General features: G+C 45.7%; 2 protein-coding genes across 2 annotated transcripts; one reads left to right on the top strand and one right to left on the bottom strand.

Annotated features, from left to right (window-relative positions):
• Positions 1–13,604: 13,604 nt before the first annotated feature.
• Positions 13,605–22,454, bottom strand: LOC144273354 (perilipin-3-like). The gene is made up of 7 exons (XM_077831857.1): positions 22,401–22,454; positions 20,896–21,091; positions 18,164–18,243; positions 16,688–16,940; positions 14,463–14,650; positions 14,086–14,211; positions 13,605–13,979 (listed from the first exon to the last, which is right to left on the bottom strand). Exons 1-7 carry the CDS (start codon positions 22,452–22,454, stop codon positions 13,605–13,607), a joined length of 1,272 nt encoding a protein of 423 aa, XP_077687983.1.
• A 6,341-nt stretch (positions 22,455–28,795) lies between these two features.
• Positions 28,796–37,283, top strand: LOC144273809 (perilipin-3-like). The gene is given in 9 exon segments (XM_077832514.1): positions 28,796–28,851; positions 30,179–30,254; positions 30,691–30,886; positions 34,860–34,942; positions 35,487–35,718; positions 36,260–36,450; positions 36,699–36,764; positions 36,767–36,826; positions 36,915–37,283. Coding segments are annotated over 9 exon segments (1,329 nt in total).
• The last annotated feature ends 34,480 nt before the right edge of the window (positions 37,284–71,763 follow it).

Raw genomic sequence — 71,763 nt, 5'->3', positions numbered from 1 at the left:
CTTTAGATAAGCTATTATCAGCAGGAGAGTGGGGTGGGAGGAGGTATTGTTTCATGGTCTCTGTGTATATAATGTCTTCTGCAGTTTCCACAGTATGCATCCGATGAAGTGAGCTGTAGCTCACGAAAGCTTATGCTCAAATAAATTGGTTAGTCTCTAAGGTGCCACAAGTACTCCTTTTCTTTTTGCGAATACAGACTAACACGGCTGTTACTCTGAATCTTGAACACTGGACATTTTAGGTAAATCAGATGTAAGGAGAAAACATGCAGTTGTTCCAAACCATACTTGTTGAGAGCTCTGTAGACCACTGTAGCGTATAATTTTTCTTTGATACTGAACCCTTTGGACACCTAAAACGTAAAGCAGAAACATTTGCTGCAAATACATTTTGTAGAACTCCTTGCAGGTCTGTATGAGGCAAAGTTACATGGTAATGCTAAGCACTTTGGAAAACTCAGACATTAAGCTTGAACATATAGGATTGCACCAATTTTGCTGAAAATTACATTACATATAGTATATGAAAAAATAGTGAATATGTTGGACAAATGAAACCTAAAAAGGGACATATGTAACCACATATTGCAATATACCTACTTTCTTCTGAAAAATGTATTCTCAGTGTCATGTTGTTTGGAGTGGCTCACGAATGAGGGTGCCAACCTCAGGCAGACTATCAAAAATCAGGCCAGACACCCCAAACTGGTTATATGTTCTATAATTAGATTTCACCAACCCAGTAACAAATGTGAACTCCCAAAGTACTACAATAGTCTTATAATGGAGTCACAGATAGTCCCCTTAGACTCTCCAGTCTATCTTGCCACCCAGGTAAACTGGACTATGTGATAAAAGGTCACTAACAATGAAAATCACAAAATAGGCAGGTTGCTTCTAGTCCCAAGAGACCAGTCACTTACCCCAGATCAATTTGTACCTTAGATCTCACACCAAAGACAATCCTGGTAGCCATTCCTGTAATAAACGAAGTAAAGGTTTATTAACTAGGAAAAAGAAATGAGAGTTATTTCCAGGTTGAAGCAAGCAAGCATATACACAAATGAACTTCAGTCTGTGATTCAAAAAGTGACAAGATGTGTAGTAATCTGTCAGTTCAAAGTGTCTTTCAGGGCTAACCCAGGCTAAGCAGCATGGGGATCTTCGCTTATGTTCAGGAATCTTTGCCCCTCAGAATCCAGGCAGCATAAAAGAGATTCAGTTTCTCCTGGACAGGTATTTTTATCCCCTCCATTCCAGAGTCCAAAATTGATGGGATCAGTTCATATGTAATCTCTTCTTCCCAGCGGGAGTTAGGAATGCAGTCAACTGGGCCTCTCTCCTTTGATGCTACACAATGCCTCATTTGCCTTCCGTGGGCCCTCTTGTATGCAGGGCGAGCACTTTACCTTAATTAATGCTTCTTTTCCTGTTTGGTGAATTACACAAGTGTAGAGGTTTACAGTGAAAACACTCAATATAACTTTATACCATGGGCTAGAGAGGTGATAAGTGAAATCAATGCCTGCAGTACCCTACAAGCATTTTATAAAGTCTAAACACTAAACCCGTTCTTATCAATTTAACATCTACTATGTGTTTTGATAATGTTAATAGACAGGTGAGCCTAACTGGTTTCCAGCTATGCCTTTGTGTTTATGAGGCCTGGGGCCTTGGCAAGAGCTGACACCTGGCCTGCCGATGTCACACTCTGCATTTTTTTTAAGACATAACTCTAAACTTTTGATCAATGCAGAACATACATCGGGTGCATTAATGTCCGGTTTCTATTTCTCCTAGTTCAGGGGTTGTCTGATTTTTTTCACGGTGTGGATCACATCTTAACAGAGCGTTTATCTTGCGAGCAGCTTTCATCCTATGGACAACAATGTGGCTCACCTCCTTCCAGTCAAAAAACATATAACATTCCTGCAGCAACTGCAGCAGTAGCGTTGACTGCCACCAGACAAGTCTCGAGCGTGGTTTTAGCTGTATTTATTTAATGAGATGTACCCACTGAAAACAAGATGGAGGAGTGAGACTCATATAAGTCTCCTGCGAGTGCTGTGCAGATGACCTGTAGCCTACACACTGGTATTTGGGAACTGCTGGCCTCGATTCTACTTCTGTAAGAATTAGGAATGTGAGTTTCTGCCAATCAGAGAAAAGAGCAGCTGAATTCAATCGATAGCCAACGATTTATCTAATAAAGGAAGTGATTTATTTTTAATAAGTTATTCTGCTTTATAGCAGCATTGAGCACTGATGACTCTTATCTCCATATTTCAAGAAAATATTTTCTTACCATCACTCCTGGGATTTTTTTTCCCAGCAGCCGCATTGAAGTCAGGGAAGAATTTTCAGAAATAATTTGTACACATGTTTTTACTGACTCTTTCCGTAGTTTTCACTCTTTGGGGGAATAATAACCAATCATCTTGTGAGAAAAACTTTCAAAAAACAACTGCAAAATGTATATGTCACTTCCCTCACGTAATACTCCACGGTAAAAATCAAACAAGTAAACCAATCATTCTAGCTCCACAGTGAGCTCCATTGCTATGCAAGTGGCACACTGCTACATACTTCCTTCCCCACTAATGCAGTCTCTGCCATCTCCAAGAGCTGCACTGTTACAGTTATACAAAGCCTGTGCTCTTTTCTACTCAGAGAATTGCACTGGTTTAACTAAGGGTGTGAATTTAAATTGATTTAGTTTAACTGGTGCAAACCCTTCTGGCATACACTGCAATCTGGCTTCATTTAAATCACTTAGGGCTAGTCTATACTGTCAATGCTAAAGCGCTAAACTCTCCCAGTGCTCTAAAAAACCCCACCTCCACGAGGGGCCCGGCTCCCAGTGCTGGTGCACTGTCTACACTGGCGGTTTATAGCGCTGAAACTTGCTGTGCTCAGGGGGCTGTTTTTTCACCCCCGAGTGAAAAAGTTGCAGCGCTGTAAATTGCCAGTGTAGACAAGCCCTTAGGAGCACTGCCAGGTAGATGGCTGAAGAGCGCTTGGTGTAAACTCAATCCAGGAGAGACAGAAGTGGTGTGGGAAATGCTTTGAAGACCATATCAAAGTCTGGACATAGCTTTTTTAAAGATGCACTTAAATGGTTTGCTGGATTAGGACCCAGTGCTCTACCTGAGTCAGGATCACTCCACAGGATCCAGCTACAGATGGTCAGAGGAAGCTCTTAGGTCATGCTGGACTCTCCACTTCTCCCAGACACAAGCACTGTGCCAGTGGAAAGGCCAACCCTCTTGTCTGAGCAGGAGTCTGTAGATTTTCTATCAGACAAAGGCATATCCATTGTGATCTGATGCAATGCACTGTACCTAGGAATAAAATGTCTCCCCTGATGTCAAGGTTCCTTCCCCACTCTGAACTCTAGGGTACTGATGTGGCGACCTGCATGAAAACCTCCTAAGCTTACTTTTACCAGCTTAGGTTAAAACTTCCCCAAGGTACAAACTATTTTACCTTTTGCCCTTGGACTTTCGCTGCCACCACCAAACGTCTAACACCGGTCACTGGGAACGAGTCTGTTTGGAAACGTCTTTCCCCCCAAAATCCTCCCAAATCTTACACCCCCTTTCCTGGGGAAGGTTTGATAAAAATCCTCACCAATTTGCATAGGTGAACACAGACCCAAACCCTTGGATCTTAAGAACAATGAAAAAGCAATCAGGGTCTTAAAAGAAGAATTTTAATAGAAGAAAAAGTAAAAGAATCACCTCTGTAAAATCAGGATGGTAAATACCTTACAGGGTAATTAGATTCAAAACATAGAGAATCCCTCTAGGCAAAACCTTAAGTTACAAAAAGACACAAAAACAGGAATACACATTCCATTCAGCACAGCTTATTTTCTCAGCCATTTAAAGAAAACAGAATCTAACGCATCTCTAGCTAGATTACTTACTAAGTTCTAAGACTCCATTCCTGTTCTGTCCCTGGCAAAAGCATCACACAGACAGAGAGAGAGGCTTTGTTTTTCCCTCCTCCCAGCTTTTGAAAATATCTTGTCTCCTCATTGGTCATTTTGGTCAGGTGCCAGTGAGCTTATCCTAGCTTCTTAACCCTTTACAGGTGAAAGGGTTTCTCCTCTGGCCAGGAGGGATTTTAAAGGTGTTTACCCTTCCCTTTATATTTATGACACCTGCCTTCCACACTTCTACGTGTGCAAAGCAGGTGTGAACCACTGTGGCTCAGAATGAGAGCATTTTACAGACCTGGTACTCACTTTGCACTGGTGTACACTTTGAGGCGGATTGGGCCTGCTGATTGTGAAATGAGTAAGCAACTTGCCTACTGACAGCACAGGTGACCCAGTGACCATCATTCAGGGCCCCTGGATGCATTGACTCCTCATGGAATAAAACATCCAATTCAAGAGTCCATTCTTAACCTTTAAAGCTTTCCCTGTATTGGCCCCAGGCTGCCCAAGGGACGACTTCCCTCTCCATGACTATGCCATGCCATGCATGCTGTGACGAGTTCCCCCCGGGTGCCTCCTGGAACTCAGGTACCACTGAGCCCTCTGACCCACCAACCTGGGCTCCCTCTCTCACTGTGCTGCTGTGACAAGTTGCGGACCTGCGCCCGGTCCTACGCTTCCACCAGCATACACACAGGTAGGGACACACCCAGCTGCAGTTACATGCAGACTCTCTGACCATGAACCAACAGTAGAAAGGCTAAAGCCAACATAACTCTCAGCTCCCCAGACACACACCCGCACTGGAGCATAAACCCAAAAATCTTGCACTGCACAGGGATTTGGACAGTGTAAGCTCATACAGTTCCCCTTCCCCCCGCCACCCATGTGGAGCGGAATATGCAACAGCCTTTGCCGCTTGAGCTATGATTTCACTCAAACTCACTGGTTTAGATAAAGCAAAACCAAGTTTATTAACTACAAAAGTTAGATTTTAAGTGATTATATATGATAGAAAACAGAACAAAGCAGATTACCTAGCAAATAAACAAAAACGCTGTCAGTCTCATTTGGGGGAATAGTGAGGGCCAGTGACAAGTTCCTCAGCAGCTGGCTGTGGGGCTCATTTCCCCAAGAGGTTGGAGTGACCAGCTGCATATCAGAATGATGAAGTCACTGCCCTCCCACAAGAGCAAACATGGCCAAGAGCAGGAGGGAGACAACCTGTGGAGTTAAAGAGAGTGTGTGCCCCCTAGTGGCTCTGTCTTTTCACAGCTACTACCACACCCCCCTTTCTGAAGAGGAAGGGTACTAATCTTTATCCAAACTTTTCATGGAACAACAACATGTAACTAAATACAGTGTCCACACAAACAAAAATAAACACCCCTAGGAAGGGCAGGGTAGGCTGCCCGAACCTTCAGCCTTGTCTCAGGGATGTATTCTGCCCTTTCACTACATTTGGCTATTAGTCCTCCGTCTTTCTTGGATTCTCAAGATCTCAGGTAACCCTCCAGGGATGCAGGAAGCCATCTTTCTCTAGCTGGGGCCTCCTGGCAGGGAGAGGACATGGAGAACTCGCTGGCAGTTCCACGTGGGCTGCCGGGGGATTGTTCACAGGTTCCATCTCAGGGTAGGGATCAAGGTGTATGGAAGGTTCCTGGAGCGACTCAGCAAATTGACATGGGTTCCAATGGGCTGGTTCTTATATGTGAGCACAAAAAGCACATTTCTCGACTCTCTGTTGTAGTTGTTTGCTTAGCCCAGGCCTCCAAACAGATTGTTAAGCTCTGTGCAGCTTCCCTGCTGTCCTCGCTGGTCTGGAGGATTGTGTCTCTGTTTTCCTTTCTCCCTCTTTCTCTCTTGCCGGGGTCTGCTGTGATCTTTTGGGTCTTTATTCAGTCCTATTCGGATACCTTGTACAGTTCACAGAGAGCCAGGGCACCAGGGTGGAAGTGAATACCAACCTACAGTAACTCCTCGCTTATCGTTGTAGTTATGTTCCTGAAAAATGTGACTTTCAGCGAAACGATGTTAAGTGAATCCAATTTGCCCTTAAGAATTAATGTAAATAGGGGGGTTAGGTTCCAGGGAAATTTTTTTTGCCAAACAAAAGACATTATATACATATACAGTATAAGTTTTAAATAATTTTAAACAAACTATGTACTACTGTACTCACCAATGATGATTGTGAAGCTTAGTTGAGGCAGGGCACAGTGGGGTCAGGGCGTGAGGACTTGCCCCACTCCACCTGTCTGGAGCTCCTACCGGGGAGTGGGGTCAGGGGCTTGTTTGCTCCCCAGCTGGAATGCCGGGTGGGTGGAGTGGGATAAGCCCCCGTGCCCCAACCCTGCTCCCCAGCTGGAATGCCAGGTGGGCAGAACAGGGCAAGCTCCCTCTCCCCGACCCTCTCCCTGGCAGGAGCGCCGGGCGGGTGGAATGGGGCAAGCCCCCATGCCCCAACCTTGCTCCCTGGTAGGAACGCTGGGCGGGCAGGTGGAGCGGGGTGAGCCAAACAATCTTATAATGGAACGTTGCACTACTTTAAACTAGTATGTTCTCTAATAGATCAGTAACCTAATAACGAAACAATGTAAACTGGGACGACTTTAAGTGAGGAGTTACTGTACTGCGTTTCCTGCCTGCACAGGCTTATGGCTTCCTGCTATGCATCCCCTAATGGCTCTATCTTGTCATAGCTAACACCACTGAAACAGAAACCCTTATCACTGTAAACTTTCAGAATGGGTAAGGTGTTACTAGGGTGATTGGGGCAGTCTAGGGGTCTGGAATAAAATAGTGCCACCCCCATACAGGCTGCATTAGCCTCAGCCTGGCATGTGCTGACATTTTCATGTAACTTAAAATGAAAATATTTGGGTGCAATCATCATTTCTCAAAGAAAAGAAAACATTTCCTTTGCTTTCTCCAGCCCTACTTTCCCACTATCAGACCTACTGAAATCTAAACCTATTTTGGGTGGGGGAGGAGGTGTCCCAAAGAAATGGGCTCTCCTTTTTGCCTTGCTGTGTTGAGGGAAAAATAGAAAATGCAGCTTTGCTTCCTTTATGATTCTCCATGCTTGATTCCAGTACATGCCTCCTGTGTATTCTATAAAGCAATTAGCCCTGCTGTTGAAAAGGCATCACAGCTTAGCAAATGCATGACTTGCTAAGGCAAACAAGGTATTGGGTGGAACTAATTCAGAAAAAAAGAGACTCTCTGGTCTCTTTCTGCTGAACTATCTGTGCTGAGGGTTTGGTCTCCCTTGGTTGCACAGAAGAGCATGTGATTTATAGAAACTGGAAAGCCTTGCAGAGAAAAAAGCTGTGAGATTATTTTGTATCTGACACTATCATTATTATTATTATTTATTCTGTATCCAGGCAGAACACTTATAAACCACCCAACAAAGTGCTAAGGAGTCTGACTGAAGATCTGATTTCAGAACCTCTTATTGCAGCCGATTCCTTGATGCTCTGCACATATTTCATGCTCCAGAATCTTCAGGTGTAAGTGACGCAAAAGGAAATTTTTGATTGGTTTAGGGTCTCTGTCACCTCTGGTTGACAGATGACCCTGTCATTGGTGTTTCCCTTTTTTTTTTGTGTTTAGATTTTTTTCTCCACATAGTGGCCTAAATTCCCTGCGAGGCGAATTGCAAGCAGCGACAACTGCAATGACTGATGCGGTCTGAGCTGATAAGTGAGAGAGCAGAGAGACGTTCTTCCCTGTTAGTTTACGTTGCTGCGGTGCTGTAACCCGAGACTCGTGCAAAGTCAAGTGGGATCACGTAGACCCTCGAGAGGCATTTCCCAGTGCTACAGTACATGCAAGCTCTTAAACAGGGACTTTGCACCCAAGCCAACCTGAAGAAGCAGATTGTTTATACAACGAGAGATAATAGAATTGTTTAGGTGTTTAGCTTATTCCCTCTGCAATCATTCTCCTTCACAGCTTTCTCTCTCCTTCAGCTTCTTCCAGCAATTAAATCAGAACCCTGTGTCAGTAAGAGTTCCAATCCAGTTAGATGGACTGAGAGTGGTTACCAAGTGACAGCAAAAGTAGCCTGTGGGAAACAAATTGTTGGCATTGTACCCAGCTATGTTGCTGTGGATATATGGGCATATGCTAAATACGGTATAGGTATGGATTAAGGCAGTAATGCAAAAGCCTTCAGGTTTCAAATCTGTAAGGACAATAGCTTAGCCAGAGTAACTAAGGCCCAAGGCCTAAACACTTGATATAAGCAACTAACCAGTGCGTGACCCTGTATCACAAGATGTTGCAAGATAGAGTGCTGGTATAAACAAGTGGTGTTATATGGCTGATAGGGAGCCACAAGATGCCAGTTTATGATATTTTAAGTTAGGAACATCAGCAGAAGTCTGAGTGTATGGATGCCATAGTAACTAATTGATGTACATACTGATAAGCTTGAGGTAAAAGGCCTGGTGACCTATGGCAGAAGGGCACCCCGATATTAGTAGGATGAGGAATTACACATAAGAAAAGAGACACGAGACCCCTACTGAATATGCATTAGGCATAGTGGGCGTTACTGTAATCTGTGATAAAAAGTGGCACTCGGCCTATGCACTCACAGGGCTGGAACTAGCAACCAGACAGATACCTCTGCCTTTGCAGCCATGACCATCTGCAACAGCTTCTATTCCACTAGAACCACAAAACAGACAACCAAAAGATGAGGCTTGTGAATGGATGAGCCAGAATCTTCACAGAAGATTGTAGACTGAGCCCAAACTTATCCCTCCCTCCCCAGAGATAAAAACAACCACACTGAGTTCAGAACCAATTTCATTTCTTTGAATCAGTTTCCCCACAATGAGTTTATGATGCACGCACAAATAGTCACACAACCCCGCCTTTCCCCCCTACAACCTGGAAGCCAAGACAGATAGAGATCATTATTGTTCTGTTTTAAAATAGTTGGGATGTTTTGGATATTATGACAAGGAGGACTCCATAAGTATGACAAAGAGGGATTGCTGAATGGAGGAGGTCAGTGGATTTGTGTTCCACCTGACAAAGTCTATGCTGGTATAAACACCCTTTTCAGAATCTTTCTTTGAACTAGATGTGCAAGGGGATGGAAGGAAGTCCATCCCTTTTCTTACTTTGAGCTTCAGCCACTTATTCTTCTTTGGTCTCTGGTAGCAAATTATTCTACTTAAAGATTCACCGCTTCTGGGGCGGGTAGAATGCAATAGCACATGGCTTCTGTTTAGGCACAGACGGCACAAGATTTAGCATGTGTGACAGGGCAAGGCCAGATGGCTATAGAAACATAGTGGGAGATAGATATATTAGCTCCAGGCTAAACAAATCCCTGGTACCAGGATAAGTGAAATGGCAGCTGCTCCAGGTCAATTAAGACACCTGGGGCCAATTAAGAACTTTCCAGAAGGCAGGGAGAATGCTAGATTGATTAGGACACCTGAAGCCAATCAGGGGCTGCCTGAAACTAGTTAAAAGCCTCCCAGTCAGTCAGGCGGGTGTGCATGTCAGGAGCTGTGGGAGGAAGTTGTGCTGTTGGAGAGACTGAGTAGTACAGACCATATCGGGCACAAGGAAGGAGGCCCTGAGGCAAGGGTGAAGTGGAACTTGATGAAGTGAGGGCTGCTGTGGGAGAAGTAGCCCAGGGAATTGTACATGTCACATTTCTAAAAGGTCAGCTACCCAGCTGATACTATTAGGGTCCCTGCACTGGAGCCCAGAGTAGAGGACTAGAAGACTAGGAAGTACCTCAGTCCTGATGTGGGACAGTACTTGCTCTTTTAGTCAAGATCCTTCAGGTGTCACTGCCAGTGAAGCACATTTCCAAATTGCTGCACCCCCACCCTTGCTATTGCAGACCCAAAGTAGCCAGTTGTACCAACTTGTGGTTTTATCAGCATTTCCTGTGACTGGTCCCTCACTACCTGAGGTAGGTAGATTCTCAGGTCTCAACTCGGCAAGGCCCTTCAGCATCTGTGCAGTCCCATTAAAGTCAATAGGTCTGCTCACACTTCAAATGTGGCATGTGCTCAAGTAGATTGAAATCAGAACAAAAATGAGCTCTCTTATCCTGGTCAGGAGCAAGGTTGGGGACAAAAGTTCTGATGGCCTCTGCATCTAGGCACAGAATGTTCTTGAGTTGCTGGATTACAGATTAGCTTTAGTATGGCTCATAACAGTATCTTTCCAGTAGGAGCTGGGTAGTTTTCTATTAATACCTATCTTGCATATACCGCTTTTCACCCATAGATCTCAAAGTGCTTTACAAATGTCAGTATCACTATCCCCATTGTATGGATAGGGGAAACTGAGGCATGAGGTGGCAACTGGACTTTCCCAAGGTCACCCAGCAGGAGTGATCAAGCTGGGAAAAGAACCTAGGATGTGAGTGTTACAGTCCAGTGCTCTATCTGCTGAGGCATATTTACAAATAATAAAAATATTAAGGAATAAAAATTTAACCCTTTTTGATTAGTATTTAAAATTTGATCACTATAGCAGGAGCCAAAGTCACTGCTGGTGTAAGGAAGCCAACCCCAGATGGTGCTGGAGTTGTGCTCCTTTAAAATTGCAGTGAACCCAACTCTTTGGGCTCCTAACACCTTCTGAGGTCAATACAGTGAGGAAGCAGCATCTCATTACCTAAACACCCCTTGTGGTTTGTAATATAACATGGGAATCCCCAAGGACAATATGTCTAAGTAAATGTTTGGTTGCAGCCTTTCCTAGATTATCTGGGCCTGATATAGTCCATTGGCTTCAATGGGAGCTAGAGCAGGCTTTTAGGATGCTTTGTTGCTGGAAAGGCAGCCTTCCCTAAAAGTGAAGGAAGGACTCAGACATAACCTTTGTCCTTGACCTCAATGATTTGAGCATCTGCTTCCACAAGTGACACTCAGCAGATTGTCACAGAGCTGACTAAAGTAAAAACATGTACAGAAAAGCAACTGGAGAATTTTAGCTGAGAAAATAAAAGTGCAGTTGTTTGTCTAGAACTTTGAGATTGTAGCTGCCAAGTTGCTAATAAACCTACACTGACATCCTATTCCTACCTCTTCTCTGAACTAGAGGCAGGGACATGCTGAATGCTGCTACAGCACTTGAATCATGCTATCTCCCTATCAGCAAGGAAGCTGGAGGCCTCCCCTTGTGGAGCTTGCTGTGTCTCTCCCTGGCTCACAGACAAATCAATTCTGACACTTTCCTTCCCGCCAGGAGAACTTACCATGGCTCCAGAGCCAACACAAAAACCTGTTCTGACAGCACACCTGGGGGTTGGTACATTCAGTGTTTACCTCATTCAAGAGCAACATAGTTGGAACAGTTACTCCGGACCTCTTATGAAGAGCCTCAGAGGCCTTTAATTAAGGGAATTGGTCAATTAAAAACTGAGCTGGTAACTTTGCCTGGAGGTAGATTGGCTAAAACTGCTGTAGCTAGCCCCAGATCCTGATTGAACTGTGCTGGAAAGAGATGGCATTCTAGTTGAACAGAGGTTAAACCCTGCTGGGCCCCAGATCAGAAGGAAGGGAAAAAGAAAAGCATCCCTGCTCCCTTAAACAAATCTAGGTCATGGTGGGTTTGGAAAAAAACCCCACAACTTGGCTGTGCAGCCTGTCTGAGCAATGCTCAAACTCTCTGCTACTCCACTAGTCTATTCAAGATCACGGAGTGTTGGCATGCCAGCACCCAGTGACATGGTCAGTGACCAGCATCCCAGAGGGATTAGGAAATTGACCTGGTTTCAAGTTTTTTGCCCAGGCAATTGTGACTGACCCTCTACACCTGAGGGTCAGTCACAATTGCCTGGGCAAAAAATTTGAAACCAGGTCAGACTCAGCTGTGTTGAGAGTTCAGCTCAGGTACAAGCCTGGTGAAATAGAACATGACAAGGATTTGAACTGAGGATTGCAGGGGAAGAAGCCTGTGATACTTAAGCCACTAAGACATGCCTTTCAGCACAGACTGTTGTGTGTCTAACACTCCCCAAGCTGTCCTACTCCTGCAGGGACTTTCCTCATATGATTGAAATATTCAAGCAAAAAAAAGTGAGGGGGAAAAAAAAAAAGAAGAGGGCTTTGCAAGGGGTGCTGCATTGCCTATAAGTTGAGGACACCAAGGATTCTTTGGGCTTTTGAAAGCTAGCTGCAGCAGCTGAAGCTTAGAGGCTGGACACTGAATCTTACCTTGCCTGGGAGTACTATTATACTGTATTGGAATTCCCAAGAAATTAAGGAGCCCCAGCTGTAAGAGTTGAGTCAGACTCCTAGATTTCCTTTTGTCTGCCCATCTGCTATGGAACAGTGGTTGTGTGACCTGCAGAAGAGAAGCTCTGTAAAGAAAGGTTAGACTAAATTAAGGTTGCAAAATGGCCCTCTTGTTCTGTCTGTGTTATGATCTCACTTAAGTCTGAAGGCCAGGAGCCATAAAGGCAAAGACTTTTCTGTCTCTTTGTTTTGAGGAATCAGCTAGCATTATAGCCATGAATTGTGCAGGTCAGCTAGCAAGATTGCCACTAAAACTTGCACTACACAGGATGCAGGAGACCACTCTATCCATCCTTGGGAAAGCTTCAGCTTTATGGTTCTTTGCATAGAAAAAGAGTGGGTTACAAGTCAAAACTATTTGTTTAGGATTCAGACAGAACGAGCACACAGGTCTCTGCAGATTACCTCAAATGGCTTTTCTGTAAGCAAGAAACTAGTATCTCAGGACCTAACAGGTAGAATGACCCTAACAGAAGCACCCTTTAAAGAAGCCACCAGCACTCTTTTAGAGCTGTAGAGTACAGACTTTTAAAACTGCCATTGGGACAGAACTAGCTATTGCCTGAATCATAGTTTGGTTATTTCAGGTTTCAGAGTAAGCCATGTTAGTCTGTATTTGCAAAAAGAAGAGGAGTACTTGTGGCACCTTAGAGACTAACCAATTTGAGCATGAGCTTTTGTGAGCTACTGCTCACTTCATGAGCTGTAGCTCACAAAAGCTCATGCTCAAATAAATTGGTTAGTCTCTAAGGTGCCACAAGTACTCCTTTTCAGTTTGGTTATTGTGTAGTATGTAACCCCCACCCCAAACTAAAAATGCTGGTGGTTCCCCCCCTTTCCCGGAGGTTCCCCCTTCCCCTATCTGAAGCTGGGGCCATGAATGTAGGAGTAGTCAGTCAAGATTGTTTAGTGGGGAGAGCCCAGGTCAGAGGGCACAAGGTGTAATTTCAATTAAGTGCTCTCACCACCATATGGCAGTATTTAGAGAGAGAATTAGAGACAATAGCCAAAGACAGACAGCATTTAAACAGTGCTTTATTTTTAATTAGCGATGCCACACCATACATGGTCTCTAGGAGAATTAGAGGAAGCTATTCAGTGTAAATGCTACCTACTTTTAAACAGACTTGAAAGTTTATTGCTATAAGACTGTTCTTGGGTCTAAGGTATTCCTGGGAGAAGAGCCATTGGCTAATAAGTTTAGTTACCTTATTAGCTTTTCCAAGGCATTCACCTGCAAACAGTCAACTGTGTTCAAGGTGTGATACTAGTGCTGGCCAGAGAAGTTAGTCCCCACTCCTCCACAAAAGCTCTACCCTTTATACATTAGGCACTTTCCAAAGACCTTGCTAGGTACAGCTATAACATGGTCCCTAGTCTTCCTCCTTCTGAGCCACCTCCTCCTTCTCAGACTCCTCCTGTGATGTTACATAGGCTCTGCCAGATGGGGTGAAGGGTCCTACCAGCCAGGAGAAAGGAGTGTTGTGCTCTACATACTCAAGTAGCTCATCTATATACTCTTGGGCTTTGGTTATCTTCTCCTGGCTCTGGGTGGCACTTGGTAGGTCCTGGAAGGACTTGGCAGCAAAGAAGGAATTGTGGAGCTCTTCTATGTTCTTGAGAACCTGCTGCACTTTCTCCTGTAGGCTGGAAGGGAGACCCTGGATGCTGGCCTTCAGGGTCTGACAGGTGTCCTGCAGCTGCTGAGTGATGCTCCGAGACATGGCCAGAGTATGAGACTCCACCTGCTGTAAGGAAGCAAGTTAACAGTTATAGAAGACATGAAGTGAGCTAGGTCTATGTTTTCTCTGCAGTGATGTCCAAGTCCAAAACTGCTCTCCAGTAGCCCAATACCTTTGGCTCTGTAGAGGCTGCATTACTTCCTTCTGGCTGCTCACTGCTCCAGTTGAGCCACATCTGGTGCAGCTTCTGCTGGCCATCGTGAAGCTTCTGATCAACATTCTGCCTGATAGAGTTAATCTAGAAGGGGACAATCAGCAAGGAGCAAAGGATCAATCTCTAGTACGAGAGCAGCTGGCACATATGACTGAGACACTTAAAGATGGCAACACCAGCATGAAGAGGCTGCTAGATACAGGAGCACTGCTGGGACAATACAGCTATTCTCCTGGATTGAGCTTCTTGAGGCCAGAGAAGCCAAGACAACAATTTCCCACAAAAGTAGCATTAGGACAGGATACTTAATGAGATTAGGGAAACAGTGTTCCTACCAGGTCAAGGACTTCATGAAACTGTAGGAAGGTCTCCTGCATGCCCTGCTTAGCCTGTCTCACTTTGCCCAAGGAATGTTGGTAGGCACGTTGGCGGAGCTGAGCTGACAAGGAGCCCAACTGCACAAAGTAGCCCTGATGCTGGACAGCAGACCCTTCAGCTCCCTCCACAGATTCAGCTAAGCTTGCTGTAAGGAATGAGAACAAGGTCAGACCCTATTGGATGAAGGGCATGGGGGTCAACATGAGCTACCTACTCTATTCAAGTCCTCACTGAGCTGAAGATCCACAAAATATCTCACCCCCAAGAGAAGATTTTATTCCCTTCAGCAGCTGGCTGGAGGCATCTGCCCCATGGGATTGTTTGGGACTGGCATGAGATCTTTCATACAAAGTTACTGCCTCCTAAGTCATCTTTCAGGAGTGTTTAAGTTGCAAGTATACTTATGGTACCATGTATTGGAGACCTTGTCCATCACATCCCACCCAGAAGTAGGAAGTCATAGCTAAAGACTGTGCTATAGTACAGGTGGAGTGTCACTTTCAGCCAGGTGTTCTCAATGGACATGATCTCCCTTCATGCAGGGGTCCCATTGAAGTCAACAGGCCAGATACCTGGCATGAGGTAGGGTCTATGCAGAGCTTTTCAGCACAGATAGGCATTTCCCTGGTAATGGGGAGTTCAGTTTTGGTTTAACAATTTAGTCAATGGCCATCAGCTTCAGGTTTAGTCCCCATGGAGACCCAGGTGGGAGTTACTAAACAGGGAAGAGGACTGCATTCTAACTCTTCCCTGTTTAGTCATACCAATGGCACAGAATCAGCCAGCCTTCCATTCTCAATAGAGGAATACAAAAGATTAAAAGCAAACCCAGGAAGAACAGACATGTCAATCCAAGTGTGACTCCTTCTCCAGCCCTTTACTCAAGGGGTGTTCAAAACCTCCCCACTGCAGGCTCTATCTGGTCTGCTCAGTCTGTGTCATACCCTTTGGGGCCTACCTACACAGCAATTAAACACCTGTTGCTGGCCTACATCAGCTGACTCTGGCTCATGGGGCTGTTTGATTGTGGTGTAGACATTCAGGCTTGGGCTGGATTCTGGGACCCTCCTTACTTGCAGGCTCTGGCCTGTGCCCAAACAGCTACACAGCAATTTGTAGCCCCACAGTCTGAGTTAGCTTACCCAGGCCAACCACAGCCATGCTGTGGGTCTTATCTCAAGGACTTTTTCAAGGGTACATTTGCATTTGTCAGTGTTATTTGTGAAGCAAGAATCCAGATTTAGGCATCCAGAACAGAGGTCTGAATTACCCTCCTGTCACCTCATTTGTCTGTTTTTAACTCAAGATGCTAAAAAAGTCTTCCCCTCACAGGGAAACTTGCACACCAGATTCCTAGGTAGTTCTAGTTGTGTCCAGTCACTTAGCTATTTGTACATGTGGCTAGAGGAAATAGCAGTGACATCTTGAATATTCTGTAGCTTTCAGCTTCTCAGTGGGAACAAAAAAGTGGTTACATGACAGTAACTGGTAAAGAAGCAATCCCTTTCTTTTAAGCACTAAAAGACTTTTTAGGGTCAAGAAAGCTATATTTTCCCTGAAGTTACTTTAGTTCACTCCAGGGCCTCTACCTAGAAGACTCTCCATCCCTCCAGCATTGCTTCCTGCTACAGTGCACACCCTCAAAGCTATTTAACCTTCTTTCTGGAGTGACTTGAGGGTGCTCAGAGCCCCTGAGAATATGGCCCTTTGGCCTTTTTCCCCCCTCAGTTACAGATCCAGAATGGAGTTCTTTGTACCTATCCTTGGCTTTGAAGTGCTATTAAAAGTTGTGCCCACTTCAGAGAGTTTGGCCTCCTCTCCAAGAGGATCTTGAAAAGAGGTGCACCATACAGGGCCTCTTTCCCTACTGCTGAAGATTAGGGCAGGTACCCATCCCTATAAGGCAGGGGATATCAGTGTGGGAGTGACTATGTCAGAGCCTAGGTTAAACCCCTCAGTAGCCTCATATGACCTAGCTGTTTCTTGAAGTCTAACCTGCTTTAGTCTGACTGCTGGTGCAGGTAACAGAGTGGCTGGGCCATCAGCAAGTCTGCTGCATTAATGCTTAAAATATCACACCTTCCCAGCCTTGTGTTCCCACTCCTTGTGGAAAGGCTATTTAGTGGAGGGAGAGACAGAAGTGTACTATTTTTAGTTAGGGCTCATGCATGTGTTCTCTGACCTAGTTCCTCATCTGTGATGGGGAGGTAGTGATCCACCAGATTCTCCGATTGCTCCAGCACAGCTTCCACTCCACTCATAGCCATTTGACCCACTGTGGCACCCATGACTGTACTCATGCCACTGGTCACCACTGATTTTGCAGCCTCTATGCTGCCCTGAAGAGTAACCAAGGAGACATCTACCACTTCGGACATTCTGCAGCTCACAGCATCCACCTCTTTGGAAGACAGAGTTTTGGTGTCCAAGAGACCCTAGGGGAAGAAATAAAGTTTGTATAAAACGCCTGTTTCCACCTAGGCTAGTGCTGTACTACAGGGGCCTGACCTCGTGGGGACTGTATCAACAACTCCAGAGTTTGTCTTATAGCTGGATGGGAGAGGAGTCTGGGCACCAGAATGAGTGGGAGCAAGTATTACTAGAGATTGTGGGTGGGTTTGACAAGCACTTCAGTGACTGACTCAAGGGGACTTGAAATCAAACTGGGAGGAACTTTCATGAGCAGTCAGAAGTACATTAGTAAATTTAACTCTCTGCTCCCCAGCTATATTCCCAAAGTATTTTAGTGGCAGGGATATTTATGGAAACAGCAGCTATGGAATATTTGCTCAGAACAAATGTCACATTAAGCTTTACAGCTTCAGGCTCTCGAAGATAAGTCACACACATTTATCATGTGTCAATTATGCAATCTGACCTATATGCATAACCATGACAGCTTGCATATTGAATACTTCACATGAACTAAAGCTAAGAAGTGTCTAGCAGAGACTAAGATGGGCTTGTGCCCTTTTTGGCTGCTTTAGGATGCCTAAGAGGACTGAGGAGTTTCAGAAAAAAGTTCTGAAAAAAAAAAATAAAAAAGTTAGTCTCATCTGGCCTGAAAAGTTTAGTGAATCTCTGCAAGGGTCATGGGACCTGAAGTTGTAGAGTTGAGAGGGGAAGTTGTTTCTTTTTAAAGAGTCTATTTAATGCTGAATAATGTTTTCCATTAACAGCCACCTTCAAGTATTGATCCTGCCTTCCCCATCAAATGGGAGATCTCATGAGCATCCAACACATCTTCCAGCTAAACTAACACCAGACTGTTTGATATAAAAGGTTAAAAAAAAAGAAAAGCCTCAGTTCATCATAAAACAGGAGAGGGCACAAGTCTTTGCTGGCCAACTAACTCTGTAGGAAAGATAATCTCCATGTAATTTCAAGTAAAATTGTCAAGGAACACTATTGTGGCAAATTCAGACAAGAACTAAAGTTTGCTAATTATGAATTATTTGTCCAGCTCCAACTAGCAGCTGAAAAGGGCAGTGGTGAGAAGAGGAAGCCTTCTTGGGAGAAGAGCCTATTATTCAAATTCTTTCTACCTAGAATAAAGTATTTGCAGAGAATTACAACTAGCCTGAAGACTCAGGGGCAGCTCTGAACTAGCTCTCTAGAACATGGAGACCAGACCTTCCCACCCATGAGAAGTGATTACCTTATCTGCTGGCTCTTGGACTGGCAGCTTCTCCTCCAGTTTCTCCAGGCCCTTACAACCACCCATATTTGCAATTGCAACTAGAGAGAAGATACAAAGCATGTAGTCTCCAGATTTATAGAGGGTACATGCTGATTTGGACTAAAAAAGTCATTTCATACATTGGAAAAGCATGCTTTGACCCAGTTGGCATTAGACTAGGCTGTTTGACTAGAGCTGGTTAAAGTTTTCACTGGAAATTTTCCCCTCAGGAAATGCCAGTTCAGACTGAAATCTGAGTGTTTTGCTGAACAGATTGTGGAGTTAAAAACCCAACCATGTTTTGATAAGGATGATGCACTTACAGATTAGAAAATTTGCTGTAATAGTCAAAACATCAACATGCTTCATTTAATCTCTAATAAGGTCATTTCAATATTTCTCAGAATTTCCTGCAAAACAATTGACTTTTCATGCAATGATGCTTCCATATTGGAATGAAAGGAAACAGTGTCCCACATAACAGAACTGGAGTTCCACCAGCACACATGGCAAGTAAAAGACACTGGACATAAATGGGCCATAAGGTAGGGAGCCTCCCAGGGTAGTGTTATTTCAGGTAATTTCCCCCTCCATACAGGGTGTTCTTACCCAGCCTAATGCTGCTGCTCTATTGTCTTTAGACTGAGTGGGTTAACGGGTCAATGCTTCAGATAGTCTGCAAAGAACTGCCTTTGAAGTCAATGGAAGCTGTGTGGTGAGCAGCTATGAATATGGGACCCCAAGAGTGGGAATGTTCTTTATGCCTTGAGCAGCTGGCTAACCAGGGGTGTTTTAGGAGTGGTCATAAAAATAAAGGGAAGGGTAACCACCTTTCTGTATAGAGTACTATAAAATCCCTCCTGGCCAGAGGCAGAACCCTTTCATGTGCAAAGGGTTAAGAAGCTAAGAACCTCGCCAGCACCTGACCAAAATGACCAGTGAGGAGACAAGATACTTTCAAAGCTGGAGGGAGGGCGGGAGGAACAGAGGGTCTGTCTGTGATGCTTTTGCTAGGAACAGATCAGGAATGCAGACTCAGAACTTCTGTTAGTAAGTAACCTAGCTAGAAATGCTAGAGATTTCCTTTTGTTTAATGGCTGGTCAAATAAGCTGTGCTGAATGGAATGTATATTCTTGTTTGTGTCTTTGTAACTTAAGGTTTTGCCTAGAGGGATTCTCTATGTTTTGAATCTGATTACCCTGTAAGGTATTTACCATCCTTATTTTACAGAGGTTACTTATCTTTTCTTTAATTAAAATTCTTCTAAGAACCAGATTGATTTTTCATTGTTCTTAAGATCCAAGGGTTTGGGTCTGTGTTCACCTGTACAAATTAGTGAGGATTTTTATCCAGCCTTCTTCAGGAAAGGGGGTGTAGGGCTTGGGGGAAGATGTCTCCCAGTGGGCTCTTTCCCGGTTCTTTGTTTAACATGCTTGGTGGTGGCAGTATATGGTTCAAGGACAAGGCAAAGTTTGTACCTTGGAAGTTTTTAACCTAAGCTTGGGGGTGGTCTTTCATGCAGGTCCCCACATCTGTACCCTAGAGTTCAGAGTGGGAGGGAACCTTGACAGGAGCCCTCTCCAGAGAAAGGGGAGTGGTCTCCTCCTTAGGCAGCTCAGGTGTCAAGTGATCTTCATATGCCACTAGGAGCATTTGCTATCCTGAGAACCCTGTCTGCAAGGTTAGATGAGCAGCTGAGGAATTAGTCCATGTAGCATGGGATGCCTGAAGCTAGAACTGCCTACACCAGTGCAGTGAAGACCCAGAGAAAGGTTTGCCTAAGATATGTATCTAGGGCCAGATTTTGGAAGAGCTCTGCACCCAGCTCTGATTATTCAGAGTGGGAGCTGCCCAGGGTTCAGCACTTTTAAAGGACAGGCCCAGATGTGATGTTCAGCAGTTTGGATGTTCACCCCTCCACACCTCCTGCCTCACCTCCAAAAACCATAAGTTCCTCACCCCATATATGTGGGACCTCCCTTACTGCACCCTCCTCCCCCCACCCTACCATTCAGCAACCACCTTCTCTACATGACCTATTCTGACTTCCTTCAATCTTCCTATATACTGCTGCAAAAGCTATCTATGTTGCTTACTGCTCTGAACAGTGGCTTCCCCTTCCTGTCCATGTCAGATTTAGTCAGCTAGTTATGATGTTCAGTGCTCCATACAACCTCTTTGCCTCCAGTGCCGAGAAGAGCAATATTCTTTGTTGCCACCTGGAGTTGCATGAATTCTCATGGAAGGGGGGGGAGGGGAGTCTTACTCTACAGGCTTGCTACACCTAGAAGCCCTCCTTCAGTCTGCTGTGGTTTTAGCCTTCTGCTCTTTTGACTCTGACAGTCAGCTTCTAAGAAGTTCCGTACAGACACCCTCCCGGTACAAACACCAAGCAGGCAAGTTTTGAACTAAGATGGTGGGCAAGGGATGTTCACCATCACGGTAGTTCACAGCATCCCTCTTTAGTGTGGGTATAGTCTATTTCACATATAGTCTGTCCAGATCAGGGACCTGTGCAAGCCTTTCAGAAGCTGCTAGCACAACAGTTGTTACTGCTCACTTGTAAGTTAACTTCCCCAAAACAACACTGAAGTCCAGAACTCTTCAGAACTGGAGCTATGAGGTGCTTCCCTCCCCCACACAAACAAGCTACCCATCACCAGACACACTTACAAAAGGAAAGGCCATTGCCAGCCCATGGTTTACTCACTCTGAGGCTGCAGGTCAATTAGAGCCAGCTGTGCACTAATGACAGCTTCACCAGCCATGGCAGTCGCTCCTTTCTCTGCTGCCTCACACACAGATTTGATTGATGGCTGGGTTTCTTTGGCAGAAGTCAGGGTAGACACCACCATGTCATAAGTAGACTTGAACAAGGGCAGATCAGCCACTTGACTTGCTGTGGTCTAACAAGACAGAAGAACAGTCATGTAAGTGAAGTGACAGTCCCTACCAGAATCAGTCCTCTTTTATAACCCTCACTAGGTAACAGTTTTGTTGCCAAGGTCTCCTGCCTTGAAAGCCTTCTTCCAGTAGAAGTTAAGCAACTCTCCAGGTATTCTCTGTGATGGGGGGAGAAAGTCTTATACACATACCACAAGCTCCTTCCCCAGTCAAGCTCTCCTTCCCCATTTCTCCCTCTAGTTTTGAGGCAGAGGTGTGTTGTAAGCCACACTGCTAGAAACTCATATCAATGTACACATCATGAGCCCTTCAGCACGTTGACAGGTCAGCCCTGGACCTCCCTCTTTAGCAGGGAGTTCTAGGGTAGCTCAGAAAACTAGTAACTGTGCTTTATGTACACCCTGACATAAGCTTGCATGACATGCTTCCTTCAGAGCAGGGACAGCTCATAGGATGTTCACCTAGATGTTCACCTGAGTGGCCTGAATTCATCAGGCATGTCATTGCAAGATTATACCCAGCATACTCCAAGAGCATGTCTCAGAGCAGAGGATGGCCAGAAGACAGTTCCCAAGCAGGGGGTGGGGAAGGAGAGAAGAGGCAAGTAGCATGGGAAAGTCAAGCATAGAGTGGCAGATTTAGAGACTAGTAAGAACTAGCTCACCAATAGCTAGCAAGCCAGGAAGTGTATTTTTTCCCCACTGTAAGCATCTGATGAAGTGAGCTGTAGCTCACGAAAGCTTATGCGCCAATAAATTTGTTAGTCTAAGGTGCCACAAGTACTCCTTTTCTTTTTGCTGATACAGACCAACATGGCTGCTACTCTGAAACCTGAGGCTTGTCATTTCACCTAGGGCAGGCAATAGCGGAGATTGATCCAAGAAGTTTTATTAGGCTCTCCACAAGCCATTTGCATGTAGCATAAAACAAAAAAGTTATAGTACTGGTCATTTCTGGTCTATGTGGCAAACATATCAGGAGGAATTTAGATTACTAGGAGCACTGGCCAAGTTTTGGCTCAAATAGCAGGCCTATTCCCCACTCAGCCAGCATAATGCTGCTGCAGTTCAGTGAAGAATCAAACCCATGGAGTTCCACTGACCACAGTGAGCACACACTAGGTTATGCCTCCTAAGTGGAGAGGACCACTAGTAACAGACCATTCGACACTGATTCAGGACTAAGAACAAACCCTGCGTCACTACAACAGGGGCAAGGACTGCATGCCCAGATGCTGGTGAAGGACTAAGCTGCCTCTGTTGGTTGGCAGTAGCACAGATCAGGACCTTACACATGCTGTGGAGTAGTTACCTGCTGCTCCTTGCTGTCTGGGGCAGGAGCAGCTGTTTGGCTCTTGTCAGACATCTTCTAGTTAGATAGATCTGAAAGGCAAGAACAAACCAGCAGTTAAGTTATAACCGCCAACAGAGCAAGTACAACCCAAGAACTGCAACATGTTCACTTTCCCTTTCTGCAGGGTGGCATTGAGGCCAATAGGGTACTACTGAGAAGTCAGTTTGCAGGGCAGCCCCACTGGGAGAGCAGAAGAATGATCCGGGCACTCAAACGGAAGGCAGCCAAGTAGTGCTGGAGTCTGCAACCTGCACTGGATCACTGGGCCAGGTAGCTTTTGTTCAGATGGTTTCCTGGTCTCTACTCAATGTCTCCCACCAGACCACAGCTGCCATTTCAGATCAAGCCTCATGCTGTCTGAGGATAAGAAGTACAACTGCATCTTCAATTCCCTCCCCCCCCCCCCCAAAAGGCTCCAAAAAGTTCTAGAGGTACCAAGATCCAGCTTTGTTCAGCAAAGTTCTCCTTCTTCCCAAATTCACAGATTTCCCTTGAGACCTGGGAAGCCAGCCCAGCTCTGGGGAAAGCAAAGCCCAGCCAGGCCTACTCACACATTGCAGGCAGGATCAAGAGAGTTAGTCTGCACATCTCACTACTGCAGCTCAAAGTGGCCTTATGGGGAGCACCAGGCTTTACAGGGCCCAGCTCATGTGCAAGGGCCCATGCACCACTGTCCCCCTGCCCCAGGGTCATAGAATATCAGGGTTGGAAGGGACCCCAGAAGGTCATCTAGTCCAACCCCCTGCTCGAAGCAGGACCAATTCCCAGTTAAATCATCCCAGCCAGGGCTTTGTCAAGCCTGACCTTAAAAACCTCTAAGGAAGATTCTACCACCTCCCTAGGTAACGCATTCCAGTGTTTCACCACCCTCTTAGTGAAAAAGTTTTTCCGAATATCCAAACTAAGCCTCCCCCACTGCAACTTGAGACCATTACTCCTCGTTCTGTCATCTGCTACCATTGAGAACAGTCTAGAGCCATCCTCTTTGGAACCCCCTTTCAGGTAGTTGAAAGCAGCTATCAAATCCCCCCTCATTCTTCTCTTCTGCAGACTAAACAATCCCAAAGGGTCTGCTGCCCTTGGTGACTGTCTCCCCTCCACTGCCATTTTAAGCCTTCCCCCTCTGGCTCCTGATCTCTTCTGCCCTTACGGGATCTAGCTGGCACACGCTGACTGTGTGCCAAGGCTCCTGGCATCTGGTGCTGGGTTTGAGGCCTGGTGCGATGCAGTCAGCACAGCACACCTCCACCAACAGTCACCCCCTGCTGGCACCCACAGCCTCAGGCTGTACAGTCCCACAAGTCACAGCTTGTTCCCCAGGACACAGCTCCTACTGCCCCAAAGCCCCACCCCCAAAGCAGTACCTTGTGAGGAGGAGCACATTTACCCCTCAGGGCAAAGCCATGTGAGCTGGGGGAAAAGAGGAAAAAAGTTACATAGCTGCCCCCCTCCCATTTGTTCCATGACAGCCATGTCTAAAGCTCACCCCCACTGCTCATTTCTGCAGGGGTCCCAGAGTCTGGGCAGCGTAAGAAACATCTTAAAGTCTTATTTTAAGATTTACTATAAGAGTCAGTCCCCTTGTGTCATCACAGGGGCTCAAGTTTCATTTATACATGGTATATTTCCTCCTCTCTCCCCAAGTTTCACTTTCAAAACAGTGCTTCATTAACCAAAAATGAAACTAGAAAGGGGGCACTATTGACAAAGCTGGATGTTTTGGCAAGTGAAGAAGTAGGGGCAACAGGTTGGGCATAGGGGGGAAAATAAAATAATTTCAGTGAGTCACAAGGGGACCAGAACTCTGAAGTTTACTGATAACTAAACACCTAATTAACAGCAGCACATCCTGTTACACTGATTTCTGGCTGTCTAGAGAGCTCACCAGTTCGCATGGAGGGTTTTCTTCAGACATGAGAACCAGACATGTAGTTTCAATTCTGGAACACAGCCCATGTGCTGGTAGATCCCATGGTAACATAAGGCCTTGCCTATACCACATGAGCAGCAGGTATTTGGGGTTTTTGGTGGGGTTCTTCTTTTGGGGAACACAGAGCTTCTCCGTCTCTGCATATGTTCAGCCAGGTCACAGGAATTAAGCTTTCCTCTCCACCAATGGGTTTCACTTCTCTTTTCAAGTTATAGACTTCACATAAATTAAAGTGCTTGACCTTTAAGTGTCTACTCAGTTTAACATTACCCATGAGCAGCATACAGAGAGCCTTCATCTTTTCCAATACAGCAGGAGAGGGGATCTTTTTCACATATCTAGGCAAATTTTGCTTACAGCTTTTAAGGGTGTTACTTATTTCTCTAGCCTCACCATGCTTTATGGTTTAAAGAGATACAGGCTTATTAATGTAGTCAGTTCCCCCCCACCCATGCTAATAGTTAACAGTCAAAACTGGTTGTGTTAGCCTAGACAAGCAGTAAAGGAGACAAGATTCCTTTTACTTAACTTGTAAGCATATTTTGAAGCATGATCCAGAGGTTTTGAGGACAGACTCTCCTACAGATTTTGGGAGTATCCATTAGAGAAGATTTTTCCAGAGTGTTTTGGCCAGTCTGCTTTCTAGACCAGGTCTGGGTAGTCTCAGGTAGTTTTAAGAGAAGCCAGTATTCTTATCACTTGAAGAGTATCACTTGTTGCCTGTCTGTCTCCCCCCTCAGAATTCCAGCCCCATATCATGCAATTGACTGAATCTGTGTATTAGAAGCATTTCTAGCTCTGACTGCTGTGGAGGAAAAGCTGGAAGACCTGAACCCTGAAGGCTCAAAAACCCCAAATAGCAAAAAAAACCCATCAGATTTATTTTACAAGTGTCAGGATTTTTTTAAGCACCTGGAGTGGACCTTATTAAGACCTCATATTATGACACCTAGACATTACAAGAGGCAGGAAGCAGCTTAATGAAGGAGAATCTTCACCACACCTTTAATTGTATTCAACTCCCACCTCTGGGTATTTAGCATTTTTGCCAGCTCCTTCCTAATCAAAGGCTCTAGTTGCAGTGAAAGCCACTTCCTTTCTTACTGAGAGGTGAAGAGACAGAAACAGTAGCAGGTCAGAAAAGAGACCTCCACACTCTAGCCTTTTATCACTCCCAGCCCAAATATAAAGTTAGTCCTGCTGTTAGACAAACACCCTGCAGCTTCTTTCCAGTATTCTACCTCCTATGGAGACCAAAAACTTTAATCAACAAGATAAGAAATACTTTTAAATTTAAAAGGTTATTAAACAGGAGAATAGGTCTCTCTCAGAGCAATAGAAAAATCACCCTTCTGCTTCAAAAAAAACAATTACTCCTCTTCCCCCCATGTTGGCACAGCAAGGAGAAACAACTGACTACATTATATTAAAAGACACAACCATCAAGGTTTAAACAATTCAAACACTTGGAAACCAAACCCCTCACCTCTGTTCCTGCCTGAATTTCTACTCACCAATCCAAGCACTATACAGTGTACCCTTCACTCTGCCCTTAATATACAGCTACTGGGATCAGCAAATGGGGAGCACATGCAAGTCAGGTGCATTGCTTGTCCTGACCAATGGGAGATGGAATGTGGTTGCAGTCTTATTGGGATCCAGAAAGAGAGAATCCTAGGTGGAAAGTGATTTGTTCACCACATGTGACACCAATTGAGACCGCCAGCTCGTTGATTGTCAGCTACCTTTCAACCAGCTGGTCTGTCCTGGAAGGCATAGCCTACGTCACAACAGTTGCTAGTTAGGAAAAGCATTTCTCATTATGAATGTGTGACTCAGCAATACAAGCTCTGGCGCCAAGCATTGTAAGAAAGCTTAAGTGATGAAGTTTGACATAGCTGAAGACATTTCAATGACAAAGAAAAAAATGTTATAAGTGATGGAAGATGACATAGACCAGGGATCGGCAACCTTTGGCACGCAGCCCATCAGGGAAATCCGCTGGCGGGCTGGGACAGTTTGTTTACCTGCAGTGTCCGCAGGTTCGGCCTACTGTAGCTCCCACTGGCCGTGGTTCGCCGTTCCAGGCCAATGGGGGCTGAGGGAAGCAGCAGCCAGCACATCCCTCGCTCCACCAGAATGTTTCAAAGGGTGGTATGGTAGTTCCTATGGCTCCTGTCCTGCACGGCTGGCTGGGCTTGCCTTCCTGCTCTAGGCATTGCAGCCTGTAGGGTCCCAACGCCACTCAGGTTAGGCCCAGCCATCATGATAACAGGAGGCAAGTAAGCCCCGGGGGGCAGGATCCGACCGAAACCACCCCAGGACAGGGCCGTGACTGGGGTGGGGTGAGCAGGGCAGCTGCTCAAGGTGCAAAGCTGCAGGGTAGCTTAGGCCGGCAATGCCAGGCAGCTAGGGCCAGCCATGTGCGGCGGGGCTTGGTGGGGCCAGTCCCACATGTACAGTTACCATCTTTGAAATGCAAAAAACTGATACCACCCCCCACAAGGCAAGCCTGCTGCAACCCCAACTCCCAACCACAAGGCAACTCCGCATCCCCCCTTCAACAGCCAACCATAGTATGTAGAGAGATAACACATATAAGATGGATAATGTTGCACGTTTCCTCACTCTCTCATGACTCCAACCCTCTCTCACACATGCGCACGGTGTGCTTATGTGTTGGTGGGTAGACAGCTGCTGTATTATCAACAGTTTTGATCTGTTATTGGCTAAACTGCAGAAGTGGGAATACTGCCGTATCTTCAGCTGGACACTGAAACGTTTAACATTAGAGATCCCAGTGTAGTGTGATAATAATGCAAATCTTAGACCCACGTAAGCCCCCTACCCCCAGCAGATTAAATTATTTTTCTGGCAACTGACAAATCAATACAAAACGAGGCTAGGCCCATCAAATACCAGCCAGGTTGTAACCCTACCCATGCAGCGGGCTCAGGGAGGGCACGCCACCTTCATTCCCTGACTCATCTCAGCTAGCCACCAAGTCTGTCTCGGTTGGGAGGGCACAACCAAAAAACCGGGGGGTGGGGCACACGAGCTCGTGTGCCCCCATGTGCCACCTCTGGTAGGGGGCACAAATATGCTTGCTCACCCTTCGTGCTAAAATGCCTAGTGATGGCTCTGCCCCAGAGCCTCCATCCCCAGACTATTTACTGGGTCACGACTGGCCATAAATACTTACAAATGGGTCCTGAGCCCAAAAAGGTTGAGAACCACTGCTATAAACAATGACACTGACCTAAGGCCCAGGCTACGCAATCGTCAGGCTTGGACCAATGATAAGTTTTAGGATCAGCACTTTATGATTTCCCTTCCCCTCTCCTCAGGGTTAAAATAGGTAATTTGTTATAGACCTCCAACCCCTCCAGGTATATTTAAGTGCGCCCAGGCCACAAGCTGTCACCTCACTCAGGACGGATCATGTGGTTCTCCTACTTTCAGAGTGAGCCTTGGATTGCAGTTCCCAGGTGCTAACTGTGATCACCTTAGCACAGAGGTGCTGGAACTAGGGATGGTGGGGGTGCGACAACACCCCCTGGTTTGCAGTGGTTTCTATCATTTACAGGTTTACAGTTTTGTTCAATGGCTTTCAGCATCCCTACTATACAGATTGTTCCAGTGCCTATGCCTCAGCAGGCCTGACTTGTGTTCAGTACCTGCAGCTCTGTTCCTTTTCGATTTGGGAGCAATGATGGTGGTAAACCAGTGACCAAGCAGCCTCCATAGAGCAAAGCATTATTTGCTTAGAACAAAAGCTTTCAGAGCAAACAGATCTTTAAAACAATAGAACAGGCCGTACCGTTCCCTGGATCTTGGAAGGCCCTATGGCTTAGACTCCATGGGCAGAGTCTCTCTCTGTGTCCACCTAGCTCCCTGGAGTCAGATTCTGACAAGTGTCCCCCCACCAGGAAAGGATTTAATTTTTTTTTTTTAATCTCCAGGCTCTAACTTCAGCGAAACAAGGCCTGCAACTTGTGAGAGACAGGATCTCTGGATCTAGCAGCTTGCTTCATTGTCTTTCTAGTGTGCATGAGGGTGGCCTTGTCTACATGCATTGTGTTGCTTTCCTGTTTGCCCCGTGTTAAGTTAGATAGATATAATCATATCAGAAATCCCAATAACCCACCATTGTTATACAGGTTTCAGAGTGGTAGCCGTGTTAGTCTGTATCAGCAAAAAAGCCGAGAAGTACTTGTGGCACCTTAGAGACTAACAGATTTATTTGGGCATAAGCTTTCATGGGCTAAAACCCACTTCATCAGATGCAAGTCAATAATACCAACAACATTTAAAACATGCTCTAAGAAAAATCTGCGAAAAGTGGCATTCTACAAGAGGGGGGTTAGGAGGAGTGCAAAAGTTTTTATTGGTAATCACAAGGAGCAAGCTCCTTAACTCAGCCATGGCGTTGCTACTTGTAACATTGCTACGCAGAAGCCATTACCATAAACATGTTAGGTGAGCCCTCTGTGTATTTTTAAAATCCATTGGCTCATTAGGATCCAAGAACTAGAAGAATTAGCTTGAATTGCATGAGGTGAATGAACAATTGCAACTTAACTGAAGTCTGTATCTCTCCCAATTGCTCTTCTTTTTCCATCCCTCATTGGTGAAGGCACAATTTGGTTCATTCTCATTGCTGTCCCAAGCTGTCAGTCCTTTAATTCCCGCCCATGATGACATCACTTGCCTGTACATAGAGGCGGAAGATGGGTAGTTTCTATGATGTTGAACAGAGACAACTTTTAGTCTGTTGGTAAGAGGTTTTGTTTTGCTTTTTAAATCCAAGGAAAAGATGTTTAGAAGTGGTATGAAAGTTGCTTTTTATTCTAAACAGATTGCTTTATTGTAAGAGTTTTGTTAAAGTAAACAGTGGCAAAGGCTACAAGCTGAAGGCTTTGTGAAGCGTAGCTTTCGCCTCCCTAAATGCCTCTTGTTTGGCTTGTATATCTCAGATTCCTTATATAGCATGAAAACCATACCTAATCTCACTTGCATTAGGAGTCCTAATCTAATAAACACTAAATCCTTCAGATGAGAAGGAAACTGTCTTATATAACTTGAAGTGTGAAGGTAGCTTCCGGCAATGGTTCACTGCTGTAAATTGTTTTAGTCTGTCTTGCCACATCAACTTGGCCTCAAATTCTAGAGACTCTAATTGGTGGTGAGGGAACAGCTGTTGATGTTCGCACAATAGTTATTATCAAGCTTGGATTCTAGTCCCCTCATAACCCTTGGAGTGTCCTGTGAATGTTAGTTACTAGCCTAAAGCCTTTAAGTGGCTAGGGCTCTGCCTGAGAGTTTCTTACTCCGATCTGCTCAGTAGGGCTACTAGTGCCCCCGTGACAAACCAGCTGTCTCCTTGTAGCAATGGAGACCTTAACCCTGAAACTAGGGAGGGGACGTCAAACTACTCTCAATCCCATAACTGCTAACAAGGGGACAGAACTGTTTGAGTAGGGTGGGGAAGTCAAGATTACTGAAGGTTCAATGGCTGATTGGTTCCTCCAGCAGCTGATCTTGAGCACTTTTGGAATATATTGATTGCCTAGGAGTGTGACTTACATAGCTGTAAGATAACCAGAGCTTTGCGTCAGTGCACTTGTATTTAATCTAAATGGATGAATTGTACTTGAAGGTAAGGCTCTACTGAGCCCTTTCAAACTGGAAGGGGAACATATTACTGTCTTCATCCTGAGCTCCATTTTCACAGCCAGGCACAAAAACTGTCTAGGGAAGGGCTAAAGCTTTGACTTGTAACTATTCTATCTCTTGCCTCCTTTAGTGGTCTGACTAGACAATGTCTGAAAACAAAAGCCACTGTTGCTGACACCCTAGAGAGCAGGGAACATGCACAGCAGGTTGGTAGCCCACCTTTCACACCACCCAGCAGCTGTCTGGCCACTAACAGACAGCAGACAAATCTGCAGCAGCACCCTTCAGGGTCTATAAGCAATCTTTCCAAGGGTCTAGGGCCTTGTAAAACTTGCCTAGTCAGGAATAATGCTGCCAAACTTGGGAGAGATAACTGGTGACTGAAATCACTGCTGTTTTTCCATGAAGCACATGTGGTCTAATTCTAGCTGAAATTTTGAGACCCTCAAATCACCCAGCTGTAGACAAGGGTATTCCCTTACTGAATAGTTAAATGTATCAAATAAAAAAGCCATAATTGGCTGGAGAGTCACTTAACCAGTCTATACAGGACTCTGAATTAAGTGTGGGTGGGGGAACAGTCAAACCTCCCTTTATTCCACAACAGATCTCTTCTTGATGTGACTCTTCTCCCTTTGACAGAATGTGGTGAGCAGGGTGGCCAACTTGCCTTTAGTCAGCTCTGCCTGTGATCTGGTTTCAATGGCCTACACCTCTACCAAAGAGAGCCACCCCCATATCAGATCTCTGTGTGATGTGGCAGCTAAAGGAGTGAAGACTATGACTGAAGCTACAATCAACTGTGCACAGCCAGTTCCGACTAAACTTGAACCTCAGAGTGAGTAAACTATGGCATAAAGCTGTATGGGGGGGGGGGGTCTCCAAGTGATCACACAGGCTTCAGTTGTGTAATATCCCACATGAGAACCTCCTGCTGGCTTATCTCCTAGGTGGAAGCCACTCCCCTCCATCTAGCTGAGTGACTCAGGACGGGTCAGAGTTTGTCATTCAGCATCTGAACAATGCAGCTCTAATGGAGACTTACCATTATTAGGCTTGACTGGGGTAGTGTCTGTACCTATAAATACAATTCTCTTTGAATGTGTGGTTGAGGTATAGGTGATTGGAAGGGGCCATGTACACAACTAACCTCTCACTGCAGTGGGTGACCTGTCTCCACTATACAAAAGCTTGATCCTCCTTAGCAAGTGCAGGTTTGTACTTGCTAAAGACTCATTCAGAGTACTAGAATCTCACTGAGTAACTCTGATCTCCAACCCAGATCACTACTGAAAAGTAGCTGCAAAACCACTGTGCAACAAGTATCTGTAATGGGGTGGGTGAGATCTGATCGCACGAGTAACCCTTAAGATGTTTGGTGCCAAAAGCCTTCATTTGGCAGGGACAATGCCTCATGCATGACCTAAAGTAACTAGGAGGAAAATAGTCAAAATGGCTAACAAACGTGAATGACAGGCACTGCCAAGATTGGGTTTAGCTGGCAAAAGCTGGCTTCAACCTCATGGCACTTTTGCCACATCTCCAAATGTGTGAATCCAACCTGGAGTTTTTCTACTAAATAGTCCTTGGTTAATGGGTTAAAGGGGCAAGAGCTCACTTGCCCCTCAAACAAACCTCTTACCGCTGTGACCATCAACTTGTTTCCAGTTGCACGGCATTTATGCTTGAGCTTGGGCTTAGTATAAACTGCCCAAGGAAACTTCACTGGATGACTTTAACCATTCCCAAAGGCTAAGGAATTCTACCATGGACAATCCTTCAGAGAACCCATGGAGGGGGAAATCAGCAGGGTTTGAACCTTCAGCCCACACTCCTGGCAAGTATGGAAGTGGAGTAATTGTTCTGCTCTGGGAACTCCACTGGAGGGAGATGTGGCACACTTTACCAGGGAGCTACACAACTATTGGCCAGACAGCACTGACATGCTGGGAGTTGGACTCCTGGATTCTATTTTAACCTTGCAGGGGAGTGTCCTCTAGTGGTTGGAGGACTTAGTAACACAGATGTGGATGGGAATGGGGTCTGCCATATTAAGTCAGCTCTTTTCTAGAGAGCAAGTATTTTCCTCCAGTTACAATAGACTTCATTTTATCACACCTTTGGCTTTCAGGATTTTTTTGCTTTTTTTTTTTTCTTAAAAAAGAGCACTTTAATCAAGTTCCTCCTTTTAGGGAGGCTGAGCTTTTGACAAAGGGATAATCTTTATGCATAATGCACATGCTTCACAATCCCCTTCAATCAGTACCCTGATTCCTCCTCTTTCTATTCCTCCCCCCCCAACAGTTTGACCCTGCCCTGTTACATGCTACTCCTAGCATAGCCTGGTGCAGCCTCTCCATTAATTCCATTGTAAAATGGTATGACTAACTATTGCCTCCTGAAGCAGCAGTTAGGGCTGCCAGCTTTCTGATTACAGAAAACCGAACAAACACCCCTGCTCTGCCCCTTCCCTGAGGCCCCACCCCTGCTTGCTCTCGCCCCAGCCTGGCAAAAATGAGCGAGGTTGGGGGGAAGGGGTTGGGATGTAGAAGGGGATGAGGGATCCAGTTGGGGGTGTGGGCTCTGGAATGGGGCCAGGGATGAGGGTTTGGGGTGCAGGGGGCTCTGGGGTGGGGTGCAGGAGGATGCTCTGGGATTGGCATGCAGGAGGGAGTGCAGGCTCCAGGGTCAGAGGGAGGTTGTGTTCTGGAGAGGGCTCAGGGCACGGGGTTGGGGTGCAGGAAGGGGTGAGGGCTCCAGCTGGGGGTATGTGTTCTAGAGTGGGGCAAGGAGATGAGGAGTTTGGAGTGCAGGAGGGGGGCTCCAGGCTAGGGGGTGGGGTTGAGGGGTTTGGAATGCAGGAGGAGGTGCAGGTGACCCTCTGGGAGGTAGTTGGCATGCAGGAGGGGGCTCAGGGCTAGGGCGGGGGTTTGGGGTGCAGGCTCCAGCTGGTGCTTAATTCAGGTGGCTCCCCAAAGTGGCTAGCATGTTCCTGCAGCCCCTAAGCAGAGGCATGGTCAGGTGGCTCCATGCGCTGCCTGCACCAGCAGCTCCCATTGGCTGCAGTTCCTAGCCAATGGGAGCTGCAGAGCCAGTGCTGGGGTGGGGGCAGCACACGGAGCCTCCCTGGCTGCACCTGCACCTCAGGGACATGCCAGCCACTTCCAGGAGCTAAGCAGAGCCTGCCTTAGCCCTGCTGCACTGCCAACCAGACTTTAACTGGCCAGTCAGTGGCACTGGCCGGAGCTGCTAGGGTCCCTTTTCAACTCTGTTCTGGTTGAAAACAGTTGCCTGGCAACCCTAGCAGCAGTAGGAACCCTTCCTCACTAAGGACTGCATTAGGGCAAAAACCATTAAACAATAAAAGAATCTACACCTGCTACAAGCTTACCAGAGGTCACCCTCGGCTCCATCTTAGGGCTCTGATAGGTTTTTAGTCCTCAAAACATCATGGGTGGGTTCCTCTGTGGCTACTAGTTCATCTCACATCCCAAACGAGAACAAAGGTGGAGTGGAGCAGCTATTTGGCATTCTGTAACAGGTAACATCAGAAGCTCAAGTGTACGATCGGCAGATGGGTGTCACTCCAAAGTGGTGGGTTTTTGCATAATGCAAATTCCCTAGCTGTGACTAACTTCACCTAGAGACTTCTCCAGGAAATCCACTTGTCCCAAAAGTCTGGACTTGGCTGGCATACTCTCAGTATAGCCCCCCTTAAACTTCCAGGTTTTACATTTCCCCCTTAAGAGGTTAGGTCCAATCTTGGCCCACAATAGCATATAAACGTAATACAATAAGGCCAATTTCCCATAATATTCTTGAGACCAATCTGTCACAGCGAGCTCTGTCTCCAACTGGATGTCAGTCAGCAGCTTCCATCATGGAAGGTGGCCACCCCATGTCTTGTCATTAGGAAAGTGAAGTGAGAACCACTGCTTAGCCCAGGAGTGAAATCTAGGATTACTGGGTGAGAAGCTCTGGGCTCCAGCACTGGCAGCTCTCTAGCCTTTGAAGATTGCACACTGACTCTGAGGACCTGTGGCTGCCCCAACAGACCAGATGCAACATCTGCAAGGCTTTTCCCCCCTGCTCTTGGTTTTCAGACACCACTGATGTTAAAGCCTAGAGGTGAAACAGCTGGGCTCCCTGCATATCCCCACATACCAGAGGAAGGTGGGAGGCATCCATGCCTTTAGAACTCCCCTACACTTTCTATATTAAAACAAGAAGCTGTGAGCAAACAGTCTTAAGGGATTAAGATTGGGTAAATTCCCTTCTGCTTTTGACAGATAAGGAAATGTACTACACGGTAATCTCCCTCATGGCACAATGAAAACCTCAATTACAACCTCAGTAACACTTGCTAATAGTCAGCATTAACAAGTGCCGTGTCTGGGGAAAGAATGAGGTCACAACAGAGGTCTTGCATTATGCTTAGAATCTCTTGTCTGGAGATGTTTCCACTGAGTAATTACATGTGGTATTGGCACTGGGTTATAGTAAAAGGCTCCCCTCACAGGAAAGGGGATGCCAAGTTAAGGTTTTTCCTGGGGTTGGTTAATGACCCTATAAATGAAGCTTGTCCATGAAATATAATTGAGAAAGGGAAAGTCTCTGAGAGACATTCTCTAATCAGACACACTTCCCACAATAGCTGTAGGCTAACACTTGAGAAGAGAGCCTGTGTCTTGGCCTATGGCAAGGATATTGCAGAACCAGAAAATCAAAGAGCAGGAAGGACTCTCCGCTACTAGAGTTCATTTTTTAAACAAAGATTTGGGAAACTTTATTCATGGTGTTAACTTTTACAGTTGCAGCAGCAAATGAATTTGCCTGCAAAGGACTGGATAAGCTGGAGGAGAAGCTGCCAATCCTTCAACAGCTAACTGATAAGGTAACTAGCTCTTTGAGGGCCATGGTCTGCTAAATATTTCTATTTAGCTAAATGCTGTCAATCCCTTGAGTTTCAAGGCTGGGTATGGTGGGAATTGAGCACTTCCTCATTGCTGTAGCTAGCTATACCTTATGCCAAAGCTTCCAAACTTGGATGGCTAAACTGAGACCACTAACTAGAGTAGACTGGTTTCAGAGTAGCAGCTGTATTCGTAAAAAGAATAGGAGTACTTGTGGCACCTTAGAGACTAACAAATTTATTTGAGCATAAGCTTTTGTGAGGTACAGCTCACTTCATCGGATGCATTCAATGAAAAATACAATGGGGAGATTTATATGACCCTCTCTCCAGAGAGGCTGTACACTTCTGACCCCTGCTGTGGCTTTCTGACTAGTTCAGTGGTGTCTACTCCATTGACCTGGTGTCTTCTTTGCGAGCATCCCTTGAGGGATCACATCTGCTTCTATCCTGTAACTTTAGTTCCCTCCTTGAAATAGTCATGGATGTTGAGTAGCATGAAGTGATTACCTTTGACCTTTTCTAGGTTCTTTTGGATGCCAAAGAGCTGGAGACAGGTACCAGGGATGCCATGAACAGCAGAGTGACTGAGGTGCTGGACAAGACCATGCAGGCAGCAAAATCAGCAGTAACCAGTGGCATGAGCACAGTCATGGGCTCCAGAGTGGGGCCTGTGACTGTGAGTGGAGCAGAAGCCATGCAGGGGAAATCGGTAGACCTGGTGGATCACTCCCTCCCCATCACAGATGCTGAACTAGGTTGGGGAAATACTTGGATGATGCTAATAAACCATAGCTGTTGGACTTCCCAAACCAAAGCATAAGTCTTAGACTCCCCTTGCACTAGTTTTCTCTCATGTGCCAACAATCTAGGTCTCAATCCTGTTACTCTGACTAAAGGGTTGCTAAAACATTACTTAAATACATGTATCCAGAGGAATGATTCCCAGACTCTGCTGTGGAAACAAATGTAGATAATGGTCATCAATAAAGGTAACTAATTCCCTGAATCTCCAGTCAGTCTCTCTTCTGGGCAACCTACATGACACTGGAAATGGAATGTAGTGAGGCAGGGGGAGGCTCCCAAGCAAGTGGCAAATACCACTTAGATGGGAGCACACCTACTTTCCAGGGAGCTGACGTATCTTCACCCCCATGTTCCTATCCTGGTGATTGTACTCCTAAGGGAAAAGACTGCTGACCCAGATGTTAATAAGGGCTCTGAAATAGCCATGGTCTTGCTGACTGAAGCCTCTGCACTGGCAGGGCTGCCTAAATTGTATCCTCTTCACTCCCTTAGCTAAACTAGCAACATCTGTGAAGGGGTTTGAGGTGGCTTCTGTGGAACAGCAGCAGAAGTACTTTGTGCGTCTGGGGTCTCTGGCCACTGAACTCCGCCAGCACACTTACCTGCAGTCTGTGAGCAAAGTGAGACTGCTCCATCAGAGTATGCAGGAGAACCTCTCTCAGATCCAGCACACCATTGATCTGGTAGGCAATCCTTAATCTGTGCTAGTAGCTTTTTGGGACAACCCTGCCCCAAAGGGCAAACCACAAAACTTTCCTCTAAAGCATTCTGTTCTGGCTTAACCTACATGACTGCAATCCTCTCTCTGATATCCATAAGAGCCATGTCTGACACTTCTGTCCAGCAGACTGTCTGTACTGGTACCATTTGTTCATAGGCTGGTCCTCCTGCAGTACAGTTTGAAAACACCTTGTTCTTGTCCCCACTTCAGACTGAGACTGTCAAGCAGAGTGTGGGTAAGAAACTACACAAGGGTCAGCAGAAGCTGCACCAGTTGTGTGGCTGGAGTGGACTAAGAAGGAGCTTGCAGTAATTGACAATGGTTCTGCGCAGCCAGAGGTACTTGAATACTAACTCATGTTGGCAGTGGTGCTCTATCCTGCCCATTAATATCTTCTCAAACACACACTGATTTGCTTTACCCCAGCAGGTAGATACCCTTGTTCTGGTCATGTCTTGGAGAATCACCCAGCAGCTGCAGACCATATGCTTGAACCTAGTGATTCTAGTCCAAGGCCTTTCTACCAGTGTTCAGGACAAGATGCAGCAGGCTCATCACAATCTGCAAGAGGTCCATGCTGCCTTCTCCAAGGCCAACTCCTTCCAGGACCTGTCCACCAGTATCCTGACCTGCAGCAAGCAGAAGCTGCTCAAGGCCCAGGAGTATGTGGATGAACTATTTGAATATGTGGTGCATAAGGCTCACCTGTCCTGGCTAGTGGGACCCTTTACCCTCTGTGGCAGAACCTCTTCAGAATTGCAGTACCAGGAAGATTGTAGGGCAGAGATAGATTAGAGAACCCTGCTAGCATTCTTGTCAAACACAAGCATTACTTTTCTAGTCATAAGGCAGCTGATGGGGGAAGAATAACCTGCTGTCACATAAAATTGCAGTTCTCCTCCAAGAGGAGGCTGAAAGTCCACCTATCCAAGCCTACTATAGAATCCTAGTGCAGCATAATCTTGCAGGAAATCAACTGAAGTGGTATTGATGAGCTGTGTGGGCTCTGAACTACATTTCCCTCACCCACACTTACCCAATGCCATGGGTTAGATAATACCCCTTAAGCTGGAATGTCCCTTAGTGTTTAGTCTTGAGACCTTTTAAGGTGGTTCTCCATGCAAATAGTACATATCAATTGTGTATTGTATTGCTATTCACTTAATCAAAGCTGGGTGGGAAGGAATAGAGTACTAGGAGACCTAACCCAATCAGTGGTGCTTCAAGCATTTTCTAGATCTATTTCATAGCCTAGTACAAATTTCCTGGATGTGGAGGGTGTAAACATTGAATTAATAGTTCTATTTTTATGGCCTGACAGACAGCTGTTATGCAGGGGTCTAGAGCAAAAACTTCCAGAGGATTTCTTTCCAGTGCAGTAGTCTTTCAGGCTAGAGCCTGAGATGCTGATATCTAGTCTCCTCTATACTCTAAGCAATCAACTGGGTGTATTGCAACACTTCTCTGCATTTAACTCCAACAAAGAAGCAAAGCTGGTGCTGGGTGGCTGTCCAAAATGTAAAAGCTGCCTGAAAAGATGTGACTAAGAGCTCTACTGAAAACTATTTTATTTTCAAGTCTCAACATCTGTGCTGTGCTTCTTGAGTGTTCTCCATGTCTCACTAACTATTCCCCTAACCCTCTGTTAAGCTGGGAGCAGGAGCCCTGCTCCTTTGTTAGACTGACCTTGCTTGCTGCTGAGGCTGGGTGAACAGTGTGGGGGAAGTCTAAAGTGTGAGACATTGCAGCCTACCTCTAACACTCACTATGCAGCTGGCAGGAGGAGGGGAATGACTTTTGTGCTTCCTGAATCAGGATGAACTAACTGTGCTTAAGGGTGGGTGCTAACAACTCCTGGCTCCTCTGCTGCTACGTGCACACATTTTAGGAGGTAGGAAGAAGTGCGACTTGTATGCTTACATGTTCTCATAGGTGGGGGGAGAAACAAAACTACACAAGCTTTCCTCTCCAGGGAAGTGCTTTGTCTGCATCAACACCACTCTGTGGGTCTCCTGAACCATCTGCTTATTGAACACATGGTGGAGGGTCCTAGTCAGCACTGACTGGTAATTGTCAACCCTAAGGCTGACAAGCATAGGTGTCACTTCTGCACATTGATAACACAGGAGGGCTAGAGCAGTATCTACTAGGGCAGTGGTTGAGCTTGACCCTGCTGCTACCACTCCACAGCTGTGTTTTCTAGGCTGGGTCCCCCTTTCACCTCTTCAAGTCAACTGAGCTAAAAGAAGACTGTTTGCTCTCCCCAAGGTGCTTGTTTCCCATACAGCAAGAGCAAATGTCGTTCTGAAGTAGATTTAATACTTTAAGCCCCCAGGGGAGAGAATAGGGGCAGCCTGAACTACATCACTTACCCCAGAGAACTCCCTCTCACCCGTAGTTTCACACTCTAGTAAGCAGAGAAATCAGCAGCAGCAGGTAACATCTTTCCTAACTGAGGAACCCATAAAAGATGAATGAGTGAAGCTTTCTTGTAAATGCACAGCTTCTTGCCTGCTACCTAAGCAACTCCATCTGTTGGAATTCATGTGTCCTCTCATGGCAAAGAACTAAAGTATCACGTGGGACCAAACTGGGTGGGGTCATCACCATTGTGGCACATGACAAGATTTAACCAGTTTGTGGGGGAAGAGAAGCTAGCTCAGTATATCTTGGAGAAGTAACCTAACCATTACAAATGTTAAAAATCTCTTTGTGAGTGGCTAAGTAACTACCTCTGAATACAACAGCAGAAGTTCACCGTTGGCATTTCAGGAGAGGCCAGGCATCCTTGAACTGGACATTTCCTAACTTGAAGATTTGACTTTACAATCTTAAGTCCTTTAATGCACTACTTTGTTTGTTGAAGTTTAGCTAGAGGATGAGTAGCTAGAGTTCCCTCAAAGTCATACGCAAGGATGGAGCAATACTTCAGGACAGCAGTAAGTGATGCATCCACTGTAAAAGGAAGAAAATGAAAAAGCTTAATATGGGGACGGCCATTGAAAACTCTCACAAGGAAAACAGAGCAACTGGAATGAACCTAGTAGCAACTAAGAGCTAAAAACTGCAATGATCCTGCTAGACATGGACCTGGCCCATCCCTCCCCTGAGGAGTTTAGTCTAATCAGAGGGACACACTTTTAGTTAAGCTCTGAAAAAAACAATTGTCTAGCGACTGAATGAAGTTTTCAAACCTGGAGTAAATGAAACCAGAAGCTATATTGTGGAGATGGAGTTTGTGCAGGCTTACAGAGATGGACTAGAAGACAGAAACGGTCTTTTCCATATCAAACTATATGTAGTAAGAGCAAGAGAAAATGAGGAGCAAAGAATAGGTCATCACTGAGAAGGATGATGTGAAAGTCAAACAAAAACCTCTATGAAGTTGATAAGACCTACTACTCCAGAAGCTTGCTAAGGGAAAATAGTTGCAAGATAGGATGCAGCTATCAATATGAGTAATGGCTCAACAAAGGAGCAGCTATATATAATTAGTCTCTTCCCTGAGATAGCTGAGAGCATAGGGAAATTTCTGTGAAACAAAACTTATTTAAATGCAAAGCAAATGTCCTTGAAGGCATGGTTGATCTTCATAACGGAAATACTACTGTTGTCATCACTAAAAAGCTGATGGTTATCTAGTTACCACCCTAGAATATGATATATGCTACTTCCCTATACTTACTGCAGGAAGTAATTTCCTTAGTTTATTTGCTATTCTGTATGAAACCTACAGTGAGAGAATAGTGTTACAGTTGAAAAGTCAAGCTCTCAAGTTTGAAGATGCTAGACAAAAGGTTGTTTTGTGCATATCTATCCATCTTGGGGAAAAAGATTTCTGGCAAATAGTAAATTCATCAAAAATTTATTTTTCAGGACCCCAAAACTAATGAATTTGAATTAGTTGTGTGAATTGTTTCATATGGGAAAAAAAAAAAAACCCTTGATTTCCCACTCCACCCCTCAAAATGTTGAAACAGTTTGTTTCAAAAAATGTCAGAATGAACTATTTTGCCATTTCATTTTGATCCAAACAATATTTTTTCTGTTTTTTGTTTTGATTTGAAACAAAGTGAATTTTCTTCCAGGTTTTTCGGTTTAGCTATTGAACTGAAAAAAAAATAATTATTTGCTCAGTCATAATTGCGATACAGGCTCTAGTTACGTGGTCATATTGCACTTTTTTTCAACAGGACTCCTGCCTCATTTGATGCACAAGAGGGACTGCACTTGGGAAATGAGGCAGCTTTTCCCCTTTCTTTTCTTTTTTTTTTGGTATCCTCGTTCACTTCATGCCCAGATTTTATTGGCTGCACTGGAGGAGAACCAAAAGAGGGTCACTGGAAAATCTCACATGAGTAACTAGAGTTTCTCATTCTCCTCGCTATGTAGTCCAGTCTGCCATGCTCTCTCATGCTAGTTTATAGTCTGTATTATTAAGATCAGGAACCAGCACAGGAGAAAAAAAAAAAGGGAGCAAGTGTAATACCAAAAGACCCCAGTCATCAGTGGGCGGGCTCAAACCTGGGACCTCTGGAGCTTAGTGCATGAGCCTCTACTGCATGACCTAAAAGCCATATGCGTTTTAGGTAACGCTGTAGAGCAGACTCATTAACTCTGTCTCTGTCTCTCTGGTCTCGGTGCCACTAGATGGGACAGAACACCACACCCAGAAGGTGTGTGAGTTACACAAGCAGGCTCAGCTTCACTCCATCACAACCTACCTGTAACAATCGAAATATATTCTTTGTTCAGCCAGAGCTGCTGATAATACTATGACTACAGAAAATTAATGGGTCTAAAGGCTCCTTACTGGCATGTTTGCCAACTGTTGAACGGGGATAAATATCTACAAACCATTTAAATACTCTGTATGCTTCCCTGCTAAGCTGCTTCTCCGTCTTTATAAAGCCGTGTGGTGGGCTTCACTAGACTGACAGCTTGAGAAAGCAAGACAAATAAAACATGGTCTGCCCTGACCAATAAAGGCTGCAAGGGTGGGGTAATAGGCCGTGGTAGGGGAACTAAATGGTTCCTTACTGAACATTAGAATGGCCTAGTGATTAAAGCACGGGAGGTCTGGATTCTATTTCTACCTCTGCCACTGGCTTGCCATGTGATCTTGGCCAAATGGCTTCATCTCTCTGGCCCAGTCCCTTATTGATTTCCATGAAAGTGAGGAGCCTAAATATCTTTGAGGACCTGAGCCTCTGTGTCTTGCTATCCCCCCATCTCTAAAGTGGAGATAATGTTCAAAAAAGGGGCTGGGAGGCTGAATTCAATAATGCTTGTAAAAATTCCTGATGGCTTCCTGTGGAAGGCACTAAAGTTACATCTACTCTGCCTCTGGACATGGGTACTGGAGTGTGGGTATGCTCGCCCATGTACCCTATATCTGTGCTGAATGTCCAGATATACTGTGGTGGACACAGGTATATGCTCTGGACCCAGGAATACCCATATCCACACTTTTCTTTTTGCATATCCACACTGTAATTTTTGGTACACCTGGTCAGCGCTAGCATTTCCAGGGTGGTATCTGTGTCACAGGAGACGTTCTAGGGTCCTCCTTGCTGCTGGTGGTATTGCAGATGCCTTCACACTTTTGGCAATGACAGCTCCCACTCACTGCTCTCCCCTGCCCATCTTAGTGGAAGACGTGGAGCAAGTGACTGATGATGTGGTTCTGCCACTGCTCCTTCTTGCAGGACAAATGTGCCTGTGATGCAGTACATGACCTGCAAGAACCTTGGTTGAATGGCCTCAAACCTTTCTCACAAGCCAAAAGTGAGAGACTAGGACAGTGACTGATCCACTGATGCTATATGACAGAGAAACGCAGGAGGTTGCTGGTGCTGTGACTGTATATCTATGATTGGACAGCTGCTTCTGGGCCAGGAGGATCAGCACGGTGTGGTGGGATCACGTTGTCTTGGAAACCTGGGATGATGAGCAGTGGCTGCAGAGCTTCAGAATGAGGAAGCAGATGTTCCTGGAGCTCTGTGAGAAGTTGGCTTCTACCCTACAGTGGGAAACCACTTGGTTCTGGAGACCCGTACAGGTGTAGAAGTGGGTGGCTATTGCCCTCTGGAAGCTGGCAATGCTGGACAGCTATGGTTCAGTCACAAACCACTTGTGGGTGGGGATGTCCACTGTTGGGCCCATTATGGTGCTGGTTTGTGAAACTAACAACACTCCCATCTACCCATGGGTGGTCGCCATCACAAAAGTTCTGGAAATTATTGCTGGGTCCCAGAAAATGGGATTTCCAAATGGCGTGGGGAAGTGGCACCCACATCCCATACTTTGCCCCTCCTCCCCAAGTAGTGAGTGAATACATCAGTCAGAAAGAGTATTATTCACTCGTTTTTCAAGGCCCAGTGGACCACAAAGGCAGGTTCATAATCACTTATGTTGGACACGCAGGGAAGGTTCATGACACCAGGGTGCTAAGGACATTGAGACTGTACTTGAAGGAGGAAAAAGTGACTTTATTCCCCAGAAATGATGGGGTTCTGTATGGTGTCTCCATGCCCAAATTTATTCTCGGGGACCCCGCATACCTGCTCCTACCCTGGCTAATGAAATCCTACCCCTACATCAATGACCTGCCAGAATGAGAATTCAGCTACAAACTAAGCATCAGCAGGATGGTAGTGCAGCATGCCTTTCGGTGGCTGAAGGCTCACTGGCAAAGCCTATACACCTTGCTGGATGCCAGTGTGGCCAAGATGTCTGCTTTATTGTGGCACGTGTGCTTCATAACATTTGTTAGACTAAAGGCAAGTACTTTAGGACAGAATGGACACTGGAGAGGACTGGCTTCCAAAGCGTTTATAGACAGCCTGATCCAGTGAACGTTTATACTGGTTGCTGGATCACAGTAGGCCAGGGAAATCTGGGATGCAATTTGTGCCTACATCTTGGAACAGCGGGGGGCAGAGGGTGACCTCAGCCTGGTCTGAAACAAAGTGCCCCACTGCATGCAGCTGTTGTAAAAACAACACCTTGCAGGAACAACACCTTGCAGGGAATATTCCCACTCACCCTCCCGCTGATGGTCATTATCCAGTCGTTTCGGTAAAGACTCAGTACAGATAATTGGGACAGTGCACCTCCATGGGAACAACACCTTCTGGCTTATGCGGAAGGTGCCTGCCAAGTTAAATTGCACTTTCATTTTGTGTTAATGCTCACACCTGTTAGCTGCACCACAGTTTAGGGGAATTGCTCAGTGCCTGAGGACCTTGAGAATCGTTGGTGAAGGGGGGTGTGAGGAGCTCTTACAACCATTTCCTGGCAACTGTGATTGCGTGTGGGGAGACGGGCACTTACTGGCTGTTAACTGTGAGTAACCCCAGGGTTCAAAGTGGTGCTAGTTTTTGAGGAGTGGGGGAAGGTGACATTTTAGTGCTGTTCAGGGTGTGATGGCAGGTATTTCACTTTGCTTTTCCTGTTCTCTGTTTTGTAAAACCCACAGGGAAGTTCACCCAGCCCATCTTTCTTTCTCTAGGTCATAAAGTTACCAGTTATTTCCATGCACAGTTTACTTTCCTCATGTCTCCAGCTTCCCTGTATTCACACACACTTGGACAGGGGATTGGGAGGTGGTTCTGGGAAGGACAGAGAGGACTTTACAGGTCTCTGCCCCAGACAGTTACATGACTCAAGGCACGGACTGGAGGGTCCCACAGCCGAAGGGTGGACAAAAAATGTAGGTGTTCACCACAGCCCCAATGAAGGGTCCACACATCAATAAAGGAAACACAGATTTATTGAAACTAGTGCATGTAGCATAACTCTGAGCATTTTTTAAAGGAACTGAGAATTAAAACAGAACCGATCAGATGCCCCGAAGAACATTACAACTTCACTGCCTGTGACCCATCTCCTTGGCCTTCATCTCCCCTTTCCCCGCAGGAGGGGAGAACAGCTTCCCCAGACAAGGGGGGCATGGCTGTGGAGAATGTTCCAGGGGGACAAATGGGGGCATCTCCTGCATGGGACTTGGGGGCTGGACACATGCTGGCCTTCAGGCCCAGTCTTGGGCTCATCAATCTCCTGCATGGTCACAGGGCTCCCCCTGGGAGGGGTTTTGGGTGCCGGTGCAGTGCCTGGAGTGCTGCGGCCTCCCCACATCATGGGGGCTGGTGTCCTCCATCTCAGCAGCTTGGTAGGCTGCAGATGCAGAAGGATGTGGAGTCAGAGGAGGAGGTGCCAGCTTGCGCATACTGGCAGTGGCTATTGTGGCAGGCAGGACCCAAATCTGTTCCCTCACCATTTGTATCACGGACTGAAAAAGGGCATGCTCCCGGTGCCTTTGGGAGAGCTCCTGTTCCCCGAACCGTGCGTCCTGCTTCAGAAACCAGAGCATTAATTCCCCCGGCCTCTGGACAAAACCTTCCTCCCACTCCATAGCCTGTGGCTCCTGCTCAGTGGCAAGTTCCTCCCTTTTCCTCAAAAAGTCAAACTGCTGTTGGCTCTTGTCGATGCCAATGAGCAGCTCCACCAGTGTCCTCCTCCGTCTGCCCATGGGGTGCTGCTCCTGGCTTTGGGCAGAATGGGCACAGTCTCCTCAGCCAAAGGTCCTGCCAATTCAATCACAGGCACAACATTATATTTTATTTTTTCTTGGAAAGCAGGGAAGAAAACCCCCCCCACATAACAGAACTCTGCTTTAGAAGGCCACCAATATAGATGCGTTTCAGCATTTTGGAACACGATTTGTTTCATTATCCTTGTTTCTTCAAATGACTTTTGCAGACCCCAGGAAAGGAGCAACTGCTGGAAATGGTACGTGGCATGAACTAAGGGTTTTAAAATATTTAATGTCTTAAAGCTTCTGATTGGGCTGGTGGGCTGTGAGGTGCATTTATTTCAGGGGCAATGTTAAGCGCTCTCAATTTCTCCTTTACAGGCTGTCCATCTGGTGGAGAACATTGCAGTTCTGAAAGCACCAGACTGAAAAAGGGAATTGACTTCCCAGTCCGGTGGTGGGGATCTGGCAATCTGTGCTGTCGGGATGTCTGTGCCACTTGTCACCCCTTTACATATCGCTGAATGCACGGTTTGGTGAGCCATGAAGATGGAACAAGCCCATTTATGCTGCTGTTGAACCTTAAGAACCATCTGGAGTTTCTGCTGCACCATACATTTGCTGACATACACTTACGGGACCGAGAGGCAATTCCAATGGAAACAGATGATATTCAAAGTTGCAGATGGAGCCTGCATGGAGGGGGAGAAGGAAACCACTTCAAATGCCCACGGACGCATCCCCAAATCAGCCCCTGCAGCATCAGGAAATACGGAAAGAAAGAGTCACATCACAATTTACTGTGTTCCAGGGACTTTCAGATCAAGACCACAATCCACTTGCCTTGCCACTGCAAAGGGAACCACATTGTGTTTGTGCAGCCGGAGCAGATCCCTGATCTACCCCCATTTCTCCCAGCTTCAGCAGCATGGATCTGAATGGGCAGGTGCTGGACACCAGGGCATGGGAATGCCTGAAAACATTTGTACCGTGACAGAGAACTGCTGTGACAAATGGACCACTTGTGCGTAAAGTTAAGCAAGTGTGTCTTTGTGGGATCAGGTCCATAAAGGGATACCACTAATATAAATATCACAGTACCATCCTCATGGGTGGGTTTCTGCCCCTGCTCAGAGCCCTGGAGGCCGGCTGTCATGGAAGCCATGCAAGAGCAGGGCCTAAGAGCTGTATAACCAAGGGAAATGATTGTCTATGTTTTTCAAGCTCATTTTCTTGGTGTATTTGACAGCATATAGCGAGTGTCACTGTTTCCCCCCTTATAAGCCCTGATCCTGCAATCAGATCTGCCTGGGCATCAATGCTGATGTTTATTTATTTTCCCAGACTGTGTGGCCCACCTATAATCACAATTTCTATTGTTATATGATTGCAAAGGATAATTTGTCCCTGGTCAATCATTATGATTCTATGACTAGACACCTTATATCTTTTCCTTTCTAATTATACTATAAAATAAACAAAAACAACAATAGCTCCTCCTCCTCCTTTCCAGGTCATATTTATTATCCCAGGAAATTCAAATGGGAGGCTGCCTACCACTGATTTGTTAATATGTCAACTACAGTAACTGTAGCGTCCATGTACATTGGCCAAACCGGACAGCCTCTACTTAAAAGAATAAATGGACACAAATCAGATGTCAAGAATTATAACATTCAAAAACCAGTCGGAGAGCACTTCAACCTCCCTGGTCACGCGATTACAGACCTAAAAGTTGCAATACTACAACAAAAAAAACTTCAAAAACAGACTCCAACGAGAGACGGCTGAATAGGAATTAATTTGCAAACTGGACACCAATAAATCAGGCTTGAATAAAGACTGGGAGTGGATGGGTCATTACACAAAGTAAAACTATTTCCCCTTGCTTATTTTTTCCCCCTACCGTTACTCACACCTTCTTGTCAACTGTTGGAAATGGGCCATCCTGATTCTCACTACAAAATTTTTTTTTCTCCTGCTGATAATAGCTCACCTTCACTGATCACTCTCATTAGAGTGGGCATGGCAACACCCATTGTTTCATGTTCTTGGTGTATATATATCTCTTCCTACTGTATTTTCCACCGCATGCATCCGATGAAGTGGGTTTTAGCCCACGAAAGCTTATGCTCAAATAAATGTGTTAGTCTCTAAAGTGCCACAAGGACTCCTGTTCTTGTAGCTTCTGTGGTGTCCTAGCGAGCAGTAGGCAGGATTAAACCAGCTGCTCTCAGGGCAGGTTTATACGGCAGCTGGGAGGTGGGATTCCCAGCTCGGGTAGCCATCCATGTCTTAGCTCCGCTTCAGCAGCAGTGTGGCTGCAACAGCTCAGGCTGGCCACCCAACTACATACCCAGGGCTCCAAGCAACAGTCATTGTACTCAGGCAGCCTGAGCCGCCATGGCCACAATGCTATTTTAGCATGCGAATGTAAGGGGACTGTTGCCCCCTTACTAACATTCAGTGGGGGTGTTCTGGTTGGCTAGCTGCTGGTACTAAAAGGAGAAGGGTCGATGGGAAATCAGAACCCTGAGACTGACAGTCCCCAGGAACAGTGGGGAGAGGCCAATATTCCGGGTCAGCCTGAATGACAGGGCGGGCAGGCTAATCAGGGAGTCGGGAGGCCAGGGATGTCCTGTCCTCCATGTGAGCTGGAATTGCCTGGGTCAGACAGAGTGGGGCTGAGCTAAAGAGAAAGCTGGGGTGCAGGCTGAGCTGGGGAGCAGAGCTGTGCCAGAGCGGCCAGGAAAGCAGCCCAGGAAGCAGGTCAGAGTTGGGAGCAGTCACAGAAGCAGCCCAGGGAGAGCAGACCCTGTGCTGGGAGCAGAGCTGCAGCCCCAGAGCAAGAGACACAGCCCAGGGAGAGCAGACCCTGTGCTGGGAGCAGAGCTGCAGCCCCAGAGCCAGGGACACAGCCCAGGGAGAGCAGACCCTGTGCTGGGAGCAAGGCTGCAGCCACAGAGCCAGGTGTGGTGAGCAACTGGGGCCAGCCAAGGGGGGGACCCTGGGCAAAGGGCCCAGCGCAGAAAGACACCCCCAGCCAAGGTTCCTTGCAGGCCAGACTGGGAGGGGAGATCTTAACCTGATGGGGGCTGACGCTGGGAAGAAGGGTCCCACCACCCAAAGCCTGGAGGTGTGTGGCCACCACCATTGCAAGTGTCCAACCCGCAGCATCCCTGCAGCACAGCCAGGGCCTGAGAAGGAGGCCTGGGACCTACAAGGAACAGACTGTGAACTGTCCTGACGTTCCAGGGACACTGTTTGAAATGTTCCCTACCACAGAGTAGGGTGATATGGTTTCCTTTAACCTTTCCCATTTTTCCTTATTCTTTTTAAAAATTAATTGTTAATTAAACAACTTGTATTTACTTTAAATTGTATGAAATGATCAGAGGGTCAGGGAAGTGCCCAGTGCAGAGAGAGTACCCCGGAGTGGGGACACCCTAGCCCCTGTCCTAGGTGACCACAGCAGGGTTGGGGGTTGAGCCCCCCAGGAATCATGGACCCAGCCTTGTCGGGGTTATGAGGACTCTGCCAGACAGGAGAGTGGAAGGGGAGTCCTCAAGGGCAGGGAGGTCTCTGGGTAAAGGAAGTGGGAGCGAGGACTCAGATCCTTTCACTAGCCCACTTCATTGGGGTAGTGCAGAAGCCAGGAAAGTTCCCCACAATAGTGGGACCATTCCCCCGCTTACACGAGCTCAAGCAGAGCTAATGTGTGTATAGTACCTGAGATGTCTGACATCTCCCAGCTGCAGTGTAGGCATACAGTCAACCAAAGAGCCAGCAGAACCAGTTGGAATCACATGGGTAAATGACCATTCACTTCCACACATCACAACATTCCTGGGTCTCAGGCCTATGCCCCACCCAGGTTCCGGCTCTCATGAGTCAGGACAGACAATGGCTTTTTTTTATTGCTTCCCTGAATTGTCAGTCACGTCCTCCATTGTTACAACACTATCTCTAACCAGTATATAAACGCAGAACAGAGGGTGAGGTACAGGTTCTGCTTGGGGAAAAAAAAAAACACAACAAGTGAGGTGAGTTGTTCTGTTTCTTACTGGCCTGATCCCTGGAGTGAAGACACTTCTACTCGAAGAAGAAGAAGAAGTAGTTTGAGTTTTAAAGGTAATGAGCATGATTAAGGTTTAGGGTTGTTTTTTGTTTTAAGAGTTTCTAGTTGAAATTGAGACATAGCTTGTCTTTCTCAATTACTGAGAGACTTGCTTCAATTCACCAAGGTAAGCTACCTAGTGGCCCTAGTTAAAAGGCTAAATAGAACTTGTATCTGTCTTGTCCTTGGATTAAAAGCTAGGTTCAGTTTGCAGTGTGTATTCAATAACAAAATAACTCTTAAGAGATGCTAGTTCTAGTTGTAGGTTTATCTTGATTTCAGGTACTAAATTTTCCTAAAAGCAAGCCTTAGGGTGGAAAGAGGAAAGGGGGATATGTGATCTATCTACCTTCAGTGTGTGTGGGAGAGGGTGTTGAAACAACTGCTGATTGCCTGCCTGTCTGTCAACTGGAAGATGCAGATTTCCTGGGTGTAAATTGCTTCCATACAGACTCTTCCTGTATCAGTCAGAACTCAGTGATGTCTGACATGAGACCTAAATGCTGACTTGTCCTTCAACTAGCACAGCTCTTTCCAGGGAAGATTTGTGTCGACATGTGCAAGTAAAAATGCTCAGTTTTGCAGTTACGCAAATGGGCACTACCTGGAGGCAATTGTACTTGGCTCTGGCATTGAGCCTGTGATTCCTTCCATCCTAAACCTTTTGACCAGGAGAGAGTGTATTTGAAGGAGAAAAAAAATGGAGAAGGAGAGCTTCTTCCTCTAAGCATGTGCACTGCAGCCCTATGCCAGGTGTCCCAGTGCTGAGGCCCCAGAGCACTGCAGTAACTGGGGAGGCTAGGCGTTCCTCTCCTCACCTTGCCTGCAGGGCCCAAGCTGGTGGGTGAGTTCTGAGCAGGCTTATTGGGTCAGGCTCTTATACGTGAGCTTCTACAAAACTGGGAGGGGAGAGGAACCACCTATCTCATAACTCTAACCTGGTGATTTGGCTACTCACCTGGGACGTGGGAGACCCCTAGTTCAAGTCTCCCCCCCCCACCTCAGGGACCAGGGATTTGAATGGGGAAGTGCTATCTCTCGGTGAGTGACCTAACCACTGGCCATGAGGCACTGCGATGAAGGCTTCCTCCGCCTCTCCTGTTGTAACTGTTCCACTGAGAATAAATAACGAAAATCACCGGGCCAGAGAGAGGGTGCATGAGTGACTGTGTAACCTGGTGGTTAGAGCACTCTGGATCCTGGGTCTCCCACCTCCAGTCCCCCTGCTCCAATGGCATTTTCATGTTATTTATCCACAGTGGAACAGTTTCCTCAGGAGAGGCTGAGGGACCTCGGCTTAACAATACCCCATAGCTCTTCTGTGAGATGGCAGCTCCCTGTTCAAATATTCTCCCCCTCAGGTGGAAGGGTGGCATAAACCACCATGCTTGTGACTCACGTTCTGATGTGTCTGACTCTCCCCATTCATTGTATGGGAGCTGAATTTGGGCTTTGTGAAACCCACAGACCTTTTTCCCCCAAGCTGCCTAAAGTTAGGCATGGTGACACTCGGCAGCCTCACACTGAAGTTTCTCTGTGACTCTAACCCATAGTCCCCAAAAGCACCCCTGGAGAGGGATGCAATGAGGTGTCCATACTGCACTCTGGGATTGCATAATGGAGCTCTTGGCTCCTAGGGGGCCATGAAATCCTGTTTGAGAGAGCACCAGCTGCTGTGGCTCTTCACTTTCTGAACAGTGAAACCTGCCTGGCATGGGTTTCATCTGTTCAGTTAGCGGCAGTGCTAGAACTTAGTGATGAGCTCAGACATGAGGATAGTCTGCTGCACTTCTCCATCTTGCCTTTCGGTTACACTGGACTGCACAGTGCCTGATAAAGAGATGGAAACACTTACCAGTCATAGATTCATAGATATTAATATCAGAAGGGACCATTATGATCATCTAGTCTGACCTCCTGCACAACGCAGGCCACAGAATCTCACCCACCCACTCCTGCGATAAACCTCTCACCTATGTCTGAGCTATTGAAGTCCTCAAATCGTGGTTTAAAGACGTCAAGGTGCAGAGAATCCTCCAGCAAGTGACCCGTGCCCCATGCTACAGCGGAAGGTGAAAAACCTCTAGGGCCTCTTCCAATCTGCCCTGGAGGAAAATTCTTTCCTGACCCCAAATATGGCAATCAGCTGAACCCTGAGCATATGGGCAAGATTCCCCAGCCAGACACCCAGGAAAGAATTCTCTGTAGTAATTCAGATCCCATCCCATCGCAGGCCATTGGGCCTATTTACCATGAATATTTAAAGATCAATTAATTGCCAAAAACATGTTATCCCATCATACCATCTCCTCCATAAACTTATCGAGTTTAATCTTGAAGCCAGATAGGTCTTTTGCCCCCACTACTTCCCTTGGAAGACTATTCCAAAACTTCACCTCTCTGATGGTTAGAAACCTTCGTCTAATTTCAAGTCTAAACTTCCCGATGACCAGTTTATATCCATTTGTTCTTGTGTCCATGTTGGTGCTGAGTTTAAATAATTCCTCTCCCTCTCCAGTATTTATCCCTCTGATATAATTATAGAGAGCAATCATCTCCCCTCAGCCTTCTTTTGATTAGGCTAAACAAGCCAAGCTCCTGGAGTCTCCTTTCATAAGACAGGTTTTCCGTTCCTCGGATCATCCTAGTAGCCCTTCTCTGTACCTGTTCCAGTTTGAATTCACCTTTCTTAAACATGGGAGACCAGAACTGCACACAATATTCCAGATGAGGTCTCACCAGTGCCTTGTATAACAGTACTAAAACCTCCTTATCTCTACTGGAAATACCTCGCCTGATGCATCCCAAGACAGCATTAGCTTTTATATCACATTGGCGGCTCACAGTCATCCTGTGATAAACCAATACTCCAAGGTCCTTCTCCTCCTCCGTTACTTCTAATTGATGCGTCCCCAGTTTATAACTAAAATTCTTGTTATTAATCCCTAAATGCATGACCTTACACTTCTCACTATTAAATTTCATCCTATTACTATTACTCCAGTTTACAAGGTCATCCAGATCTTCCTGTGTGATATCCTGGTCTCTCTCTAAATTGGCAATACCTCCCAGCTTTGTGTCATCCACAGACTTTATTAGCACACTCACACTTTTTTGTGCCGAGGTCAGTAATAAAAAGATTAAATAAGATTGGTCCCAAAACTGATCCCCAAGGAACTCCACTGGTAAGCTCCCTCCAGCCTGACAGTTCACCTTTGAGTATGACCCGCTGTAGCCTCCCTGTTAACCAATTCCTTATCCACCTTTCAATTTTTATATTGATCCCCATCTTCTCCAATTTAACTAATAATTCCCCATGTGGCGCGGTGTCAGACACCTTACTGAAATCTAGGTAAATTAGATCCACTACATTTCCTTTGTCTAAAAAATGTGTTACCTTCTCAAAGAAGGAGATCAGGTTGGTTTGGCACGATCTACCTTTTATAAAACCATGTTGTATTTTGTCCCATTTACCATTGACTTAAATGTCCTTAACTACTTTCTCCTTCAAAATTTTTTCCAAGCCCTTGCATACTACAGATGTCAAACTAACAGGCCTTTTGTTACCCCGGATCACTTTTTTCCCCTTTGTTAAAAATAGGACCTATGTTAGCAGTTCTCCCGTCATACGGTACAACCCCTGAGTTTACAAATTCATTAAAAATTCTTGCTAATGGGCTTGCAATTTCATGTGCCAATTACTTTAATATTCTTGGATGAAGATTATCTGGGCCCCCCGATTTAGTCCCATTAAGCTGTTCGAGTTTCACTTCTACCTCCATATCCTCGTTCCCATTTGTCATGCTACCATTATCCCTAAGATCCTCATTAGCCTTATTAAAGACTGAGGCAAATTATTTGTTTCGATATTGGGCCATGCCTAGATTATCCTTGGCCTCCACTCCATCCTCAGTGCTTAGCAGTCCCACTTCTTCTTTCTTTGTTTTCTTCTTATTTATATGGCTATAGAACCTTTTACTGTTGGTTTTAATTCCCTTTGCAAGGTCCAACTCTACTTGACTTTTAGCCTGTCTCACTTTATCCCTACGTGTTCTGACCTCAATAAGGTAGCTTTCCTTGCTGATCCCTCCCATCTTCCACTCCCTGTATGCTTTCCGCTTTTTCTTAATCACCTCTCTGAGATGCTTGGTCTATAACTCCTGCCTATGAATTTTTTCCCCTTTCTTGGGTTGCAGGCTTCCAAAAGCTTCTGCAGCTTTGACTTAAAGTAATCCCAGGCCTCCTCTGCCTTTAGATCCATAAGTTCTTCAGTCCAATCCACTTCCCTAACTAATTTCCTTAATTTTTGAATCAGCCCTTTTGAAATCAAAAACCCTAGTCGCAGATTTATTTTTGTTTATCCTTCCGTTCAGTTTGAACTGAATTAGCTCATGATCACTTGAACCGAGATTGTCCCCTACAACCATTTTTTCTATGAGGTCCTCACTACTCACCAAACCCAAATCTAAAATGGCATCCCCTCCTGTCAGTTCAGCAACTACTTGATGAAGGAATCCATCAGCTATCGCATCTAGGAAAATCTGAGCCCTATTATTATTACTAGCACTCGTCCTCCAGTCTATATCTGCAAAGTTAAAGTCTCCCATGATCACGCAGTTTCAATTAGTATTTACTTCATTAAAAACATTAAAGAGGGCTCTATCCATATCCAAATTAGATCCCCCAGAAAGCAGGGGACAGGTGCAACAGGTGGGTTTGGATCTGCACTCATGAGCTTCCAAGTGCATCAGTGTAACTTGGGACAGCCATGTGGTCCTAGTCACCACCATGGCTAGGTTGGATCCAAAGCTGCATTCACTCATCCACCAAAGGGAAGGTGGTATCTTTGTGCGCTGATCAAACAAACCCGCTCCAGGTTTCTAGAAGACAGTTGCTGGCCTAACTCTGAACAATGTGCTATGTATGAGGCACTTCTGCTACTTAGAGGTGATACTTCACTCCAGGTTTCCAGTCCAACCTGTGTGTGGTCAATCCCCTATACATGCAGCAGCAAGCTGGACTTCAGTGCTACATCAGGCTCCTGAACTTCTGGTGTGCTAGGCTGGAAACTCTCTGCAGCAGCTTCTTCTCATTAAAGGGCTATTTATTGTATCCATTTTCTTACTGAATTCAGGCAGTGCAGTAATCCCCGGTTACTTTGTTTAAATTCAATTTATTTAATGCTGTCTCAACACTTTCAGTTCCCAAAAATCCCAGCAACACTTTGAGTATTGAAAGTGTATAACTGCTCTATAGAACAGGTTTCAGAGTAGTAGCCGTGTTAGTCTGTATCAGCAAAAAGAATCTAAGGTGCCACAAGTACTCCTCATTCTTTTTGCTCTATAGAAGTTACAGAATCTTCAGCTTTCCCAGTATCTAGGCAGTGGGCCCTAGATTCTGCTGGTCTCCCATCTGAGACCACTAGATCAGTGTAAATATACCTCAGAGCTATTGGCTTCGGGCTGTCTGCAGACTGACAGGCATCACTGCCATTGCCTTATGCTTGGTTCATGTTGCAAGGCCTTCTTCCCAACCGTAAGTGCTAGATGAGGAGTTTCACTCTGAAAATGAGAGGTGCTCTGGAGCACAACTCTGTGCTAAGGGATGGCTTCTGCAACATGCCCTGAGGCCAGAGGGCTGGGCATATTACCACACTTAGCTGTCTCCAGAGGCAGCTGAAGTGCTGCTTAGCTCTTGCTATTTGCAGCCTGACTCCTCCCCCAGAGCATGTTTGCGGGTAGCGGGAGGAGTCTCTTCATAGTATGAAGGGGAAGGCAGGTTGGTCTAACTCAGTACTAACAGTCTCTTGTCAGCCTGACTTCTCCCTTTCCTTCTGGCACTCTTAGAAAGTGGTGAGCCGAGTGGCCAGTCTTCCCTTGATCTGGTCTACCTACAACATGGTGTACATGGCCTACTCTTCCACCAAAAAGGCACCCCTGCATCAGATCTGTATGTGGTGTGGCAGAGAGAGGGGTGAAGACCATGGCTGAAATGGCAGTCTGCTGTTGACTCGAACCTTCTGAGTGAGTACACTGTAAAGAACGCTTGGTATCTCTGGTCACCGGCAGCCATGTCCATGGGAGTGTGGAGATGGCAGCATCTCCTCTTCACATGCGAAAGCTTGATGTCGATTGCTTTCAGTCTCCTTCAGACCAGTTAACCCAAGTGCATTGCATGGGAGCAGACTAGTGTCACTTAAAGTATCCATGAGATATATATATACTGCTGTCTGTGGTTCTTTCACGCTCTGCTGCAATGGCAATCTAAACAAAGACACAGGCGGCGAGTACACAGCCTCCAGTCTCAGCCTGACCCCACCAAGCCAAGGGGAGTTTCTCCAGGGACTCCAGTGGGGTATGAATGCCACTTTTTGATTTTGCCTGGGTGATGCTCTGAGTGCACCATGCTTAAAGCCCTGCATGGGGATTCTCTAACTTGTCAATGCACTTAGACACCTTGGGACAGGCAATCAGAGTACCCCTCCCTGAGCTGATGGATTTACAGAGTTGGGAAGAGTACCATGTAACTGTCTGCTGCGTCCCATCTACCGCTAAGGTCCTAGCACAGTCTGGGAGGGATGCCAAACCTTTCTGGGGAGAGGCTGCTGTCAGCTCCAAATGGGAAGCTGGTGGTAAGTGCTTTCACAGATGGGGGATGGAATAGCACACCAGCCTGTCTGTAAGGAGACACCCATGCTAGGCTGGTTCCACTAGACACTGAGGCAGCTGTTGAGTTGAACTGAGATTTGATCCCCCAGAGACAGCCAGAACATGTAGAAGGAACATAAAGCAAGGGACTTCTTGGTAGCAGACTGCTCTCTACTCAAATCCTGGGAGTCTGGTGTGTTTCTGCTCACATTACAGCAGGACCTGCGGGTGACAAAACCATCTTGAGAACATTTAAACTCCATACAGGGTGATAGGGATAAGCTATTTTAAATATGGCGTGATCTGACTCAAGATTTATAATAAAGGCAATGAGTCTGAGCCACAGGATGTCTGAGGAGAGAGGGGCAAACTTGGAGGAAGCATTAACTCTGTGTGTATCCTGACTGGCTTCATGTAATATGTCCCTGATGCTGTGCTGCTTCTATAATTTAGGTCTACAGCTGGTGAGACTTTTGTCCCCTAGAAAAACTATTAATGGTGGGGGTGGGAGGACAGATTTGGCAACACTTTGCAGATGTAGACAATTTTGAGTTCATGTCAAAATGTTTCACTTTGACCCTCTTGAAACAAAAGTTGTCTTGAACTGAAAAAATACGTTTTTCAGTTCAACTTCTATCTTAACCACCATTAAACTCTCTAAAGCAAACCGTTTCACTTTGGGTTGAGCAAAATGCTTCATTTGACAACTTAGCTTCTTGGAATTGCCAGCGCTGCTGCTGGAGAGCCAAGTTTAGTATGATCAACTCGATTCTGATGGAAAAAGAGGACTTGTGGCACCTTAAACTAACAAATTTATTGAGCATAAGCTTTCGTGAGCTACAGCTCACTTCATCAGATGCATGCACTGGAAAATACAGTGGGGAGATTTATATACACAGAGAACATGAAACAATGGGTGTTACCACACACACTGTAATGAGAGTGATAAGGTAAGGTGAGCTATTACTGGCAGGAGAGCGGGGGTGATGGACACCTTTTGGCTCTTGCTACTTTTCAGTCTTCCCATTGTGCTGATGTTGGCTGCTTCGTAACCTGTTGTCTCAATCTGATCTTAGTCATTGGCATAGAACCTTTCCTACCTAATTCCAAGATCTATGGCTCTTCCCCCTCCAGGTTGATTCTGTGAAGCAGGGAGTTGATCATAAGCTTTCGGTGCAACTTTTTCCTGGCCATCCTAACGTTGGTGAATTGAAGCAGGAATCTTCCAGAAGGGAATGTAGACCCGCTGTACAGAGCTTGAGGTACCAGGTTACTGGGTTCTGGCTTGGTTGGGAGACAACCTATACCTTGTTATACATAACGACCCCACTCAACCTCTCTTAATCTGCTTCCTTCCAGAAGATGAAATCTTTGGCTCTTGTCATGTCCCACAAGATCACGCAGCAGCTGCAGGACACCTTTCTGAGCCTAGAGTCCATGATCCAAGCCCTTCCCTCCAGCATTCAGGACAAGGTGAAATGGGCCTATTGCAATGTTGCAGAGCTTCATGCTTCCTTCTCTGCTGCCAGGTCCTTCCAGGATCTGTCCAGCAATATCCTGATCCAGAGCCAAGAGAAGATGGCCATGGCAAAAAAATACATGGATGAGCTGCTGGTATATCTGAAGCATAACACCCACCTCTCTTGGCTTGTGGGATCAGTCTCACCAATGGTCAAAGCTTCTGCTACCTTCCAGGAAGCTGACCAGGTGGAAGAGGAGTCGGGACTAGCCTGCAGATACCTCCATGTAAGGACTTGAGTACCACATCTGTTCACCACTGCCACATCCACGTAATGGGAATGTCCTTGTGGCTTTAATCACTCAACCGCATACCATGTGTGGCTTGCACTGGAAAGGCAGCTCTGGGTGATGAGACGACTCCTGCAAACTATGGTGACTGACTTTGGCAATGTGCCTGAACATCACTGTGTTCAAATAGCCATGCTGGAGTAGCTTTCTGAGACCAGGGCTACTGTGGCCATGATGCACTTGCGTATGAAGTACCTAAAGAGAAAATACAAAAGGATGTAGTCTAACTATTCTAGCAAGTTTAAAGAGGAATTTTATACCAGGGTAAAGACTGTACTTGGTGTAGTACTAAATTGACTTATCAGTTCCGCTTGCCCTCCTTCTAAGGTGTTAGCCAAGTAGCAAGGGAGTAAGTAGAGGCCTGTACTTCCAGCAGAACGCAACAGAAGACTTTCCCCTAGAACACTGCTATCCTTGATAGGCTAAAAGCAGAATTTAGACTGAATTTGTAACCATTAACTTTGCTGTTAGGGATGTCCCATCCCTCTGCTAGTCTTAAGCACTTGTTGAAAAACTTGTTCCTTTAGGGGAAGTATTGTAGCTAGTAGCAGAAGGTCTATGATTCAGGTGTAAGAATGATACTGACCAATGGAAAGTGGATGTTTTTGTTTGTTTGTTCTTTCTGCTATTTCTACTTCACAGCATACAAACATTTCTTGGCTAGATTTCCTTGTTCTTCCCCTTCTCCTAGCTAACTAAGAAAGAGTGCTTGACCACTGAAGAGATTTTCAAAGACCTAGTATATCCCGTGCAAAGCTTGAAATAATAATCAGTACAGTTATGGAATTCTAGTCTGATAAACCAACTTCTAGTACTACATCCAGCATAGTTTGGGTATTGCATTGCTGAGTTTATGGGGGATTAGGGTAAGAGCCTTTTGGCAATTCATCACCTCCAAATTCCACTTTCTGGCCAACTCTACTGGTAGAAGATAGGAAGAAAAGAATTATGGGTTACAGCTGGGTGAAACTTTTTTGAGTAACTCATTTACCAAAACAAGGCCACTTAAGGCTGACAACAGCTATTTGTGAGTTCAATGCTAATCCACTGTATGGCTTCAGCAAACAATTGTTTGGGTAGCTTCACCAAACAGGAGGAGGCAGAGGAGCACCTTCAACCAATAACTCGGTGGTTAGGGCACTTGCCTCACTCATTTGTAGCTCTTGAGTATTTAGCCTGCTTTCCTTAGATTTTTTTTATTTTATTTTAAATCTTTATCCTGTTTTGGGTTCAATGCAACACTTCATTTTACTCCCATCCTCCCCCAAACAACTCTTCAATTTATCATAAATGAAAGGGACACCCAAAACCATGGTTTTAGGTTCAACTCAACCTGAATTTGTATTCTTTGTTTTAGAACTCCGTGAACTGAGAAATCAGTTAACAGCACAGCTGTAATTGCATTACTATGCAGAAGGGAAGGTAGGACTAGCTTGTCCTGGAGCAGTGTGATAAAGATACCTGCTGTTTCTACTGTCTCTCTTTGTCACATGAGAGGTGTATTCTCATAAGGTGGAGAGAACTCTTCTCACAGAAACAAAGACTGGCTCTTGAAGTGAATATGGAGTAATTTTGGTTGAACAATACCAAAGTCTGCAGTGTCCTTTTCATAATACTTCCAAAAGTGCCTAAAATCCATTGACTGGTCAGCAATTCATGAACATGGGCAAACAACTTAAATTGCCCACCCTTCTCTCAGGTATTCAGTCACCAGGCCTTGCTGGAGACAAAATAAGCCAATCTGAGTTGCCAAACCAGTGCTGAGAGACTTGAACTAAAACCAGACAGGTCCTATCACTCCACTGCCCTCCTTGTCCCATTGTCACCACATAATTACTCTTTGCCAAAGAACCAAAAGCAAATCTTGGTGGGGTGAGTTGGGAATAGCATTTAAGCTCTTAGCAGAACTAGTCACCCTATAAATAAGAAACAGTGACACCATAAAGAACTAAGCTGCATTTAAATTTAACCGTTCCTGAGATTAAAATGCTTGTTTTGGAGATAATTATGGCAGACCTCTCATGTATTTTACCTCAAACAGCTAGTATATTCTCAGCCTTAAATCCATCTTAACATTGCTCTCGTCTAGCAATCCAGAACCATTTACAGACCACAAAACTTAGGCTTAAAGAATAGAGTATCTTCTACAACTGGGGCCCCTAAGCTGGTTTGTCTTGGGGAGCCCCACACGCTCTTGTCACAGAAGGAAAATCATTCTAAAGAGCTTTTCATACCAAGATTTGCTTGCAAGCTGTTTCAGTTTATGGGGAGAGGTCTGCAGGATACAGTAACACCAGCACAAGACTTCATGTGAAAACAAGTTAGTTCCTTTTGTGGAGACAAGGGTGCGTACATGCATAGGGGTGCATTAGCTATAAATTCTAAGTTGGCTAAGAGTCAGAACAACACAGACAAGATGACTCCACTCCATGTTCATAGGTCTCGGAGAGACACTCATGAAGAATATATTTTATGTTCTTTAACACTTTATCTATGACCTGGAAAAGAAAACAAAATCCTCACTCATGAAGTGTGCAGATGACTTAAATAGACTGAGTGGTAAATAATGAAGAGGACAGGTCACTGATGCAGGGTGATCTGGATCACTTGGTAAGCTGGGCCCAAGCAAACAATATGTGTTTTAATAGGGTTAAATGTAAATATATAGATCTAGGAACAAAGAATGTCAGCCATAGTTGCAGGATGAGGGAGCCTATCCTGGAAAGTTGTGACTCTGAAAAAGATTTGGGGATCATGGTGGATAATCAGCTGAATTTGAGGTCCCACTCAGATGCTGTGGCCAAAAGAGCTAATGGAATCCTGGGATGTGTAAACGGGCAGCTTGAGCAAGAGTAGAGAGGTTATTTTACCTCTGTATCTGGCACTAGTACAACTGCTGCTGGAATCCTGTGACTGGTTCTGGTGCCCACAATTGAAAAGATGTTGATAAATTAGAGAGAGATCAAAGAAGAGCCATGAGAGTGATTAAAGGAGTAGAAAATGTGCCTTCTAGTGAATGAGCTTCTTGAGTCTGTCCACTTAGCTTAACAATGTGAGTAGTCAAGGGGTGACTTGATTACAGTCTGTAAGTATGTATGTGAGGAACAAATCTGATAACGGGCTCTTTAGTGTAGCAGGGGAAGGTAAAACATGATCGAATGGCTGGAAGTTGAAGCTAGACATATTCAGAGACAAGGTGTAAATTTTAAACAGTGAGGGAAATTACTGGAGCAACTTACAAAGAGTTGTTGTGAATTGACCATCACTGGCCATTTTAAAATCAAGATTGGATGTTTTTCTAAAAATCTGCTCTAGGAATTATTTGCTGGAAATTCTGTTGCCTGTGGCATACAGGAGATCAGACTAGACGACCACAATGGTACCCTATAGCCTTGGAATCTATGGGAAAAACTTTCAAAACTCTAAGGCTCGGGTGAAATACCTCAGCAACATGATTTCCCTGATTGTTTAAATCCTGCAGCTTAAACAAATTCCTGCTTGTAGAGAAGGAATCTTTGCTTGGTAGTTTAATGTTATTTAATGGAACTTACCCATGTCGGACAGGTGGAATTTTAAGGATCAACCACTGTACAAGTCTATTTTTACCTCCATTCATCATTATTTCCCATACGATGACTTTAAATAAAGGAGATAAAATGAGGTACCAAGAAACTGAGGACATGAGCGTGAAAGACTAGCTAGGGACTAGAACTGTGTGGAAGTCAAAACATTGGGTTATCACTGATCCCCACACACCCTCCCTAGTTTTGCTGGGCTAATCTCTTCACCCTTTGAATTTCACGCAAAGCAAAACTCAGCTGTAAGCACCAACTTACTCTGAAACATAACTTGGCTCTGCTGGGATGAAAGCTTTGCAAACCCAGTCTGAGATTCAGCTTGTAATGCAATCTACAGCCGGGTGAGTTTTGACCGGAGTGGAAATTTTTTTCTCTCCCTCTTTTCCTCCCCAGACATTAATAATGTTCCCATATCTCCAAGAGAGTTCCTTATGCTCTGGTAAGCATGAAAATAATCTACTTAAATCCCATTTTCTTTTCAGTGATTAGCAAATATTGTCTGTGGAAAAAGTAAAACTATAGGTGGTTATTTTTTTTTTAAATGGTCACAAAAATCCAGATCAGAAACAAAAATACAATACACGGGCTTTCACTGCAGTATTGCCGACCTTTATTAGCTGAGGAAGTATTCAAGAGTTTTTTAGCAAGATTTCTGGACTAACATCTTGATAAGATGTAGTGAAGCATCTGAACTTCAGCAGGTTTATCTAAACAGAACTGAATCCCTCATGTTTTAATTTGTTAAAGTAGCCCCATCACTTGTTGTCCCTTTCTCTTCTTCTCTTTCCCCAGTGAGAGTCTGTGATGATCCATTTTAATGGCTCCCATCTAGCACCCTCAATGGACTATTTTCATATCTATGCTTTAAGTGCTCTAGTCTGGAGGCAGGAGTGTTGCAAAACATACAATGAAACTAGAAAATCTCAAAGGTCCCAATACACTGCCCCAACTAGAGTATCTGAGCCAGTGTAAAGAAACCTCTCACATCAGTCAATTGACCCACCACCCTAGAGTAAAATATCCCTCCTTTGGGGTATATTGTAGCAGTAGAGCATGCTGGAGTTCTGAGCCTTCAGTGGAGAAAGCCCTGCAGCCTACCCTGTCCATACGATAGCATAGGAAGGTCTCAATGATTGCAGGTCAGGATGTCAAACTCATTCATTGGAGAGGACCAGCTTCCATCCTGAGTTATAGTCAGTGGGCCACGATGTAAATATGGCATGACATACTTCCCTCAATTCATCTCCCAGGGGGAGGCTTACATAAATATCAAGCCATTGTTCCAGGAAGTCTGCAGATGCAGGAAGACAATGCTGCATCAGTTTCATTGAGGAGGTTTATCCCTCATGGCTGAAAAAATAGAAATGTACTTTTTTTTTTTTCTTTTTTAAAGAAGAGAGTTTACTCTCTGCACAATCTGCATATGTGGGCTATTAAAATATACCTGATGGTGTAGGTCTGGCCCATCATTCACTTGACACATCTGCTACTGTAACTGACATAGTTACTCCACTTTAATCTCAGTGGGGAAAGCAAAATTCGTTTCAGCTGATGTTTGTTTTAACCCTTGTTTTTCACAGGATTCTCAAATATTTCACCCTTTGTTCTTTACAAAATCTCCAAGGAGGAAATCTGGAAGCAACTCTGATATAAGCATTACCCTCCCCTGATGGACTTGCTAGGATTTACTCTGCCACTGACCATTGTGCTAACCGGCTGGGAGAAATAAAAAGGCCTGAGAAGTAAGTAAGAAATTTCAGTCCCGTGGGGGGGATGCTTCAAAGAAGTCAGCTTCACATCTGTAGGGGCTGTTTCAAGTCTCAAACCTATTGAGAGACAATGGTAATGACCTATCCAGGTGTGAATTCAACCTGTGATCTGGTGGTGATAGGCTCCGTTTGCATGAATCATGTCACTTCTTGACTCCCCTGGACAAACTGTAGAGGGCCTAAGTTTCATCAAACGATATTGATGAATTAACCTGTTATACAGAGTCATATAACTACAACTGTAGCTGTAGCTCGACTTCTACCCCTTGGAAAGGCAACCATTTTTAGGATTTTTTTTTTAAAAATATATTTATTTATTTTTATTTTAAAGGAGCCAAGTTAATTGAACTAGGAACGTAGGCTGAGATTTGGAGTCAAAGCCCAGGGGGCTTGGGGCAAAAGATGCTTTTGTGTCTTCCCTGTTCTGGGGTGCTCGGGGTTCCAGTGTGGTCCCCGTGTACTTTAGAGCAGTGGTTCTCAACCTTTCCAGACTACTGGACCCCTTTCAGGAGGCTGATCTGTCTTGCAAACCCCAAGTTTCACCTCACTTAAAAACCACTTTCTTACAAAATCGGACACAAAAATACAAGTGTCACAGCACACTATTACTGAAAAATTGCTTACTTTCTCATTTATACCATCTAATTATAAAATACATCGCAACCCCCAGGTTGAGAAACACTGATCTAGTATATAGGGCAGTATAAACAAATCACTATCTGTATAAATTTTAGTTTGTACTGACTTCTCTAGTGCTTTTCATGTTGTCTGTTGTAAAACTAGGCAAATATCTAGATGAGTTGATGTATCTTCTGGAAGACCTCTGAGTACCCCCAGGAGTATGAGTACCCCGATTGAGAACCACTTAGAGGAGCCAAGAGGTGCTCATAAGTTACAGTGACCCTTGACCCAACCTGCCCATGAGATGCTTTTTTGGCCCACAGCACCGGAGAATTTCCATAACTGGGTAAGTGATTGGGACTCCCCTCCTGCCTCCTATGCTGGGGCTTGTGAAAGGGCTTGCCCAGGACAGCCTATGTCTGGGGGACTCCTATGGCTCCTGTACCCTACAACAATGTTGTACATGGGCTGTTGCAGGAGGGGAAATCCCTCCCACAGTATCTACCAGGAGCTCTTCAAGCTGCACCTCGGTGGAGTAGGCTGGGTGGCTGGAGATGTGGTGCCAATTAGAGCTGGGCAAAAAATGTTCCACAAATAATAACTTAGCTGAAAAATACATTTTTTCAGGGCACCAAAACTCTTCACAAATTTGGGTTGAATTTGGTGAATAATTTCAGCAGGGGGGAAAAAAGGGGGACAAGGTCAAAACATTTTGACGTTTTGTTTTGAAATGACGTTTGCTAAATGACGTCATTTCAAATCGATGTTCGAAATGTTTCTTTCAATCTACCAGTTTTTGTTTTGTTTCAGGGGAATAAAACGAAACAAGAATTTAGGTTTGGTTTGAAACAAACCAATTTTTTTTGGCTCCGCCATTGAATTGAAAAATCAGTTATTTGCTGCACTCTAGTACCAGTGTAGATGTCATGTGTGAGTCTCCACGTGTATCATTTCAAGTCATATTGAACTTCACAAGGTTCAGAGAAGCACCTAAACCCCTTGGCTCTGCAAAGCAGGGCTAAACTCACTAGAACTAGCTTTAGCACGAGGTATCTCATACTCATCCCCCCTTCCCATTAGCTTGAAAGTAAAACACTCTCAGTTCTCTTTATGGGATTTTTGCATTTCCCTTTCTGATCTGGCCTATGACATTGCAAGGGAAATGATGGGATGGAGGGGAAATTGAACTGAACTTCTTTGAACATATTTGAAGCTTTAAATTGGGCTCAGTGTGAACGGCAGGATGTGTGGGTTGCTTCTGATTTTATCCAAACCCATTTGCCCCTCTGTAATTATATTGTTTAGCCATGATACCAACCAAGCTCTTTATTCATATCCACATTAATAAAGAACACCAATGGAGCCCCCTGAAAAGAGGATATGTTTTCAGATATCTTCTACGGCTCTTAGCAGCCCTTGGAAATGATGTAGTGCCTCCTTGTTTCTGATAATTGTAGTGTAAGTGAGTACACCTTGTCACCCCCTAGTACCACTCCTATGCACTTGAGCAATGGACACATGAGCTAGCACTGGTTTAGGCTGATTTGAATTTTAAATGCAATCATGGTAACACTTGTCCCTCGCTTCCTGCTAGACAATACCTCTATCTCCTTTCATTGCCAATTGCCCTAATGTTTTAATTATTTAATTCTCCACATGAGTTCACTTGGTTTTTTCCTCCATTTGTCCATTTTCTGCTTCTTACAATTCATGAGTGATATGCCTGGCTTTTACAGCATGGGATTTGATTTCAGTACAGTCTTGGGCCAAGGACACCCCTGGGTATCTGTGACGGGTACCCTGGGGTAGAACCTGGAACTGGGATACTATTGTGCCCCCTTAACTCTCCAGCCTGGGCTGTCTGTCACAATGCTTTGCTAGTGACAAGCAGCAAATCCCTCCAGAAGTTGTGATCACTCAGCACAACAGCATGCGGAGCCCCACACCCAGCTAAGTTGCATGAATGCTCCCAGAGCCACTCACGAATGATACAGAGAAAGGTACCAGCAAATCTCCCAAGTCCCCAGCCTTACACCCCCAGAATATACTGTCTTGCCCTGGTCAGAAGTCTGATCACTGTTAGTTTATTACTCAGTCCACCCCACCCTCGATGTGGAGAGGACAGACACTTGCCTTTGTAAACTGAGCTGAGATTTTCCAAGGACTTCAAGCAAAACATGTTTTAGGTAAAATATAAAACAGATTTATTAACTACAGAAAGATATATTTTTTTTAAAGTGATTATAAGTGGTAGGCACAAAAGGTCAGAGAGAGTTACCAAAGCAAATAAAAAGTAAGCACGCAGGCTAAATCCTAAACCTTATTGGACTAAGCACTATTTGGATCAAGCAGTTTTTTTCTCACCGCACTGGATGTTGCAGGTGGGTTGCAGCCCTTAATACCCAGGCTTCCCCTTTCAGCCTGGGACCAGTTTCCTTAGTTCAAGTCTTTGTCTTCCTAGCGTTCTTGTTGCTTCCAGCATAGGTGGGGGAGGAGAAAAGGTAAAAGCATGACGCTACTGTGCCCTATTTTGTATCCTCAGTCCAGGTGCCTGGAAAACACTAGCCCAGACATGTCCTGGTGGGCTTTGCCACGTCAGAGTGGAGCAATCGCCCATTGTGTGATGATTGTGCAGCCCTCTTACAGCACTGTAAGCAAGGGATTTACAACTTCCCTACTGATTAACGGTCATTTAATGCCCACCTGGTTGGGGATCACCTCCTTTGCTGTCACTGGAGAATCGGCAGCGGATGACTGCCAAACGTACAACATATGTCAATAGCAACCAAACAGCAAAATCTCATAACTTTATACACACTAACAATATACATATTTTGACAGAACACTGGGTTTCAGCAGATCATGACCTTTCATATGATATCTTATGTGGTATGCTTTGTATGAAATATCACAACCCTATATGAATGATGAATATGAGGGTTACAGGGTGCTTTTTGGGGTACACTGTGTCACAGTATCTTTCCTAAATGCTGTAGTTTTTCCAGGTAGAATGGTTTGAGGTGTTAGCTGTCATTTTAATGCTGCTTAAGCCACACGAGACTGCTAAAGGCATGCTCTCAGGCAGGGGTTCTCAGGCTGTTTTGTACTTCAAAGAACATCCTGAGAACCATTCTGGGTCTTTGTCCCATATTTAGACCTGAGCAGGATGGAGGTATTGGGTCAAACCATGACTGGTTTAGCAACTAACCTGAAGGGCACCTGTTTGTTGGAAAGAGAGACTTCTTCTTCTCATCAGCAGTAACACAGGGGTATTTAGCAGCTACCCACGTTCGCAGTAAGAGAACAGTGGCAGCATCCGCATTCTTTCCTGACTGGAGAGCGCCACCGCATTTGCGTGTGACTCTGCCCTGTGACAGATGCCTCTACCAGCCATTATTGACAAAGCTCAGAGCAGGGCAGTTCCAGCAGAGCTAGTGCTGGGCAGGGTCCGCTGAGGAATTGGACAGCAAGCTTTGCTTTGCTTCTCCACCCTGAGGGCAGAGGGGTTCAATTAATCTCGTTCAGTTTTGCTTACAAACAGAGCATGAAACTCTGACCACTCCAATACAGCCTCTGTGTGACTTTTTAAAGCCCCAGGCCCCATGGGGTGGGGCGTGCGTCTGACCTGATTGATAGCTTTCTGGCCCTTTAATGCTGCAAAACCAGCAAAGTCCCCTCAGTGAATACACCACACTGCCATCAAATAATTACACTGGTTGTGGTGGTCTCTGAGCATCAGAGACTGTGACCAAGGTAATTAAAATCCATTTGCAGAAGCAGTTAGCTAGCTGTATCGACCTGCTAGCCTCCTATCCATTCCTGTATTTATTTTTAATTCAGAAATGGGCTGGGATTCTGGAGCTGTGAGGTCAGGAGAGGTCTGTGCTGGGGGAGACTGAGGATAATTAATGAGCCTGGGCTGACGTGTTATATTTTCTGCCATCCTTTTTATTGTCACATTTTTGGGCTGGCCGTACTAAATTCACTTCCTTACATTACATTACAGTGATGGGAGCCAGTGTAAGTAGATAGAAGAGTGTTTATGGCAATGGATGGATGGATAGAATGATAGCCGGGTGTGTATGGGGTTGGATGGGATAATAGATAATGGGGTGGTTTTGGGGATGAGTAGATAGTGGGGTGTGGATGGGGATAGATAGCTGTTGTACCCTCTAACCCATTTCTAACCCTTGCTACCCATTTTGGGATTCCCTCCAGTTTATCAGGCTCTCCAATGGAGAGAGTCCAGCGAAGGGCAACAAAAATGATTAGGGGTCTAGAACACATGACTTATGAGGAGAGGCTGAGGGAACTGGGATTGTTTAGCCTGCAGAAGAGAAGAATGAGGGGGGATTTGATAGCTGCTTTCAACTACCTGAAAGGGGGTTCCAAAGAGGATGGCTCTAGACTGTTCTCAATGGTAGCAGATGACAGAACGAGGAGTAATGGCCTCAAGTTGCAGTGGGGGAGGTTTAGATTGGATATTAGGAAAAACTTTTTCACTAAGAGGGTGGTGAAACACTGGAATGCGTTACCTAGGGAGGTGGTGGAATCTTCTTCCTTAGAAGTTTTTAAGGTCAGGCTTGACAAAGCCCTGGCTGAGATGATTTAACTGGGAATTGGTCCTGCTTCGAGCAGGGGGTTGGACTAGATGACCTTCAGGGGTCCCTTCCAACCCTGATATTCTATGATTCAATGGTTTCATTTCTCCTCTTGCTGCACACTGTCAAATGCTGGGTTTGTCTCACTTGAATGCGTTTCTCTCAAAGGAGGCTCAGGCTAGTCCACACTGGTTTCATGTCTACCGAAGATGGTAGCAAACTGACTCTGACTCTGTAAACCAATTTCCGATTGACGAGCTGCTCACCTTCTCCTCCCTCTTCAGCACTGGGAACGCTGGGCAGAAGAGGCTGAAGGGTCAGCAAAACCAAACTGCTAGCGTTAAAGAGCCTGGAGCAAATTTTCATCTCAGGATGTGCCTGTAAAACATGCACAGGCAGCTGCTGACAGATAGTTTTGAGGCAGCCAGGGGGCCTGTGTGTGCGAAGAGATGAGGGTGAGGGCAGAGAGGAGGGGGTGCAGCTGCTTTGCGTACCCGCGCCTGCCCTCCAGCCCCCGTGGTGCTGCTGGCCCCTGGTAAGAGACTCTTTAGGTGACAGAATGAGGGGTGTTGGGGACTAGGCGAGAATGAGATGAGGTTGGGGAAAGGGAGAGGAGACGGAGAGAGAGTTTGGGGGGTTCTGGTAGAGAAGAGACTGGCTGAAGGAAGAAGAGTCTTGGCAGAGGGGGTGCTGAGGGCCAGGAGGAGACATTGGGGGAGTCTGTGTGAAGTAGAGGAACAGGGGGATTTCACATAGAGGGAAGTCTGCAGTAGAAAGAGGAGAGGCTGGGTTATTTAGGGGAGTGGTTCTAAACTGGGGGTCCAGGGCCCCCTGGGGGGGGTCCAGGGCCCCCTGGGGGGGGGGCCCACGAGCAGGTTTCAGGGGATCCTCCAAGCATAGCCAGCATTGGACTTGCTGAGGCACAGGGCAGAAAGCTGAAGCCCGACTGCATGGGGCTGAAGCCTGGGGACCTGAGCCCCATCACCCATGGCTGAAGCCAAAGCCTGAGCCGCTGAGCTTTGTGGGGGCCCCTGTGGCATGGAGCGCCAAGCAATTGCCCTGTTTTCTACCCCCTAGTGTCGGCCCTGGCTCTTATATGCAGAAAACCAGTTAATTGTGGTACCATGGAGTTTTCATAGCATATTGTGGGGACCTCAGAAGGAAAAGGGTTGAGACCCCCTGATTAAGAGGGTGGGTGGAAACTTGGCAAGCTGCCCGAAGACTGCTGCAGCACAGGGTGGGAGCCACTCAAGATGGCACCAGAGGTGGAGAGCTAGGAGGCAGCCAAGGTAAGTGCTGGGGGATCTTGTTTGTTTAAGGGAAGCGGGGAGACAGTAACGTGTGGTGTTGGGACCTTTTCCAGGTGGCAGAGGAAGGGTGGTGATCTTGGGGTACTGCGAGGTACTCTGCTGTGAGTGGGTGTATGCAGGGGAGGCTTCAAGGAGTCTTGACATGCATGGAGAACCTCTGAGACTGTGCCAGGGAGCAACAACCCTACACGCTTCATTCTTGCAATGACAGTTGTAACCAGACCAGCCAACGTTCCTCGGATATTCTACTGTTGCAAATCTGAAATCTCCCACCAGGCCTTTCCCTAGCCAAGACACTGAGTCATTCATTGTGGACATTGCTGTCTCTTTTACCACACGGCGCTAGCTTTGCTATAGTCAGTCCCAGGCTGTCTTTGCAAAACCCACTGATTCGGGAGGCATGTATGTCTGCCGTGTTCACACTGCGCCTCTCCCCTCGGTATGTCAGAACCATGTTCTCATCCCCATCTCGCCTTCTACACGAGGATGATTGCAGCTGGAAGCTGAAGGTCACTTAAAATGTAGTTTCCATTTAGCTGTCTTGATGGGGTAATAATAGCTGAAAACAAGGTTTACCAGCCAAATTACAAATCCATCACAGTGTTTTCCCCTGTAAGAACCTGATTGGAAACAGCTGTCATTTGTGGGACAACTAGAACGGCCTCTTTTGATTTCCCAAATGTTTCCGCCTGAAAGTTGTATCATTTTCCCCCATCCCTTCCTTTACTCCTAGGGATAATCCCGCTGGCCATCATATTGTATGGGGCTGGTTGTTAGAATGGAGTGGGAGGAACTTAATGCGAGTTTCACACTGTATGAAAGTAACATGCACCGAGAGGTCTTTGTGGTGAGCTCCTGCTGTTTATTCCCCACCTGGAATCCCTTCTTTTGGATACCGTAATCCATGTACTGGGGGCACACTGTAAGGTCATGGAGGGACTCTGGGCCTGAATCATAGACCCCATGCAGGCTTTTACGTGCAGTGATTGTCTCATTGGTGATTCAGGCAGTAGAAATATGCAGCTAGGTGAATTAGATCCTGCACAGTTCTGGGTGCTTTTAACCTCCACTGGACTCAATAGTAGGGTTGCCAATTTTGGTGGGATGTATTCCTGGAGATTTCATCACATGACATAGTCGTTAATTCCTTGAGACGCCAGGCCCGTCCTGAAGTGTTGGCAACGTGACTCAATAGGAGTTGAGAGCACTTACCGGAGGAAGTCAGCACCATGCTGGATAGGGCCAGGCTGGGAAAGAACAACAGAAGCTGGTGATCTTTTAGGCCTTATCTACATACACAAGTTGTCCCACTTTAAGCAATATTGTTCAATCTATACAGACCTCCCCTCCCCCTTGTGGATGCAGTTATATGCATATAATGGTGTCTATACCAGTAGATCTTATTCCCATAGGGCAAGGAGAATAAACTAGAAGACACCTTTATAACTGTGTCCATACTAGGGGTTGTACTGATGTAACTATATCAGTGAAAATTCACACCCCTCACTGCCATAGTTACAGTAGCACAAAACCACTGTGTAGACCAGTCCTTAGAGTCCTATTCTGCAACCTGTATTCCTGACAAACAGTGCTGCTTCATGCAAATGCTTGTTATGGCTATAGGGCCACTGCTGGGAGCATGCGTTCGGGCGGTGGCATCAGGCCCCGAAAAGTAAAGATCCTGCTTTCACATAAATAATGATGTATAATAATAATTAACAAGAAGATCCTAAAAAGCAAGGGAAAAGGAATGGAAATTACAGAAGCCATGAAAGCAAAGGAGTTTTTATTTGATCTCTATTTTCCATAAGCCCCCAGCTACTTTTTATATATGTGCAGAAGTGGGAAAGTTAGACACAGAAATGACCCAGGACAGAAGGCTGCACCGTCTCTCAAAACAACCTTTGAAATGGACCAGCTGTGAGTGATGGGCCTCCTAGACTCTAATCATGATCATCTAGTCTGACCTCATGATCCCCGCAGGCCACAGAACCTCACCCATCCACTCCAGCCAAAGGCCCGTACTCTGGCTGAGACTACACTAGCGAGCGTACAGTGGTGCAGCTGTGATACTGTAGGTCTCCTAGCGCAGACGTTCTAAGCCAACAGGAGAGAGCTCTCCCATCGACTTAATCCAGCCCCAACGAGCAGCAGCAGCTATGGCGGCAGAAGCTCTCCCACCGACAGTGCTGTCCACACTGGTGCTTAGGTTGGTGTAACTTAGGTTGCTCAGCGGGGGTTGCTTATTCTTACCCCTGAGCGACGTAAGTCCTATCGACCTCAGCTG

The sequence above is a fragment of the Eretmochelys imbricata genome, chromosome 13, assembly GCF_965152235.1.
Source record: "Eretmochelys imbricata isolate rEreImb1 chromosome 13, rEreImb1.hap1, whole genome shotgun sequence".
NCBI lineage: Eukaryota > Metazoa > Chordata > Testudines > Cheloniidae > Eretmochelys > Eretmochelys imbricata.
The sequence above is the reverse complement of the archived record's forward strand: the minus strand, read 5'-3'. Positions and strand labels throughout refer to the sequence as shown.

What these genes read in the sequence shown, in the direction of transcription:
- LOC144273354 (XM_077831857.1), bottom strand. Translation starts at nt 22,454, where the DNA reads ATGTCTGACAAGAGCCAAACAGCTGCTCCTGCCCCAGACAGCAAGGAG. An exon ending in CAGACAGCAAGGAGCAGCAG is followed by an intron (nt 21,092 to 22,400) that starts GTAACTACTCCA and finishes CTGTCTTGTTAG; the next exon opens with ACCACAGCAAGTCAAGTGGC. An exon ending in TTCATGAAGTCCTTGACCTG is followed by an intron (nt 14,212 to 14,462) that starts GTAGGAACACTG and finishes GTCCCCTTCTAG; the next exon opens with ATTAACTCTATCAGGCAGAA.